The 72,089-nt window shown below is 36.5% G+C and overlaps 1 long non-coding RNA gene across 1 annotated transcript; it reads left to right on the top strand.

Moving 5' to 3' along the window:
* The first annotated feature begins 48,533 nt into the window (after positions 1-48,533).
* LOC103877289 lies at positions 48,534-56,677 on the top strand. The gene is made up of 2 exons (XR_636926.4): positions 48,534-48,859; positions 56,487-56,677. It is a non-coding gene; the product is annotated as an uncharacterized LOC103877289 (long non-coding RNA).
* Positions 56,678-72,089: the final 15,412 nt, after the last annotated feature.

Below are 72,089 nucleotides of genomic sequence, written 5' to 3'. Positions count from 1 at the left end.
CATAGTATTCCATGGTGTATATGTACCACATTGTCTTTATCTAGTCCACGTTAATGAGCACCTAGGTTGATTCCAGCCATTGCTTTTGTGAATAGTGTTGCAATAAAAATAAGAGTGCATGTGTCTTTTTGGTAGAACAATTTATTTTCTTCTGGACATATACCTAGTAATGGGATTTCTGGGTCAAATTGTAGTTCTGTTTTCAGTTCTTTGAGAGATCTTCACTTTCCGCAGTAGCTGAACTAATTTACATCCCATCAACAATGTATAAATATTCCCTTTTCTAGGTAGCCACTCCAGCATCTGTTGGGTTTTGACTTTTTAATAATAGTCATTCTAATTTATGCAAGATGATATCTCATTGTGGTTTGATTTGCATCTCTGATGACTAGTGATGCTGAGTATTTCATATGTTTGCTGCATCTGTGTCTTCTGAGAAGTGTCTGTTCATATATTTTGCCTATTTTTAACGAGCTTTTTTTTTTTTGCTTGTTGAATTGTTTAAGCTCTTTATAGATTCTAGATAGTAAACCTCTGTCAAATCCATGATGTCTGAGTATTTCTCCCATTCTGTAGGCTGTATGTTTATTCTGTTGATAGTTTAATCAAACTGAATCAAGCTATTCAGTTTAATTAGGTCCCACTTTTCAATTTTTGTTTTTGTTGCAATTGCTTTTGAGAACTTAGTCATAATTTTTTTTTCCAGGGCTAATGTCCAGAATGGTGTTTCCTAGGTTTTCTTCTAGAATTCTTATGGTTTGAGCTTTTCTATTTAAATAATTAATCCATCTTAAAATAATGTTTATCTATGGTGGAAAGGAGATGTCTAGTTTCATTATTCTGCATATGGCTAGCCAGCTATCACAACACCATTTATTGAATAGGGATTCCTTTTCTCTTTGCTTTTTTAAATTGAGTTTGTCAAAGATCAGATGGTTGTAGGCATGCACCTTTATTTCTGGCTTCCCTATTCTTTTCCATTAGTATATGTGTTTGTTTTTGTACTGGTATCATGCTATTTTGGTTCCTGCAGCCTTGTAGTATAATTTGAAGGTGGGTAATATGATGCTTCAAGCTTTTTTACTTTTGCTTAGGATTGCTTTGGTAACTCAGGCTCTTTTTTGGTTCCATACAAATTTTAGGATAGTTTTTGCTAGTTCTGTGAAAAATGACATTGGTAGCTTGATAGAAAAAATGTTGAATTTGTAGATTTCTTTGAGCAGTATGGCCATTTTAACAATATTGATTCTTCCAATCTATGAGCATAGAATGTTTTTACATTTGATTGTGTTTTCTATTATTTTTTGAGTACTGTTTTGTAGTTCTCCTTATAGAGGTCTTTCACTTTATTAATTACATGTATTCTTAGGTGGGGTTTTTTGATGTCTATTGTAAATGTAATTGCATCCTTGATTTCACTCTCAGATTGAATGTGATGAATGTATAGAAATGTTACTGATTTTTGTACATTGACTTTATATCTTGATAGTTTACTGAAGATATGTATCAGTACCAGGAGCCTTTAGGCAGAGTCTCTAGAGTTTTCTAGTTATAGAGGCATATTGCCCACGAACAGGGAAGATTTGACTTCTTGTTTTCTTATTTGGATGGCTTTTATTTCATCATTTTGCCTGATTGTTGTGGCTAGGAATTCCAGCACTATGTTGAATAGGAGTGGTGAAAGCAGGCATCCTTGTCTTGTTCCAGTTTTCAAGGGGAATGGTTGTAGCTTTTGCCTATTCAGCATAATGTTGCCTGTGCATTTGCCAAACAGCTCTTATTATTTTGAGGCATGTTCCTTCACTGCCTAGTTTGTTGAAGGTTTATATTAATAAGAGATGTTTAATTTTATTGAAAGCATTTTCTACATATATTTAGATGATTATGTGGTTTTTGTTTTTAATTCTGTTTATGTGGTGAATCACATTTATTGATTGCTTATCTTGAACTAGCCTTGCATCCCAGGAATAAAGCCTATTTAATCACAAGGAAATAATCTTTTTATGTGCTGCTGAGTTTAGTATGCTAGAATTTCATTGAGGATTTTTGTATATATTTTCATCAAGGGTATTGGCTTTTAGTTTTATTTTTTTCATTGTGTCTTTTCCAGATTTTGATATTAGAGTGATGCTGGCTTTGTACAATGAGTTATGGAGGAGTTTCTTCTTCTGCAATATTTGGAATAGTTTCAATAGAATAGATAACAGTTCTTCTTTCAACATCTGGTAGAATTTGTCTATAAATCCATCAGGTCCAGGACTTTTGTTGTTGGTAGATTTTTAATTACTTATTCAATTTCAGAACTCAATAGTGATCCATTCAGGATTTTAATATGTTCCTCATTCAAACTTGTGAGATTGTGTGTTTCCATGAATTTGTCCATTTCCTCTAGATTTTATAGTTGATGTGCATAGAGGTATTCATAATAGTCTCTAAGGATGTTTTATATTTCTGTGGAATCAGTTGTAATGTCACCTTTATTATTTTTAATTGTGCTTATTTGAATTTTCTCTCTTTTTAATTTGTTAATCTTTTAATCTATCAATCCTGTTTATCCTTTTGAATAACTAACTTTTGGTTTCACTGATTCTTCATATAATCTATAGTCTAAATTTCTTTCAGTTCTGCTCTTATTTATTTCTTTTCTTCTGCTAGCTGTGAAATTAGTTTTTTTCTTATTTTTATAGTTCCTCTAGATGTGATTTTAAATTGTTAATTTGAGATCTTTCTGACGTTTTGAGGTAGATGTTTAGTGCTGGAAATTTTCCTTTTAACACTGCTTTTGCTGCATCCTAGAGATTTTGGTATATTTTGTCTCTATTTTTATTTCAAAGAATTTTATATTTTTGCCTTACTTTTGTTGTTTACCCCCAAATTACACAGGAGCAAGTTGTTTAATTTCCATGTAATTGGTAGTTTTAAGTGATCTTCTTGGTATTGATTTCTATTTTTATTCTACTGTTCTGAAGCTACGATTGGTATGATTTTGATTTTTATAATTTATTGAGACTTGCTTTATGGTCAAGCGTGTGGTTATTCTTGAAATGTGTTCCCTGTGCAGATGAGAAGAATGTAAATTCCATGGTTGATGAGTAGAGTGTTTTGTAGGTATCAGTTCAATTAGGCAAGTGTCAAATGTAAGTCCAGAATATTTTTGTTAGTTTTTTGCCTCAGTGATCTGTCTAATGCTTTTACTGGAGTGTTGAAGTCTCCCCTATTCAACTGTGTGACTGTCTAGGTCTTTTTGTTGGCCTCAAAGTACTTGTTCTATGAATCTGGGTGCTCCAATGTTGAATGTGCATATATTAAGAATAGTTAAGTTTTCTTGTTGAATTGAACCCTTTATCATTATGTAATGCCCTTCTTTGTGCTTCATTACTGTTATTTGTTTAACGTCTGTTTTTTTCTGATATAAGAATAGCAATTCCTGTTCTTTTTTGATTTCCATTTGTGTGAGAGATCTTTCTCCAACCCTTTATGTTGAGCCTATGGATGTTATTACATGTGAAATGAGTCTCTTGAAGACAGCAGATCAGCTGGTCTTGCTTTTTAATCCAACATGCAACTCTGTGACTTTTAAGTAGGGTATTTAGATCATTTACATTCAAGGTTAATATGTATATGTGAGGTTATAATCCTATAATGAAATTGTTAGCTGGTTGCTTTGTAGTTTCTATTATGTTGTTGCTTTATAGGGTTTATTGGATATGCACTTAAGTGTGTTTCTATGGTAGCAGGTATCTTTCTTTTGTTTCCATAGGGAGAACTCCCTCTAGGATCTCTTGTAAGGCTGGTCAAGTGACTGCAAATTCCATTAGCACTTTCACATCTGGAAAATATTTTATTTCTCCTTCACTTTTTTTTCTTTTTTCTTTCCCCCCCCCTTTTTTTTTTTGGAGACAGGGTTTCCAGAGTGAGCTCTGTCACCCAGGCTGGAGTGCAGTGGCATGATCTTGGCTCACTGCAGCCTTACCTCCTGGGTATGAGTGATTCTCTTGCCTCAGCCACCTGAGTAGCTGAAATTACAGATCTGTGCCACAATGCCCGGCTAATTTTTGTATTTTTAGTAAAGACAGGGTTTCACCATGTTACCCAGGCTGGTCTTGAACTCCTGAACTCAAACAATCTGCTGGTCTCGGCCTCCCAAAGTGCTGGGATTGCAAGCGTGAGTAACTGAGTCTGGCCTCTCCTTCACTTGTGAAGCTTTGATGGGATATGAAATCATGACTGGGATTTATTTTCTTTAAAAATGCTGAAAATAGGCCCCAACTTCTCCTAGCCAGTAAAAATTCTGCTGAGAAGTTCTCTGTTAGCGTGACGGGGTTCCCTTCATACAGATCTGACTTTTTTCTCTACCTGCTTTAATAATTTTTTCTTCAGTGTTGACTTTGGAAAGTCTGGTAACTATATGCCTTGGTGATGTTCATTTTATATAGTATCTCACTGTTGCTCTCTGGGTTTCTTGTATCTATATGTCTACCTCTGTAGCAAGATTAGGGAAATATTTTTGAATTATTCTTACAAATATATTTTTCAGGTTTTTGGTTTTTTGATTTTTTTTTTTTTTTTTTTTTTTTTACTTTTTGTCTCTCTCAGGCATGCCAATAATTTATAGGGTTGGTCACTTTGCATAATCCCATATTTCTTTAAGATTTTGTTCATTAAATTTTTTTTTTTTTAATTCTTGTGTGACTGGGTTAGTTTGAAAAACTGGTCTTTAAGCTCTGAAATTATTTCTCTGCTTGATCCAGTATGTTGATAAAGCTTTCAATTATATTAAAATTCCTTAAGTGAGTTTTTCAATTCCAGAAGCTTTACCTGATTTATTTTTAAAATGTTAAATCTCATCCTAAATTTCCTGGATCGATTTAGAAGTTTCATAGTGTTGACACTCAACCTTGTACTGGATCTCATTGAGCTTCCCTTCAATCCCTGCTTTGAGTTCTTTATCTGGGTCTGCATTTCCATTTTGGTTAGGAATTATTGCTGGAGAGCTAGTGTGTTATTTTGGTGATGTCACTGCATTCATATTTTTCATGGTGGTAGACTGTTTGCACTGGTTCCTTCTTATCTGGAAATGCTGGCACTTCTACTTTTTGAAATTATTTTCACCTCAGTAGGCATTTTTCTTTTTCTTTCTTTCTCTATAGCATTGTTTTGTTTTCTTTCCCTTTCTCCTTCCCCCTTTCCATAGGATTTGTGACTACAGAGAATGTTGGGTAGAGCCTTTTGCCTTTGCTTTTATAGCCCTATGCACTTCCTTTAGTAGGTTTTATATTGGGCTGCGCAGTTTGACCTACAAACCAGTAGATGGTATCTTTGGGTAAAAGCCATCTTCAGGCAAAGAGTTTGGGTATACACTTGATGTTTGTTTACTGAGAGAGACTCTGTTGCCTCAAGCAATTGGCTAAGAGTACACAGAAGTTTGAACCCATGGCCAGCCCCAGGAGGGCCACATGAGTGGGACTGGACTGTGCAGGTTTACCTACAGATCCCCCAGTAGTAGACACAAGCACCAGCACCAGGAAGAATCTAGTGGGCAGCCATCAAAGACCCAGAGATGTGCCTGGGCATCAAGATGGGAAATCTCCTTGGCCCCAAGTTCTCTACATGGGGATACGGGCAGCCTAAACTTCTAATCCAGGAGAATCGATGCCAAATGCTGGGAGATCTGCCCAGACATTGAGCAGAGAGGAACCCTTGCACCCGGATCTCTGCATAGGCAGGGATAGGGTGGGAACTCAGACTGCTAGTCCATGTGAATCAGAGCTCTAAATGCCTGGAGATCTGCCTATGTGGGAAGTGAAGAGGGCCCCATTAAATGAGGATCTCTGAGTAGGGAGTGTGAGGTGGCTTAGGCTACTGATCCAGGCAAGGGGGTGCTCCAAAAACCTGGTGAATCTGCCTGGATATGGAGTGGAGAGGGACCTGCTATACCACAATCTATGTCCATAATGGGTGGGTTGGCTCAGGTGTTTATCCAGGCAATGGGGTGCTCCAAAAACTTGGTGATCTGCCTGGGTGTGGAGTATAGAGGGATCTGCTGCACCACAATCTATGTCCATGAAGGGTAGGGTGGCTTAGACTTCTGGTCCAGGCAAGTGAGTGATCCAAATGTCTGAATTTTTACCTGTGGGAGAAGCAGAGAGGGTCCTGCTACACCATAATCTTGGGGGAGCAGGCTAGGGCACTCAGCAACAACACAGGCAAACTGGCTTTAGATTGCCAAGCTGACCTTGGCTGCAACTCCCATCACCCAGACAGAACTGTTTCTGTAGTAGCATTTCTTCCATCCCAGGCCTGCTGCTGAGACAATTTCCTCAGTTCTGGCTGCGAAGACTCCTACCTTGCTGCAGGGCCAGTAGCTCCAATCACTGGCCCAAGATAAAAATGCCTGCACATCCACATTGTCATGTCACCTGGGAATAGCTGACTCTGTATGCTCCCAGGTTAAAAACAACTTCCTGCTGTCAGTTTTAAACTTGAGAAAATGCCTGAAGATTTTCTCAGTGCCTTTGCCTCACAGCATCTCCAAACCTCTCCCAAGCTACAGGGATTTGGAGAAACAAAATGCCATCCCTTAGCCTCGGTGTCTTGGATCTCCATGGAAAGGTGAATCACAGAGAGAGGCTCTCTGACTCTTTCACATACTGGAGCTTCACTTATTTCTAATCAGCTGGATGCCATCTTAGGGCTGTTTGCCCAGACTTTCCTCCCTGTGATAGCGCGTGTCCTTCAGAATTCCAGTGGATTCCTGTTTTCCTTTTTGAATTAAAGCTCACAGAGCTGATCTTCATGCACTATCTTGCTGTTTCCAAGTGGCTGAGGCACACACTAAAAACTTCTAATTTGCCATCTTAAAAAAATAAAATTAAATTAAAAAATAGAACAAAAAAGTAGCTGTTATTCTTAATCCTTTTCCTTTGACATAGACATTCCTTTTATTTCTCTCTTATGGTTGAACCCTATTTCCTGCTTTCCTTGCATTTCAATTTGTTGATTAAAAACATCTTGAGAAAGATATTTGGCAGGCAAAACCTTAGAGTTATTCTACTCTTACAATTAGTTGATAGTACAGGCATAACTCTGTTTCCCAGCTCCAGTGTTGCTAGGTAAAAGATTGATACCATACACATCACTGTGTCACTATTTTATGTGAGACCAATATTTTTCCTATTGAACATTTTATACTTTTAATTTTTTGGCACCAGAGTTCTGAAATTCTATGGTGATATTCTTTGCTGTGGAGTTTTCATGTTTTCCTCTTTCTCAGCCTCTTTTTCCTTCTTTTCCAATTAGAAAACACAAAAGAATTCATGTTGATTTTCTAGCATTTTACAGTTCTGGGAAAATTTCCTGGGATATTTTATTAATGGTTTCTCTCTTTCATTTTCTCTTATAAATATCCATTAGTTGGAACTCTTATACTAAATGTTCCATATTTTTCTCCTCTTATTTTTAATTTATGGGTCCTAGATCTCTGTGGTGTTTCTTCAACTTCATCCTACAGCTTTTTTTGCTTGTTTTTTCTCTATCTTATTTGTGTGTGTGTGTGTGTTTTTCTGAAGGCCTCTTTTAATTTTCTAGATACTGCTTGTTAATAGCTGTCTTTTTCTTTCTATCCAAATAGAGCGTAGGTGATTTGCTTGTTTTTTCTCTATTTTATTTGTGTGTGTGTGTGTTTGAAGGCCTCTTTTAATTTTCTGAATACTGCTTCTTAATAGCTTTCTTTTTCTTTCTGCACAAATAGAGGGTAGGTGATTTAACTTGCCTGGCATATGAGGCTGGAATTTTTTTTATATCTCTGATAATATTATCTATGTTATTTGCATTTTTTTACTACTAGTAGATTGCTTCTATTTTCTCAGTGTTCCTCCTTTCTATTCGCATTTGTACCTCTCTTTATCATGTTAGTTGCTTTTCTCAAAAGTTTAGTGATCTTTGGTTGTCTACTACTGCCTAACAAATTATTCCAAACCTTAGTAGCTTAAAACAGCAAATATTGTCTCAGTTTCTGTGAGTCAAGAGTCCAAATTTGGGAGTAGACTGCCTAGTAGTGCTCTTCTCTTTGACTGATGTGCCTGTGCCTTTTTATTCCTTTGCTGCCATTTTTGTAATATTTTGGTAAAAAGAGAAAATAAGGGCAGTTGTTTTATCAGCTGTACTGAACCATAAGTCCTGTATTTTTTTTTCTCAAAAGCCCATCAGTAGTTCTTTATTTGTTTGTGCCTTCACACTGAAAGGAGGAAAGCTTTATCCAGATATTGTGTTGGTCAAAAGTTAGCATGTATAGATTATCTTTTCTCTGTTTAATTCTACAAGAGTCCCAGTTGGTAAGTACATTTATTCATATTTTCAAGCTTATGAGACATTTGACTGCTGTAGTTTGGTGAGACTAATATATATATGTGTCTGTGTGTATATATACATATATATATTATATATATATTATAACCCCACTGCCCTGCCCAGTTTTCCTTTTTTTTTTTTTTTTTTTGAGATGCGTTCTCACTCTCTCCCTTGATTGGAGTGCAGTGGCACGATCTAGGCTCACTGGAACTTCCTCCCGGGTTCAAGAGATTCTCCTGCCTCAGCCTCCCGAGTAGCTGGGATTACATGCATGTGCCACAACACCCGGCTAATTTTTATGTTTTTAGTAGAGACAGGGTTTTGCCATGTTGGCCAGGCTGGTCTCAAACTCCTCACCTCAGGTGATCTGCCAGCCTGGGCCTCCCAAAGTGCTGGGATTACAGGTGTGAGCCATTGTGCCCGGCCTCAGTTTTCTAACACCAAGAATTAACACTGAATATTTTAAAAGTTACCCTTCTCAGAATACTACAAGGGCACATTATTTCTTTGCTTGTGAGAAAAACTCTTTTTAAGGAAGCAATGAACCATTGCAGCTGGATGTGAAGGGAAGTTCTTATCTTGTTTTTGTTTTATGTCTTTGAGAGTAATGATCCATGAATGGGAACATATAGTAAAGTACTGATTAGGTAGAATGTGAGAACACCTAATATTCAAAAACTAATATCCAAATACAGGAGATGTAATTGGTACATTCTGTTGGCACAGAGTTTGCAACTTTATTCCTAGAGCACATGTAGAGATACTGAATTATGCTGGTTATAAGTAATTATTTAAATATGGGCATTATATTACTAAAAATAATGTAAATTGTTTGAAGATACAGATAATTTCTTACACAACATTTTCTATTTCTCCCAAAAGTGCAGTATCCAACAGAACTTGGCAAGCATTATGTAAACACAAACATAATAGAGGCTGACTTGAAATTCAGTCAGGCATGGTGGCTCATGCCTGTTGCTCCAGCATTTCGTGACGCTGAGGTGGTAGTATTGTTTGAAGCTGGGAGTTTGAGACCAGCCTGTGCAACAAAGCAATAACCTATCTCTACAAAATATTTTTAAAATTTTCTGGGTGTGGGTGGCATGCACCTGTAGTCTCAGCTACTCAGGAGACTGAGGTGGGAGGATCCCTTGAGCCCAAGAGTTTGAGGCTGCAGTGAGCTGTGATTACACCACTACACTCTAGTTTGGGCCAGAGAGTGAGACCCTGTATTTTTTTTGTTTTTTAAGAAATTTCGTCCCTTTCTGTTACATTACCAAAATGTAAAATATTCAAGTCTCGGGAAGGCATATTTACATGTCAGGAAATCACACATTCATAGCTCATGGTACCTTTTGAAGACTTCTGGAAACAAGTGTCCAAATATTCATCGCTAGAAATCAACCATTGAATTTAATCCTTGAAGCTACTATCTATTCTTCCAATAATGAAAGAAAAAGGTTAAAACACTGTGTTTTCCTATGGCTCCTAACTGAAAGAATTGAGAGATTTGAAGAGGAATATAAAGAATTTATTATGTTCAAGGCATATCATAGATCTGCGAATGGGTTGAGAAGTAACTTTCTGAGGTTGATGAAGTAACACAGCACATTAGCAAAAATAAATAAATAAATAAATTAGTTATGACTACTTTGAAATTCTACCAAAAAAAAAAAAAGCCCAAAGTAAAAGATTAATAAAAGAGAGTAAGGAATTCCACGGTTCTGTATATATAAAAGTAGCAGCAATCACACCCCATAACCTGTCTCATTCTATCAAATTTTACTAACTTCATTGAAGGCCTATCCATCCATCATAACAAACAGCTTTTATGCGCTAACCACCAATAAGAACCCAACTAATTCCCTAAAAATTACTGCCTGTTCATTTTCAAAGGTGAACAAAGTCATAGGAGACTAAGAGTTCTGCCAGTCTCACGTAAATCAGTTTAGTAAAGCAAACTCAGCGACTCCTTCTAAACTAAAAATAAAATGAGTAAAATGAACCAATGTATGTAAAAGCTTTTAAGGGGCTATTTTTCATCCAAATACGCAAAAATAATTGGTCACTTTCTCAAGTTTATCTACATATACCACCTATTTGCCTCAAATCTCCCTCCTCAGAGGTAAAGCCAAATATCCAAGGCCAATGCATCATATGACTAATTACAAATTCATTTTGGTTAATTATTTTTTCTGCTTGCTAATAATTATGTGTGAAATTGCACTTATTTTTCATGGATAAATAGTCTAACAATTATTTATATATTTTATTCTAAACCAGACTTTAAATATTGTTTATATTCTCAATGATTCCTCCAGGTAAGTATTATCCAAGTGACATATTTGGAATTTTTAGTATTTCTTAAAAAGAGGTTTGAATGGTCAAATATTATATTAAAAACTGTGTGTGTTACTGTCTACATAAGGATACTAAAGGCTCTGAGCAATTCTGCAATTAAGAAATAAGCTAATTTTTAACTCAATATAGCAGAATTATTTGGGAATGAGACATTGTTTCTCTCTTTTTATTATTAATCATATAGAATTAGTATTAACATTCTGTGGAGTCCTCTTTGAAAATACTTATTTCAGCTTAGAAAAGAATTGTTTTCTTTGCCTATACAAATAAAAGAAAGGGAACCAAGTATGTTAGGAAATCCAAACCACAGGAATAGGAACTTTTAATGCCTAGTAGAGATCACATAATGTGTGATCTATTTATCTGGCTACACAGTCAAGGCCCTGCCCCTTATCAATGTTCTCACTAGTATTGGTTCATGTCCCTCTAATCTTACTATATTATCCTAATGACCTCTTGCCTCCCTCACTGAGACAAGTTCAGTAAGCAAATGTTTATCTTCCTCTTGGTTATGATTAATGACTCTTGGCATTGGAGTATATTTATCCAGTAGGCAATACAAAGCAAGTTAAAGGAAAACCTCAGGCCCAAAATCAGTACACTAATTCTCCATGCTACACTCTCTTCAGCTTTTCAGCATCATAGAGCATCTTTGTGACTAATAAAAAAAATGCATCTGACAAAATAGTTTAATTTCCAATATATTAAACTGGAAATATCAATGCAAATGCCAGATAAGCACAGCAAATTTTTCAACACTGATACTTATTTTTTTTCCTGAGATTTTGCTTTCCAATGTGTTCTCTGTTGGAAAAATGGCTATCCTCCTTGGAAGGTGACTGGTGATGGAAAACTTTAATATGGACTTAAAACATAGAATGCTGATTCTGTCAAACATGTCTGGAAGGAGTTCGGTAATATTAACCAAAAAAGTCACAAAAGAACGATATTAAAAGGGCTTACACTGTCTAAATTGTTACAATTTGAAATTAATAATGACATTAAAAACTCATAATTAATACAAATACAAATAAATTCAGTTCTTAAAAGGTCATGGGTTCATATTAAAATCTGAAAGTGAAAAATTAACATAAGGTGTATTATATCGATTACAATATAAAGGTAGGGAAGTCCTATGTTATGCATGAATTTTTTTTATGAAGTGTATGTTTGTTTATAAACTACTAAGATATATTTGCTTCTAACAGAGTTAGTAGAGAATGACAGATGGGAATTCGGGGGGAAGGGGTTGTTGCTTATGCAAATAATCCTAGAGGTGTTCATGATCATACCAAGAATAGGAGCGAAAATCCAGCTCCAAAGTCATTTGCAATATAAGCGCAGCAAGAAAGTTCAACACTGCGTTCTAGGTAGATGAATCATCTATATTTTCTAAAGAGAGGATTTTGCCATGTAGAATCTATCTTTCATCCGGTATGAGAAAACTTTTAAGGAACTATTCATTGGAATTAGATACAGATAAACACCTTTTCTTTTTAATAATTTTTCAGAACAGATGACACACTGAATTATATAATACTAAGAAAAATCAGAGTGCGCATACTTTGTAATGAAAAACTAAGTTGAAAACAGAATTTATATGTAAAAAATACACCAAACAAATTACTGATGTAACAAGTAAAGTTTACGCATTTAAACAAAGCTTGAAGTAACAGCTTTGTTTTCATGCATAAACTTTGTTATATCAATGGTTGATGTAACAAATTACACCACATTTGTTGAATTTGCCTTTGGGGAATCAACTAGGACTAATGATCCAACAAAAATATCAATTGGTTGATGATGCAGAACCCATAATCACCTTCAGCTTGAGAATTTATTGTACGTATTTTGGGTCTCTAAGCATTTCATAATCACAGTAAGGCACCAAAGTCAGTAATATTATAAACATTGGGACATATAAAATAAAATAGACATGATGATGACACGGTTTTGAGATTTTAAAATAGCTTTAAGCTTTCCAGTATCCTGTCTGACATGTAAAAATCTAGAAAGTTGCCACTCCATCTTAACAACAAGCCAAAAGCAGAATAAACTAAAATATCCACAACTCTTCTTAGTTCTGTAAGATACGTGAAGTCACAGAGCAAACTGCTGTCCACAACATTGAAGGGACAGACAGACATTACAGAGAATCACAATTTACCACAGCAAAAATTCACAAGCAGCAACCTTTGTAGGAAGCAAGGCTGGGGTAGAAAAAATTGAACTGTAATTGAATTGCAAGAGACTCAGTGTGGACAAGTCTGAGAGACAAAGATTGCAGGGTAAACGGTCATAGAAGGGTCTCCATGCTTGTGTGAATTTTACCTCTGGGAGCTAGACCATGTTCTTATAGTGAATATCAGAGAAAAATTCCCTTATGCTTCCAGCAAAAGGAGGGGTAAAGGGACCATTTTAAAATACAACAGACCATTCTGTTCTTTTTAACTAGGTCTGCCTTCAGGAGCAACTGTTTCCTGAGCCTAACCTGCTGGGGTTTTATCAGAGCGTAACCTTCCTGGGGGATGGGAAACATACAGCTCTAGCCGGCTCTAGGCATACAATTCAAAGCAAGGGAGGAGTACTGAGAAGCAAGTGTGAAACACATAGTCCAGAGCTACAGGCTCACTAAAAGACTGAAACTCACTTATAAGACAATAGGACATTTCCCCTTCCCCCACAACCTATCACCACATTACTAAAAGCTTATTTAGAACAGTGTATTTTGCCTTGTACATCGTGTCTGGCTATACAAAAAGTTACAAGACATACTGCTATAGTTTGGATATCTGTCCTCACCAAATTTCGTGTTGACATTTAAACCCCTATGTGGTAGTTGTGAAATGTGGGGCCTAATGGACGATGTCTGGGTCGTGGGGCTGGATCCCTTATGAATAGATTAATGCCCTCCCTTGGGGGTGAGTGAGTATACTCTATTAGTTCCTGTGAGAGCTGGTTGTTAAAAATCCTAGCACCTCTTCCCTTTCTTTTTGACTTTCCCTCCTGCCATGTGATCTCTGTACACACCAGCACCTTTTTGCCTCCTTTCATGAGTGGTAGCAGCCTTATGCCCTCACCACAAGTAGATGCTGGTGCTGTGCTACTCGTACAGCCTGCGGAATCATGAGCCAAATAGACATCTTTTCTTTATAAATTAGCCACTCTCAGGTTCTTTTTATCAACACAAAATGGACAAAGACATATACTAAAAGGCAAAAAAAAAAAAAAAAAAAACACGGTTTGAAGAAATAGAGCAACCTTCAAAACTAGATTCAGAAATGGCAGGGATGCTGGAATTATCAGACAAGAGATTTAAAACAACTATGATGAATATGCTAAGGTCTGTAATGGATAATGTCAACAGCATGTAAAAACAGATAGACAAAGTAAGCAGAGAGATAAAATTCTAAGAAAGAACCAAAGAGAAATGTCAGAGATAAAAAAAAAATACTGTAAAGAAATGAAAATTTTATTTTAGGAACTTTCTTATTAGACTGGATATAGACTGGATATAGCTGAGAAACTAATATATGAGCTTGAAGATATCTCAATAGAAACCTCCAAAACTGAAGAGAAAATGAAGAAAACACTAAAAAAAAAAAAAAAAAAAAAAAAGAAGAAGAAGAAAAAATACAGAACCAAATATTCAAGAAATGTGGGACAATGATATAAGGTATAACATACACAAATTAGGAATATAGAAGGAGAATAAAGGGAGAAAGAAACAGGAAGGATATTTAAAACAGTAATGACTGAAAATTATCTCCAAATGAATATCAGACACCGAGCTCAGAGAACAACACTCAAGACAAATAGCAGAAAAACTACATCTAGGAACATCATTTTCAAACTACAGAAAATGAAAGATGAAGAAAAATGTTTGGGTGAGAGAGAAAGGACAAGATGGAGGAAGGTGAACAAAAAGGCACAATCCATGTTGCTTCCGGGTTCTTCCTCACCAACTTTCCCATGCACGGGAAAATGCAGCCCACACCCGGGAAGATGCAGATCAACCGAGCATGTGCCAGGTGACGTCGATCCAAAGAGATTGAAACTTACCCGGCCATGCCTATGGAGACGCCCCATCACGCCCTTATCCCACCCACTGCTCTCCCCCTTCCAGTACCAATGCCTAAAAGTCCGCTGCCGGGATGAGCTGGCGTGACTTCTTCAGCCCCTCCTACTTGTGGACCAGAGAACCTCACCCGAGAACGCTGGCGCGACTTCCCTGGCCCCATACCTGAGGACCGGAGAACCTCGCCCGAGAATGTGTGCATATTTGCAATAAAAGACTGCTGCTTTCTTATGTACTTTGGCCTCATGTTTAATCATTTAGCTCTCCTAAATTAAGTATTAAATTAAGACAATTATTAAATTAAATTAAATTAAGACAGTTGGTGCTGAAACCCAGGACCCTCGCCGAGCCTAGGGTAACTCTACAGATAGTGGGTAAGCCAATTTCTTTTCTCATCAATACAGAGGCTACCTATTCTGTTTTGTCAACCTATGGAGGTCCTAGCCAACCATCCACTATCTCAGTAGTTGGGGTAGACGGTAAGCCATCTAACCCTTGCCAGACCCCAATGTTAAATTACTGCCTGGACTATGCATGCTTTGCCCACTCTTTTCTCATTATGCCCTCTTGTCCCACCTCCCTCTTAGGATGAGACATCTTAACCTAACTCAAAACATCTATTCCCCTTCCCTTTCTCCAGGTGACCAGGTTCTACCCAAAGATCAACAACCTCCTCAAATTTTCCCACTTCCTCACTATTCTTCATCTTAACTTAACTGACTTTTCCCTCATAAACCCCATAGACACCCTCCTTCCCAACCCATCCCCCAACCAGTAGGTTTCCCGACTTTTTACTCTCATAGAAGACCTAGCTTGGCAGGGTGCCCTTTGTGATTTCAGCAATGTTGAACTTACCCTCTACACCTTTGTTACCATTATTATGGTTCACTCTAATTCCCCTAGTTACTCCTATTAATCCTAACTTTGTATGGAGATTCTCTATAACTGAAAGCTGGTCTACAGACAACCAGATACACTCAGTCATGCAGGGCACTGCAGATTGTCCCCACCCCCAGGGTTGTCACTCTGCCCTCTCCCTAAATTTTTCCCTAAATTCCATCACTGGAGGCCTCCCAGCCATATGTTTCTTGTACGACCAAACAGAATATAATTGTAAAAACTACTGGCAAGAAACCAACCTAGAGTGTCCAATACAATTACTGCAAAATCTATCCTTTGTATGACTTCAATGCACAATCCCAACATAAGAATATGTTTCAAAGCCCTTCGCCAGGAACATATAGTCTTATTATTAATGATCCCTGGGACCCTCAGTGGGCCCAGGGAGTTAAAAGTGGACTATATGCATCATCTGTTTCCTCATATCCCACTGCAATCATCCAGGTAAAGAGAGTATACATACAGCAAGTACATCTCCCTAAAGGTGTACAGGCCCTACAGAATTTAACCTCAGCCACAAAATCTCATGAACAAAAACTACAGAAGCAGTTAAGCCCCCTAACAATGAGGACCCATTCTCATGGTTAACACTTATTCGCCAAGGACTTGACTTAACCCAGGCTGCCGGAGTAAAAAACCTCTCCCACTGCTTCCTTTGCACTGCACTCGGAAAAGCTCCCTTAGTGGCAGTCCCTCTACCAACCACCTTCAATATCACCACCGACTCTACCAGCATCTCTCAAGCAACATCCTTGCCTCAAGTCCCATTATACCGTAATCCACAGAGTCAAACCCTTCCTTTTTGCTACTCTACTCCAAACTCTTCATGGTGTAATTGCACTTAAGCTCCCAGCACGACCCAGATGGCCTCTGTTGGAGGCTACTTTTAGTGTAACCAAACTCTATCTAAAACTCTTAACCATACCCCCATCACCCAATCCCTTTGCGTTCCGGTATCTTTAGTGCCTAGCTTAACTCTATATAGCGAAGGAGAATTGTCCAAACTAGCTTCCCAGCTCAGCCCCAGCAATAACATCCAAAAGCGGGCCATTTTTCTTCCCTTAATTATCGGGGTTTCCCTAGCATCATCCCTAGTAGCCTCAGGACTTGGAACAGAGGCCCTCACCCACTCGATTCAATCCACACAGACCCTCTCCACTCAGGTCCAGGCAGCCATAGAGGCTTCAGTTGAAAGCTTAGCCTCTTTACAAGGTCAAATCACCTCAGTAGCCCAGGTAGCAGCACAAAATAGATAGGCATTAGATCTTCTTACTGCTGAAAAAGGAGGAACATGCCTCTTCCTAGGAAAGGAGTGTTGCTACTACGTAAATGAATCAGGCATGGTTGACACCAACATCCAAACATTAAACAAGATCAAAAAGGAGCTTCAACAATTTAACGCCCCCTTCACCCCTGGACCACCGGTATGGCTGCTGCCCATAGTACAGCAGATGCTCCCATTCCTAATTCCCATACTAATCCTCTGCCTTGCCTTATGTTTTGCTCCCATTTTAATAAAATTTCTCTGAGCCAGGGTCCAAGAAATCACCCGAGTCACCTTCAATCAAATGCTCCTGCATCCCTACACCCAACTGCCAACCTCAGACCCTAACTACGCCCCCTAACAGCAGAAAGCCAGACAGACAACGGCACCCAAATTCTTATAATCAATAAGAGGTTGGACTGTTTGGGTGAGGGAGAAAGGACAAGATGGAGGAAGGTGAACAAGAAGGCACAATCCATGTTGCTTCCGAGTTCTTCCTCATCAACTTTCCCATGCGCAGGAAAATGCAGCCTGCCCCTGGGAAAATGCAGATCAACCAAGCATGCGCCAGGTGACGTCAATCCAAAGAGATCAAAACTTACCCGGCCATGCCTATGGAGACGCCCCTATCACGCCCTTATCCTGCCCACTGCCCTCCCCCTTCCAGTACCGGTGTGACTTCTTCGGCCCCTCCTACTTGTGGACCAGAGAACCTCACCTGAGAGCGCCGGCGTGACTTCCCTGGCCCCATACCTGAGGACCGGAGAACCTCGCCCAAGAGTGTGTGCATATTTGCAATAAAAGACTGCCGCTTTCTTATGTATTTTGGCCTCATGTTTAATTATTTAGCTCTCCTAAATTAAGTATTAAATTAAGACAATTATTAAATTAAATTAAATCAAGACAAAAAAGTTATAAAAGAACCTGGGGGTGGGGTGTGGTGGTGGGTGGAGGAGAAACCCCTTAACTCTAGGGGAGCAAAAATTAGAATGATATCCAACTTCTCAGAAACCATGCAAACAAGAAGACGGTGGAGTGAAATATTTAACACATTTGGAGAAAATAAAACCACTGACCCAGAATTCTGTATCCTGCAAAATTGTTTTTCAAAAGTGAAGAAGAAATACAGACTTTCAAAGACAGCCAAAACATGAGTGCATTTCTCGCCAGTAGACCTGCTTCATACAAAAAGTTAAAAGAAGTTGTTTTTTAGTTAAAGAAAATTATATAGGTCAGAACCTCAGCTCTACACAGGGAATGGAAGAACATTAGAGAAGAAATAAGTGGATGTAAAATAACAATTTTTATCTTTCTTATTCTTAATTGATATAGCAAATAACAAGTAATCGTTCATTCAAAAAATTAATAGCAAAAATGTGTTATATTTGTGTGCTCATGTTTATATGTATATACATTTATTTATTTTTTATGTTTATCTATGGGTGAAATGAATGTCAGCAATGAGACATTGCTGACCATGTTAGGGATGGTAGGGATTAGAATGATTTTGTCATTATAAGGTATTTGAACTACCTTTGAACTATGGTATAGTGTTAGTTGAAAGTGGACTTGGATTAGTTGTAAATGTATATTGTAAACATTAGGACAAACAGTAAAAAATTAAAAATCAAGAAGTAGTAAAATTGTTATAGTAAAAAAAGAAGAGAAAATTGAATCATATAAAATGCTGAATTAAAATCACAACAAGCATTACAACAGTGAAAGACAAAAACAGGAAGAAAGAACAAGGGAAACAAATAGAAAACAGAAACAAATATGACAGGTATTAATTCTATATCAATCATCACTTTGTATGTGAACGATCTAAATATACCAATAAAAAGACAGATTTTCAGAGATGTCCAATGTCCAAAAGCAAGACCTAACTATATGTTGCCTAGAAGAAACCCACCTTAAATATAAAGACACATATGATCAAAAGTAAATGGGAGAGAAATAAACTATGTTAATAATAATCAAAAGAAAGCTATAGTAGATAGTTTATAATTTCAGTCAGGACAAACTTCAAAGCGAGGAAACTTGTTCAGGTACATTTATAATTGGTACAGTTAAATGGTAATTCTCAGACAATGGTGAGAATGTAAATGGGTCATTTTTTGTGGAAGCATATTTGAAAACATTGATCCTAGCTTACATTTCATCTCTCTTAAAACCTTGGTGAGAACCTATTATTTTTTCCCCTAGTTTCACAGCATCCTCTAGTGACAGAATCAGCTCTGTCCTTGAGTCTTTCAGCTCCGTTTACCATGAAAATACTTTTCCTCCTGCCTGCCTTGTTATCAGAAATAACTTCAGATTTGCATTAGTGGCAGACTTCACAACACCTTCTGTGAAAGTATCTTTTAATTCACATATTTCTCAACCTCACCAACACCTATTTGTCAGGCCTCTGAACCCAAGCCTGCACATATACATCTAGATGGCGTGAGGCAACTGAAGAATAACAAAAGAAGTGAAAATGACCAGTTCCTGCCTTAACTAATGACATTACCTTGTGAAATTCCTTCGCCTGGACAGTAAGTCTCAGAAACTCCCCCACTGAGCACCTTGTGACCCCCGCCTCTGCCCACCAGACAACAAACCCCTTTGACTATAATTTTCCACTACCTACCCAAATCCTCTAAAACTGCGCCACCCCATCTCCCTTTGCTGATTCCTTTTTAGGACTCAGCCCGCCTGCGCCAAGGTGATTAAAAAGCTTTATTGCTCACACAAAGCCTGTTTGGTGGTCTCTTCACACGGACGTGCGTGACACTGTTATTCTTTGACTTTTTAATAAAGTATTGTATTTCCTTTATTACATAATTAAAATACAACTATACCATGCAGCATTAAATATAATTTTTCCTGAAGAAAAGCAAATTACACATAAAATGCTTAATCTCTAGAAATTGCTGGGCTAAAGTAAGGGCCATTTGTATGAGAAAGCAGCACAGACTTCACAATAGCTTCTAAGAAACTACCGAGGTTTTGAATAGAACAATTAGAATTTATTTCTTTTTTTAAAAAGTTTATGTTCAAGGGTGCATGTGTAGGTTTGTTATATAGGTAAACTCGTGTCCTGGGGGTTTGATGTACAGATTATTTTATCACCCAAGTACTAAGTCTAGTACCCGGTAGTTATTTTTTCTGCTCTCGTTATTTTTTCTGCTCCTCTCCCTCCTTTCAACCGCCATCCTCTGGCAGGCCCCAGTGTCTGTTGTTCCCCTTATTGTGTGCATGTGTTCTCATCGTTTAGCTCCCACTTATAAGTGGGAACATGCAGTATTTGGTTTTCTGTTTCTGAGTTAGTTTGCTACGGATAATGGCCTCCAGCTCCATCCATGTCCCTGCAAAGGACATGATCTTGTTCTTTTTTATGGATGCATAGTATTCCATGGTGTATATGTTCCACATTTTCTTTATCCAGTCTTCCATTGATGGGCATGTTGGTTGATTCCATGTCTTTGCTAATGTAAATAGTGCTGCAAATAACTATTTACATTATATGTGTGCATTTGCCTTATGATAGAAAAAATTATATTTTAGGGTATCTACCCAGTAATGGGATTTCTGGATGAAATGGTAGTTCTGTTTTCCACTCTTAAAGGAATTTCCACACTGCTTTCCACAATATTTGAACACATTTACACTTCCACCAATGTATAAGTGTTCTTGTTTCTCCACAACTTAGCCAGCACCTATATTTTTAGACTTTTTAGTAATAGCCATCTGACTGGTGTGAGATGTTATCTCATCCTGGTTTTGATTTGCATTGCTCTAATTATCAGTAATATTGAGCTTTTCTTTTTTTTCAGGTGCTTATTGGCTACATTTATGTCTTCTTTTGAAAAGTTTCTGTTCATATACTTTGCCCCCTTTTATGGAATTGTTTTTTCCTTGTAAATTTTTTAAACTTCTTATAGATGCTGGATATTAGCCCTTTGTCAAATGCATAGTTTGAATATATTTTCTCCCATTCTGTAGGTTTTCTGTTTACTCCATTGATAGCATATTTTGCTATGCAAAAGCTTTTTAGTTAAATTAGATTCAGTTTGTCAATTTTTGCTTTTGTTGAAATTGCTTTTGGCATCTTCATCATGATATATTTGCTAGTTTCTATGTCCAGAATGTTGTTGCCTAGGTTATCTTCCAGGGTTTTTACAGTTTTGGGTTTTACATTTTACATTTAAGTCTTTAATCCATCTTGAGATAATTTTGTATATGGTGTAAAGAAGGGGTCCAATTTCAATCTTCTGCATATAGTTATACAGTTATTCCACACGATTTTTTGCATAGGGTGCCCTTTCCTCAATTTTTTTTTTTTTTTTTTTTTTTTGGTCAGCTTCATCAAAAATCAATTGATGGAGGTGTACAGCCTTATTTCTAGGCTCTGTATTCTGTTCCATTGGTCTATGTGTCTGTTTTTGTACTGGTACCATGCCATTTTGTTTATTGTAGCCCTGTTATAGTTCAAAATCAGTAGCTTGATGCCTCCAGCTTTGCTCTTTATGCTTAGGATTGCCTTGGTTATTCAGGCTCCTTCTTGGGTCCATATGAATTTTAAAATAGTTTTTCTTGATCTGTGAAGAATGTTATTGGTAGTTTGATAGAAATAACATTGAATCTGTAAATTGCTCTGGGCAGTGTTGCCATTTTAACGATATTGATTCTTCTTATCCATGTGGATGGAATGTTTTTCTATTTGTTTTTGTCATTTCTGATTTCTTAAAGCATTATTTTATAATTCTCATTATACAAATATTTTTACCTCCATTGTTAGCTGTATTCCTAGGTATTTTATTTTATTTTATTTTTGTGGCAGTTGTGAATGGAAGTGTGTTCCTGATTTGCCTCTCACCTTGGCTGTTTTTGGTGTATAGGAATGCTAGTAATATTTGTACATTGATTTTGTTTCCTGAAACTTTGCTGAAGTTGTTGATCAGCCTGAGGGAGCTTTCATGATGACACTACAAGGTTTTACAGATATAGATTCATGTAATGTATAAACAGGGATAGTTTAACTTTCTCTCTTCCTTTCTGGATGTCCTTTATGTCCTTCCTTTGCCTGAGTGCTCTGGCTAGGACTTGAAGTACTATGTTGAATAGGGGTAGAGAGTACATCTTTGTATTGTGCTGGTTTTCAAGGCGAATGCTTCCAGCTTTTGCTAATTCAGTATAATGCTGGCTGTGAATTTGTCATAGATGGTTCTTACCATTTTGAGGTATGTTCCTTCAATACCTGATTTATTGAGAGTTTTTAACATGAAAGGATGTTGAATTTTATCAAAAGCCTTCTCTGTATCTATTGAGATAATCTTGTGGTTTTTGTCTTTAGTTATGTTTATGTGATGAATCACATTTATCAATTTGCATATGTTGAACCGTCCTTGCATCCCAGGAATAAAGCCTACTTGATCGTGCTGGATTAATTTTTGGATGTGTGGTTGGATTCGGTTTGCTAGTAATATGTTGAGGATTTTTGCATCACTGTTCTTCAAGGATATTGACCTGAACAGAACAATAATGAGCTCCAAAATTGAATCAGTAATAAGTATCCCACCTACCAAAAAAAAAAAAAAAAAAAAAAAAAAGCCCTGGACAGACTGATTCATAGCCAAACCCTAGCAGATGTACAAAAAGCTGGTACCATTCCTACTGAAACTATTTCAAAAAATCGAGTAGGAGGAACTCCTCCCCAACTCATTCTATAAGGCCAGCATCATCCTGATACCCAACCTGGCAGATACACAACAAAAAAGACACTATTTCTTTTGCTGCTGAGCACTTAGCTTTCTTTGTTTATTTCTCAGTCTTTTTCCAGATGGAGACACCAAACCTAATAGTGGATAAAATACCTTTAAACACACAGGCATATTAACAACTCACCCTCTAAATCTAACGTCTAACATTTTCTCCACAAAATTAGATGAATGCCAGAAACCCTGGGTGCATTGTAGGCTGTTTGCAACTCAGTATTTGATTTCTTTTAGGATTGGAGAGAGAAATATCAGTTTTTAAAATTGTTAATTCTTTGTCTCTACATAAAATTGCTGGTTTTTTAATGCCTTAAGTTTTTGTTTTAAGACAATTCCTTCTGTCAAATATGTCTGCATAAATTGAATGCTGGATTTGTGGAAGAAGAGGATCATTTTCAAACTTCCAAATAGAAGTAAAAATGAATCCTCTCTGCCCTGCTCTCACTCTTCCAGGTTCTAGTTCCCAGAATTCCTTGCATTTGCAGTTTAACTTCCAAGCATGTTTCTGTATCTTCATTGTGTGCCCTTTGGACCCGTCCTTTACTGAGTGGCCAGAGTAACCTATTTCAAGTGTCAAGAATCATACTACTCCTTTGCAGAAGACTCTGCAGATGTGTTTTACCACCTGCAAACAAAATTGCTAACGCAAATTTTTAACTCTACTTTAAACTGCTCCCCGTCTAGCTCTGGCTTCATAATCTTATTACCCTATGCCTTACACTAAACATTCAACCCACTACTGAGCCATTTTTATCCCTCACTTATAATGCAATGAAAGCCATTGTACTTGCTTCTCAGGGTTGTTAGGAAATGATGTATCTAAAGAGCTTAGTGTGTGCCTCAAGGAAAACCCTCAATACAGTTAGCTTTTGAAAAGTAATTTTAGAATGTTAATTCCACACGTGACTTTTCTCATTATTTCCTCCCCTTGGGTACCCTTCTACCTCCCCAGTCCCATTCTCTTCTGCTTATCTTTTATTAATCTTGTGAACTCTGGTAACTTTTTCCTCAAAATACATCTCACTGGTCATCTCTTCCAGGAATAAGTGGCTTGCCTCTGCATGTCACTCCAGGCTCCTTTTTATCATTACAAAATAGTTACCCTTGTTTAATTCTTTCTTTTCCATCTGTTTTTCCCATTCCTCTCAATTTGTCCTGAGGACAAAAATAAGGACTTACTCATTTTTTATTTTTTATTTTTGCATTCTTAGAATTTAGCATAAAAACAGCAGCTAATAGAACTCATTTGTTTTAAAAAGGTAAGATACAAGAATGCTAAAGAAAAATGCAAAGTCTGCACAAAGAAAAATTGAAAATTATCTCACAATATTAACTGATCACGTTATATTGATCGTTATGAATTTAGGATTTTTTTGTGAATAAGTGTCTGTTCTGAAGCAGTGCAGGAAAAAATGTCATGACCAAATATTGTAGTATCCTTTACACTGACATACTTAAGGCTTGAGGTCTTATGCAATATTACTTGCTGTTAATTAAATTAGAGTATAAGGAAGAAATAAATTTAAAAATTTCACAGAAAATTTTCTACGGAATAGAAAGATTCAGATAAATATCATCTAATTTTTTAAAAAATAATATTAATAAAGTAATGATAAGCGTTTTTACATCAAGTAATAGAAAAGCTCTCATTTAATCTCTGAAATATATTTAAAACTCATAAATAAAAAGTATTTAAGCATATTTCTGACCTAGTCTCATCTGATTGCTTGACTTGCTACCGTAGTAAATTGGATATTGGTTAATTGCATAGTTTATCAATCTGCAAACTGCATTGAAGTCCAGATGCTCTTTGGAATGTAATCATTCTAGATAAATACTGTTGCAGTTTTCATTTCAATTTTTGATCACGTCACAGTAATACAATATTTTCTCATTACATTTCACTATAGATCATAGCCTGACATTATTTTCTAAACTTGCTTACCAAATGCTTCTTTCATGAAATTTTCTCAGCAAAATGTATATCTAGTTAAAGTGGGACTTTTAAACTAGATGGCATTCCTCCTCATCAGTTCTTTTTAAGCCATTAAAATAAATCTAGGTCAATGGGGTTGAAAAATAATTAAACAAACAACTTGCAGAATAGTATTCTATAAAATTGACCTTTAAATGTTCTTTTATCAAAGAAAAATTATTTATCTATTAAATATATACTTCTATTTTTTTCTTTCCATAAGGATAGTACAGATGATTTTTTTCAGCAGTAGAAAACATGATGTATTTCTTGAAAAATATGGAGTGTCACCTTGTAAATATAGGTAGCCAGTCAAAAAATTTTTAAATGCCATTTAAAAAATAGCAATATGTTAAATACTATGTACCTGAGTTTCAAATGGTGTTGCCACTAAAGGTACCTTTTGCCATTATAACAATTGAAAATACTCACATTAACAAATACATTTTTAAAGTAAAAAAAACCTATTCAATTCTCAATAGTTATCAAAAATTATAAAAAATTTACATAAAATTGGGCCGGGCGTGGTGGCTCACGCCTGTAATCCCAGCACTTTGGGAGGCCAAGACGGGTGGATCACAAGTTCAGCAGATTGAGACCATCCTGGCTAACACTGTGAAACCCCATCTCTACTAAAAATATTAAAAAATTAGCCGGGCGTGGTGGTGGGTGCCTGTAGTCCCAGTACTCGGGAGGCTGAGACAGGAGAATGGCGTGAATCCTGGAGGCGGAGCTTGCAGTGAGTCGAGATTGTGCCATTGCACTCCAGGCTGGGCGACAGAGCAAGATTCTGTCTCAAAACAAAACAAAACAAAACAAACAAAAAAACCAATTTTATATAAAATTAACAACTATAAGAAATTGCATTTTATTTTTGAAGAACACATTAAATCAGGTATTACAAAGTATAAAATTGCCAAGTTAGAAATATAAAATATTTGGAAGGCAAAAACAATGTTAAAATATGTATTTTTGGTCCAAAGGTATATACATTTGGCCCTTAGTTGGCTTTCATTTTCCCACTCCTATTTTCTCATGGTATCTTATTTTTGCTCAGGCATGCTCCCCTGACTATGCTGCTCATTTGCTTGAAGGAATGTTAATTTTCCTTCAAATCTAAAAGTCCATCCAGATTCACTTAGATCACTCAACACGTCTAATTATCAATCCCACAGTTAGTTAGCAATAGTCTAGTCCAGTCCAAGCTGAATTTAAATATTTTACTTAGAATGCTGGGACAAAGATACTCTCCCTTTCTCTGGACAGCAAAGAAGAGAATGTGATCCCTGGAACTCCTGCATCCATTTTGCTACCATGAGAAAAGCCATTCGGAGCAAAAGGTGACACATACAAGAGAGAATGCCTTAGAGAATTAGTAGAAATCTGATAAAACCCTAGTTGAAATCTACCCTGCCTCTGAACTTATTTTGTTATTTGAACGAATAACTTTCCTGTATTAGTTTGCTAAGGTTGCTGTAACAAAGCACCACAAACTGAGTTGCTTATAGAACATGTATTGCTTCATGGTTCTGGAGGCTAGAAGTTTGAGATCAAGGTGCCAGCAAGGCTATTTTCTTCTGAAGTCTGTGAGAAAGAATCTGTTCCATGCCTCTCCTGTGGCTTCTAGTGATTTTCTGGCAATCTTTGGTGTTCTTAGGCTTGAAGAAGCATTATCTCAATCTATGCCTTCTTCTTCACTTGGGATTATCCTTGCATGTGTGTCTCGGTGTCCACATTTCCCCCTTTCATAAGGACACCAGTCATATTGAATAAGGGGCCCACCTTACTCTAGTATAACCTCATCTACATTTAAATAATTATAATTGCAGTGGCTGTTCTGTAGCTTCTAGTGATTTTCTGGCAATCTTTGGTGTTATTAGGCTTATATAAGCCTGGATTCTCTCTGCCATGAAAAATTACCACAATGACGAGTTGATGGGTGCTGACGAGTTAATGGGTGCAGCACACCAACATGGCACAAGTATACATATGTAACAAACCTGCACGTTGTGCACATGTACCCTAGAACTTAAAGTATAATGAAAAAAAAAAAAAGAAAAGTTATCACAAATTGATGCGCTGATTTGAAGAATCCATTCCATGTTTTTCTCCTAGCTTCCAGTTGCCCCTCGCAATCCTTGTGTTCCTTGGTTTGTGGCTGCCCTCCAATCTCTGCCTTCACCTTCACAGGCCCTTTCCCTCTGTGTGACTCTGTGTTGTCTCTCCTTCTCTTATTATTTTAACAAGCTATATTATTGATTTATCATTGGATTTAGGGCCTACCCTAATTCAGGGTGATCTTATTTGGAGATCTTTACCTTACTTATGTAGACGAAGATCATTAATCCAAATAAGGTCACATTCTGAGTAAATGTGGTCACACATCCAACCCACTGCTGTCATCATATAAAGGTATGAGTTGGGGAAGCCACACTAAATATAGAAAACATTTTCTCACATGTATTGGCCAGAAATATTCATGTGTCTCTAGATACAAGGTGACTGAGAAATGGACCCTTCTAATGGTTGCAAATAACCACAAAATATATAATAAATATATAATATCTATATAATATAATATAATACAATATAATATATAATATCCTGAATTTTGAATTTGGGATATTATATAATATATAATATCCTAAATTTTGAATTTGGGCTTGCAAAATCTAAAGTATTCTCCAGTTCTTTATGGAAAAGTTTGCTAACGCCTGCTGTAAAAGATTTCCAGTTCAAAAGTGCCCTCTTCTGTCAATATATCAAAACATATTCTCTTTAACAAAAATGTTGTTGGGGTGGGGGTGTGTCATGTAGAGTGGAATTGTGCATTAATTTCCTAGGGTTGTAGTAACAAAGTCCACAAAATTAATGCAGTAACAAAGTGCCTTATTAATTCCCTTAGGTTGCAGTAACTCTAGGAATTTACCACAAATTTAATGACTTAAAGCAACAGAAATTTATAAAGTCACAGTTCTGGAATCTAGAAGTCTCAAATCAAGCTGGCACAGGGCCATGTTGCCTCTGAAGGCTCTCCGAAAGAATAGACTTTCGCCTCTCTCTTGCTTCTGATTGCTCTTGGCTATCAGTGTTCCTTGGCTTGTAGCTGCATTCCTCCAATCTCTGCCTCTGGCATTACATGGCCTTCTTCCCTGCATCTCCCTGTATCTTTAACTCTTCTTACAAACACCAGTCCTGAAGTTAGGGCCCACTCAAAATGCTATATGATTCTATCTCAATATCCTTAACTAATTACATCTGAAAAAAACTCTCTTTTCAAATAGGGGCCCCTTCTTATGTTGAACAAATAAAGTCCTCATTCAAATAAGGGGACATGAATTCAGTCTTTGGTTACTATTCAACACACTACAGTTTGGATGCCATAAATGTGTGTGTGTGTGTGTGTGTGTGTGTGTTTAATAAGACAACAAAAATATCCTCCTTACATCTTCTCTTAACCATATCACCAAAGGATAACTCTCTCTCCTATTTACCCTCTTCTGCCCTTAAAAGCCTTGTTTTCTTTTTCATTTTTCACGAGGCTGTTTTCTTAAATTATGTAATTACTTTTAAGACTTTCCTTGTATCTACTATTGGGACATATTGGGTCATGTTTTCATTGTGTTTTTACTGTGAAAACCTTTTTTTTTTTCTTCTGAGAATGAGATTTTATTTCTGTCTTATTTTTCTTCCACACAGTTTCTCATACCCACTTGACTCTCTGGACTTACTTGTGTTGCTGGAGCTTGAGGAATTATAATTCCTTTTCTAATCACAAGTAATTTTAAATTTAGACTTCAATTAATTACCATTCCTTTGGCTAGTTTCTCTAAGGTCTGACTTTTAAGTAGAAATTATGAAACTCCCTTTTCGATCATAAACTATAGTTTATTTTAAAGTTACTATATTTAGAGACTTTCTCAGGTGGACAACTAGAAACAATCTTATTTTTTTGGTTAAATCCTTTGTTAAATTATAGCCAGATGAGATAATATGTTACATAACAGTTCCCATTCATCATGCAGGAATTCTATTAATTAATTAATTAATTACATTTAATTAATGAATGGATGCAGAGAAAAGGTGACGAACAGATGTCTATGGGGTTGTGGATATAAAACAACATCTTCTGGTATAAAAACTGGGGAAAACTTATGCAGATACTTCTAAAACAAACCTATTTTCCTATTAGCTTAATCACAAAGTTTTGACTATGCTTTATTGTGGTAGTTAGTATATTTTATTATTACTACTAAAATTCAAAGTAGTTTAAGCAAACAATAACATGTTTAAAAAATTATAAACATTGACTGCCTTAATTGAAGAAAATCTAGAGTAAAGTCTTACTTCAGACATAACTGAATCCAGGTAAAATGGTGAAGTCAGACTTTTCATACCTTTCCTTAAATTTTAGAATTCTCGTGATGTATGGTAGCAACATAGGAAGAAAATACTTGCCAACCAACGTCTGTGAAAACATATAAAAATAATTCCAATTGGCTTGTCTGGATTCATTTGCCCATTTTCAATCAATATCTTCATGCAAAAAGAGAAGGATCAACATGATTGACCAAGTCTAGATTATGTGTTTGCTACTTGGCTTGGAGAGATAATATTGGTATAGGGAGATGGCATTGGTCCTAACTAAAACTCTTTAACAAAGCAAAATTAATATGGAACTGAGGAGATAGTGGTTTCCCAAAGAAAGGAATGTCAAGGTGTTCTACTTCCCTCTACCCTTTAACTCCATACCCAAATATTAACATTGATTTTATATTGTTTGATGTTGTCACAAGTTAGCATGCATTACTTTTCAATAATAAAAATATAGAAATTATCATTTTGAAAATGTAGTTTTTGAAATTAGATGAAAAATTAAAATATAGTAATCATGCTTTCATTTCTTTTTTGACCATGTTCAGAAGTTCATTCACTGGCATAATGCATTCCATGATTACATTGTTCTCACCCTATCAATTCCTTGAAATGCAGCTCAGAGGAAGACTATCTGTTTTCTATGAATGAGGTGGCATATGGGCTGATGCATCATATCAAAGGATCTCAAAATTGAATCTTTCCAGGAACAGATTTATACAATCCTGCTGACTTTGTCTCTGCCATGCTCATCTTGTTTATTAAGACAGCCACTACTGTCTTCTTCTTGCATGAAGTCAATTAGAGAAGAATTAGCCAAGTTCATCATTGGCTACATCCATGTGCAGCCTTGAAAATTGAGAATTCCACTATTATCTCTTTTAAAACCATAGGTAGTTTGAGAATCAGGTAATCTCTAAGAGTTAGAAGAATAAAAGTGCAACTGCAATTATAATTTTATTTTGACTGAGATGTATGAAAGTTGAGAGGAAACAAAGGCTAAGAGTTTAAATAGTTGGAAGGGAGAAAATGTCACAGTATGAAAAATACCTATCTAATATCAATATTTTTCACTTTACATTTTGATATGGTTTGGCTCTCTGTCCCCATGCAAATCTCATGTTGAGTTGTAAACCTCAATGTTGGAGGAAAGGCTTGGTGGGAAGTGATTGAATAATAGGCGTGGACTTCCTCCTTGCTGTTCTCATGATAGTGAGTGAGTTCTCACAAGATCTGGTTGTTTAAAAGTGTGTAGCACTTCCCCCTTTTCTCTTTCCCTACTGCTGGCCATGTGCATATATGCCTGCTTCCCCTTTGCCTTCTGCCATGATTGTAAGTTTCCTGAGGCCTTCCAGAAGCAGAAGCCTGTACAGTCTGCAGAATCATGGGCATAGTTAAATCTTTTTCCTCTATATACTACCCAGTCTCATGTGTGTCTTTATGACAGTGTGAGAATGGAAATATCAAAAATTGGTACCAGAGAATTGTGGGATTGCTATAAAGATACCTGAAAATGTGAAAATTACTTTGGAACTGGGTAACGGGCCAAGGTTGGAACAGTTTTGTCAGAGGCATTTGAACCAGAGTGACTCCATCTTGAACAGGCATTGGGTAAAATAAGACTAAGACCTGTTGGGCTTCATTCACAGTAAGTTAAAGCATTCTTAATCACAGGATGAGATAGGAATTTGGCACAACAGTCATAAAGATCTTGCTGATAAAACAGTTTGAAGTAAAGGAGCTGGCTAAAACAAACCAAAATCCAGATGGTGACAAGAGTTACCTCTGGTTATCCTCACTGTAACACTCCCAGCAGCACCATGACAGTTTACAAATGCCATGACAATATCAGGAAATTACCTTATATGGTCTGAAAAGGGGAGGTATGAATAATCTACCCCTTGTTTAGCATATAATCAAGAAAGAACCACACAAATGGGCAACCAGCAGTCCTCAGGGATGCTCTGCCCATGGAGTAGCCATTCTTTTATTCCTTTACTTTCTACAGATTCACCACAAATTCTTTCTTTTGTAAGGTCAAGGAACCCTCTCTTGGGGTCTGAATCAGGATCTTTTTCAGTAAGTTTGGAGAATTCAGATGAAGGCCAGAAGATGAGAAAAAGGTTGGAACTTCCTAGAGACTTGCTAAATTGTTGTGACCAAAATGCTAATAATGATATGAACAATGATGTCTAGGCTGACATGGTCTCAGATGGAGATGAGAAACTTATTGAGAACTAGAGTCAAGGTCACTCTTGCTATGCTTTAGCAAAGAGACTGGCTACAATGTGCCCATGCTCTGGAGATCTGTAGAACTTTAAACTTGAGAGTGACAATTTAGAGTATCTGGTGGAAGAAATTTCTAAACAGTAAAGCTCTCAAGATACAGCTTGGCTGCTTCTGACAGCATATGGTCACATGTGTGCACAAAAGATAATATGAAACCGGAACTTATTGCTTAAAAGGGAGGCAGAGCATAAAAGTTTAGAAAATTTGCAGCCTGATTATGTCGTAGAAAAGAAAAATCCATTTTCTGGGAAGGAATTCAAGCTGACTGCAGAAATTTGCATGAGTAAAGAGGAGCCAAATGATAATGGCCAAGACAATGCTTCCAAGGCATTTCAGAGACTTGGCAGAAGCCACTCCCATTATAGGCCTGGAGGTCTAGGATGAAAGAATGGTTTTGTGGGCTGGGCCCAGGGCCCTGCTGCCCTGAGCAACCTTGTGATGCTGCTCCCTGCGTCCCAGCTGCTCTAGCTCCAACCATGGCTAAAAGAGCCCTAGATAAGTCACAGGCCACTGCTCCAGGGGGTGAAAGCAGGAAGCCTGGTGGCTTTCATGTGGTTTTAAGCCTGCAAGTGCACAGAGGACAAGAATTGATGTTTGGAGCTTCCACCTAGGTTTCAGCCTGGATGTCCAGACAGAAGTCTGCTGCAGGGGCAGAGCCCTCATGGAGAACTTCTACTAAAGCAGTGCAGAGGGGAAATGGGGAGTTGGAGCCCCCACACAGAGTCCCTACTGGTGCACTGCCTAGTGGAGCTGTAAGAAGAGGTCCACCATCCTCTAGACCCCAGATTAGTAGGTCCACTGACAGTTTTCAGTGAGTGCCTGAAAAAGTCACAGACAATCAATACCAACCCATGAAAGCAGCTGAGATGCTGTACCTTGCAGAGTCACAGGGGCTGAGCTACCCAAGGCCTTGGGAGCCCACTCCTTGTGTTATTGTGGCCTGGATATGAGACATGGAGTCAAAGGTTATTTTTCTGGAGCATTAAGATTTAATGACTGCTCTGCTAGGTTTCAGAATTGCATGGACCTGTAGCCCCTTTGTTTTGGCCAATTGTTTCCTCTTGAAATGGGAGCATGCATCCGTTGCCTATATCTCCATTGTATTTCAGAAGTAACTAAATTGTTTTTTATTTTAGAGGTTCATAGGTGGAAGGAGCTTGCCTTGTCTCAGATGTTGCTTTGGACTTGGACTTTTGAGTTAATGCTGGAATGAGTTAAGACTTTGGGAGAATGTTGGGAAAGCATGACTGTATTTTGAAATGTGAGAAGAAGATGAGATCTGGGGAGGGCCAGGGACAGAATGATATGGTTTGGCTCCGTATTCCCATGCAAATCTCCTGTTAAATAGTAATATTCAATGTTGGAAGAGAGGCCTGGTGGGAGGTAATTGGATCATAGGGGTGGACTTTCCCCTTGCTGTTTGACACACAATTAAACCTATTTTCTTTATAAATTATACACTCTCAGATATGTCTTTATAGCAGTGTGAGAATGGGCTAATACACATTTGTTGCTCAGAGTGAAGCAAAGTAATTTCTCTGGTGCAGGGGCCATATTTACTCATATGACTAAATGAGTAAGATATATGTGTGATTGCAAACATTTAAAGCAGTGATGAACTTATTGATCCATTAGTTATCCAAGAGGCATAATTGAAGCAACACATATATTTGTAACTTTTAACCTACTCTTTTCAAATTTTTATCTTGAGCATTTCCCAATACCCTTAACATGCTTGTCAAAATATCTTTAATTGTTAAATTTTTGCTGAATGGTATTACCATTATTGACTTAACCAGCTTCATATTTTATGAATGTTTTCAGGTTTCACAAATACTCCCCAAAATCAAACCTTCTGCCTTACTTAGACGTATTTTCAAAAATTATATTTTAAGAAATATAAGGTTATTAACATTTTAAATTGTTGATGCATAATCCTGTTGCTCAAAAACTATAGCAACAATTTTTTTCCACCTTAAATATTAAATTACATACCAAAGCTATTCATCATTATTTAACAAATATTTTTAGTTTTTTATTTGTGTTCTGATTCAACTTACTTAATTATTTTCTCACCAGGACATAAATGTTTAATCTTTGTAAATAAATTAATTTCTTTGCACAGTATTTTCTTAAAGTACTTCCTTAGATACAAAATAATAAGGTTTATAATGTATATATCCATGTGTAAAAACATAAGCCAAAATAAAATGCCAAAATCTCAAATATAGTAAATTTCTTTTTGAGAATTAATTCATATTCTAACATTCTAAGAAGTTTATTATCTATCTAGCTGCTAGACATTTTCTTGTATTATATGAGAAATTTATTTGTAGTGTATACTGTTGTTTAGTTTTTATCTTGTTTTATTTTGCTATAAAATATTGATTAAATTTGAACAAGAATTGGGAATATTCATTTTTGACATGATTTGATATTAAAATAATAATCAATATCTATTATACATACTTAAATATAAACACTCCCCCAAATTATAAATCCAAACTGATCATTACCAAAATATCATATCAACATACCAACAAATAAACTAATAAACAAAATAAACTCCTTTTATTTGCTGGTATGGAAGAGGAGGACAAGAAGAAGATAGAAAAAAAAGAACCATTCCTGCTACTATCTTAAGGTAAGAAAAAACAGTTTGAGTAATAAAAACGTTTCAAAAGCCAAATTCCTCATTTTAGCAATATGTATAACAACATAAATGTTTTAGGTATTAGAAAACATCACACTGAATTATGTATTTATCTAAATAAAAGAAAAAATAAAAGAGAAGAAAAAAAGGAAAGAGAAAAGGAAAGAGAAAGAAAGAAATGAAGAGAGAAAGAAAAGATTAATTTAAAAAGCACGAACATGAATCAAAAAAGTTATTGTGGCCGGGCGCAATGGCTCAAGCCTGTAATCCCAGCACTTTGGGAGGCCGAGACGGGCGGATCACGAGGTCAGGAGATCGAGACCATCCTGGCTAACACAGTGAAACCCCGTCTCTACTAAAAAAATACAAAAAACTAGCTGGGCGAGGTGGCGGGCGCCTGTAGTCCCAGCTACTCGGGAGGCTGAGGCAGGAGAATGGCGTAAACCCGGGAGGCGGAGCTTGCAGTGAGCTGAGATCCGGCCACTGCACTCCAGCCTGGGCGACAGAGCAAGACTCCGTCTCAAATTTAAAAAAAAAAAAAAAAAAAAAGTTATTGTAAGTAAAAATGTCAGGTTTCAAGAATTGATTCATATTAATGTAAATATTTGTTTTACTATCCTACAATAAGGTCTTACATTATTCTAGTCCAGATGTTTGCATTGTATTAAATATTGTTGATATAGCTCATTTGGATTACATAAATAAATTATCTGTCATCACCAAAGCTGAAAATTAGTGCTAAATTTCTGTACTATTAAAGGACTACGAAGTGTTTCACTTTTCTAATCTTAGAAAATGTAGTTTGAACAAGAAAATTTGCTAATTACTAAGGCTAGAAAAATCAGTTACTTAGAAGTCCAATGCGCTATCCATTGCGTAACAGAGCCCTCAAGGATCTAGAGCTAGAAGTACCATATGACCCAGCCATCCCATTACTGGGTATATACCCGAAGGATTATAAATCATGCTGCTATAAAGACACATGCACACGTATGTTTACTGTGGCACTATTCACAATAGCAAAGACCTGGAATCAACCCAAATGTCCATCAGTGACAGACTGGATTAAGAAAATGTGGCACATATACACCATGGAATACTATGCAGCCATAAAAAAGGATGAGTTTGTGTCCTTTGTAGGGACATGGATGCAGCTGGAAACCATCATTCTCAGCAAACTATCGCAAGAACAGAAAACCAAACACCGCATGTTCTCACTCATAGGTGGGAACTGAACAATGAGATCACTTGGACTCAGGAGGGGGAACATCACACACTGGGGCCTATCACAGGGAGGGGAGAGGGGGCAGGGATTGCATTGGGAGTTATACCTGATGTAAATGACGAGTTGATGGGTGCTGACGAGTTGATGGGTGCAGCACACCACACCAACATGGCACAAGTATACATATGTAACAAACCTGCACGTTATGCACATGTACCCTAGAACTTAAAGTATAATAAAAAAAAGAAAAAAGAAAAAAGAAAAATCAGTTACTTAAAGTCTGAATGATGTATTAGTTTGCTAGGCTGCCATAACAAAATATCACAGACTGGGTGACTTAAACAACGAATATTTATTTTCTAGAGTATAGAAGTCCAAGACCAAGTTGTGAGCAGGGAGATTCTCCTCTGAGGCTTCTCTGTTTTGCTCGCAGATCGCTACCTTTTTCTTGTGTCCTCACGTGGCCTTTCCTCTGTGCACCCATATGCCTGGTGTCTCCTTGTGTGTCCAAATTTCCTCTTCTTATAAAGACTACTTTGCTGAACCTCATTTTAACTTAATCACTTTTCTAAATGCCCTATCTCCAAATGCAGTCACATTCTGAGTATGGGGGTTATGGCTTCAACATATGAATTTTGGAGGGACACAATTCAGCCTATCCCATATGGGAATCTCAATTCCTGTGGTCTATAGCTATATTATTTATGTTTGTTTTCACCTAATAATAAAAGTAAAATTCCATTTAAAGCATACTGTTTCTTTTTAACAAACTCTAACTTGTCTTTGTTTATTTATAACCTTTAAAATGTATTGTAAGTTATAGAGTATTCAAATAATCTAGAAGCGTACAACTCAGGAATATGTGTCATTAAAATGTTGCTGCTTATCTTTCAGAGGTTTATATCAGATAGCACTTTTGTAATAAACAAAATTAAGATCATACGCCATGTAGTGCTTTAAAATATAAACAGTTTTTATCACTTAACATTACATTGGGTACATTTTATACAAAAGCTCATACAATAGCAAAACATGATTTATAAATATATATATCACCTATATTTCATAGCTTATTTTATCTTTTCTCCTTTTTATTGATGATAGGAATTTTTAAATGTATATTTTTCAGTAAAACTATGATAAACAAATTTCTATATAAAATTTTTATGTGCCTATAATTTCAAGTTAATAAATTCTGAGAAAGCGGGCATCCACCTAGAATTTTAATCACATTGCCAACTTTAAAAGCAGGAGCGCAGTGTAGTGGAATGAACATGGGTTTTGCAGGTGACGACAACTTGGTTTACTAAGCTCTCCTTCTTACCTATGCGATGTTTTACAAGATTCTTAGGCTTCAGTGTCCCCATCTGTAAATTGGGGAATATTTTATTCTCCATTTTAGGGAGGAAGATTAGGATTAATGTGAGAGCAAGAAACAACACACACAATAAGAATTTAATAAACACAGCTAGTATATAGTTCACTATAAAAGCACAAGAAAATTACACACTCAAAATAGCCCCATCAGGTACTAATGTGCCTTCCTAACTCCTGATTAGATCTGTTTAGTGCCTGACATTTCTGTATTTGCTTCAGCACAACAGAGCACACACTTGAATTCTTCCCTGTACCCCATCAGTGATCCATGAGCTGGTATTTGTTTATGCTAATGTCTCCACACTTTTTGTTCTAATTTACCATGTTGTCATAAAATTTCCGGAGAGAACTGTATCAGATGCTCACACCTTTTCCACTCTTTTCTAAAACCTGTGTGTATCTCATTACCCTTCTCTCTACCCAACTTAGACCCACATTCCCCTCATGTATCAGTTTTTTACTAGCTGACCTTGTTGGAAGAACATATGCCATTTTGTACTTACTCTCTGAAACGAGCTTCACTCTCAATCTTCCTTTACTAATAGTCTTCACCCTCCTTGTTATTATTAACTACAGGAAATTCTCCATTCCTTTCCATATTCAGTTGTCTTTCCTTCAATATCAACCAAGCTGTTCAGTCAATAGGCAGCAGTGACCTCTGGAAATTAGTTCTGACAATATCAGGCCAGTAAATGGCCCCTCTGCACACCAGCAACAAAAACAATTGCCATAAATGTATACATATTAACAAACCTGCACATTGTGCACATGTGCCCTAGAACATAAAGTATAATAATAATTAAAAAAAGAGTGATCTAAAGGGAAGAGAAATATCTCAAAATGAACTTCCCTTTCCTTATAGATTGTCTCAGAATGTTCAGATCATTATGGGTTCAGAAACTCAATGGATTTTAAATAACTCGAGAGCAAAATAAATAGAGGCAAATTGTGTCTTTTAACAAACATGTTAATTTGGCTAAGATGGATCTACTTTCCTCAATATCCCTTCTGGATTAGAGATGGCCAACAGAGTCACTTGCATGAGTTGTAAAGGGTAGAAGTGAAGTGACAGACATTACTTTGGGAAGGTTAATTTCAGTGAGACTATGTAAAGTGTCTTGTGAATTCCAGCTCGCGCTAGCTCACCCCACTTCATGTTCAACTCTTATTCCCAACTTCTGGCTCTGTGGACCAGCAACAATTCCAAGCTTACCACCAGATATAGAGGCTACAGCCTTCCACGGAATTCCCCATCAGTTCTCCTCCATGGTTACACACAGCAGCTGGACCCTCATGGCTTACCAGACGTTTCTGCAAGTTGTGTCTTTTCCACCGCAGCACTGTTTAGGAAGATGGGTCAGAACTTTTCCCTGATTCTCCAATTGCCTTTGTGACCCCGACTTCCTAGACTCCTCTCTCAACTATGTTGTGTCTAGTCTCTGTCGTAAGTTCTTACTCTATAATTTTTATAAGAGTTCTGTTTCCCCGATCAAATACAAATACAGACATTTTCTATTTTTCTTTATTTACCATTTACAACTAGCTACTATTCGTTTGTTTTATTCACGATTCCAAAGATTACAGCCTCTTATAATTAATCACTATGGACACATACAAAGGGGATGCTATTGGTAGTAGAATAGTAAGCATTAGGTTGTTAATCTTGATTTTTTAAGAGTAGTGCCTATACAGTATAGCCAGTTTATATTAAGAAAACAGTCAGGCCTCATATACTTGTGCAAGATACTTAAGAAATAACTGGAAACATCATCAAACATTTTGAGTATTTCAAATATTTCACATTAAAATAATAAATTGAGTAGAGAGGTGAAGAGTATGACTTTGGAATCAAATATACCTGATTTAAATCTCATCTTCATTTACTATTTAGGTAATTTGTCTATTTATTTAATTGCATAATATGTCAATTACCTCACATGTAAAATGTACTTCATGGAGTTAGATTTCTGTAATCCATTTATCAAAATCCCTGGCCTATACTAAGCACTTTTATTATAAAGTGACTATCATTAACTAACATTCTATATTAATCATGTCACATTCATCTTCTTTAATGAACAGTACTCCATGTGGCCATTTTTATAATCTTTATTTTCCATACAGGAAGATTGATGTTTAGGGCCTCTTCCATACAGACTGAATATCTGTACTAATTCATAAATATGTATTTTAGAAAAAGCCTCTCTTGTACCTATAGAGTAAAAATCAAGAAATAAATAATAATTTTTACTCACTAGACTAACCAAGGAGTGTAGAGACATGAATAAACCAAAGAGGGAGGTGATCCAAAAATTATATCTACCTAATGTTCAAGCATGAATCACCTGCAGCTTCCTTCAGCAGATTTGCTTCCTGATTCAAAACAGTGAAATTGTTTTATACCATGTCAGTCAACATAACTAGTGCACAACCCTCAGTTACTTCTGAAAACGTTAGAAAACAGAAGGAAGCTGAACTCAAATTCAAAACTGTACAACAATAATCCTCAATGCACATAATTTTCCTAAAGACAACCAGAAATTAATAGACTTTAGAAAACACACTGGCTTCTGTGGAATAAGTATAGCCACAAGAAATTATCATGAGTTTCTAGTTCCAAACTAATCTTTGTACACGTTTTAAGACCCATTAGGACTAGTTAAAAAACAAGTTTGCTTGTTGTTTTAAATACTATTTTTGGACAAATCAAAATTGACAAATTAGAATTACATACGTTTGCCGGTCGCAGTGGCTCAAGACTGTAATCCCAGCACTTTGGGAGGCCGAGACAGGTGGATCACAAGGTCAGGAGATCGAGGCCATCCTGGCGAACATGGCGAAACCCTGTCTCTACTAAAAAATACAAAAAACTAGCCGGGCAAGGTGGCGGGCGCCTGTAGTCCCAGCTGCTCAGGAGGCTGAGGCAGGAGAATGGCGTAAACTGGTGAGCTGAGATCGGGCCCCTGCACTCCAGCCTGGGCGACAGAGCGAGACTCTGTCTCAAAAAAAAAAAAAAAAAAAGAATTGCATACGTTTATGCCATTATATTTTGCAATTGCATACGTTTATGCAATTATTACAATGTAATAATATAATATATGCAAACAATGTCTAATGATTAGATCAAGGTAATTAGCATATCAATCAAATTGCTTACCTACTATATTTTTGTGACAAAACATTTGAAATTTATTCTTTTAAATATTTTGAAATGTACAATATATTTTTATTAACTATAGTCACCCTGCTGTGCAATAGATCCCAAAACACATTCTTCTTCTCTGAAACTTTGTACCTTTGAATGACAATGCCCCATTTCCTCCATCCCCATTAACCCAGCCTCTGGTAACCATCATCCTACTCTCTACATCTATTAGTTAGACTTTTTTAGATTCCACATATGAGATAATGTGGTATTTACAGCTTAGTTTTGTCATCTGTAAAATGAGAACTGTAAATCCTAACTTACTGGAATATTGTAAATATTAAAATGAAATAATATAAAGAAATAGAGTTTCATGATATATGGGCAAAAGATGTAAATAGATACTTCACCAAATAAAATAGATGCGAAAAGCCATGAAAATATGCTTACTATCATTATTCATTGGAGAAATTTAGCTTAAAATTATTATGAGTCACCCCTACACACCTATCATAATGGCTACAAACCAAACGAAATAGTTCAAGTGAAACAAATATGCTGATACCACGTACTGGTGAGCATGTAGGGCAACCAGAACCCTTATACAGCAGGACTTGGATAATATTACACAGTTGTTTTGGAGAAAGTTTGTATAAAATTTAAATATACACTTATCCTATGACCTAGCAACCTCACTTCCAGGTATTTATTCAAGGGAAATTAAAAAATATGTTCACACAATAATTTGCATGCTTTTATTTATAGCAGATTTGCTCATAATCATCTAAAGGGAAAGTATCCAGATGTTCTTCAACTGGTAAATGTGTAAAGAAACTGTCATAAATTCATACAATGATATGTTCTCCAGCAATACAAGAAAACAGACTATTGATGCACACAACAGCATGAACAAAGCTCAACTGTGTTATGCTAAGTGAAATAAAACAAATTCAAGGCAAAACTGGGTACAAAACAAATCAATGTTTGGTAAAGACCGGGGTCCTAAGGAGAACTTGACTATTTATAGGCATAAAGAATATTTTAGGAGATGATGATGGAACTCTTCTAAATGTTGATTTACTTATAGTAACAGTACTGTGTGATTGTATCAACAAAGAATTGCACACTGAAAAGAATAGTTTTTACTTTGTGTAAATAATACCACAATAAAAAGACAATCTCAGGTTTGTTCAGTCTTTTATAATTTACAATGCACATTTCATACATCATCAGTTTGATCTTCACACAATTTAATTGGTAGATACTATTCTTTTATTTCATAAGTAAAAAATAAACTTTGAATAAAAACAATCAGGATTGATGCCAAGTTTCATGATTCCTGACCAAGTATTCGCTCTGTCAGACATTAAGATGCCCATATTTGTTTGTGTGAATATAAGTTGCCTGATACTCCATGATAGTTTTCTGATTAAATAGTTTTGCAATGAACAACAACCCAATATGTGATACTTTTCATGTTTTCATTTGTTTCTTATTCTTAGAAAAGGCTGAAAATTTTCCTAGATAATTGACTACCCATTGAAGTTTTATATTTTATATCTTTATTCTATTGCTATTCTGACCTTGAAAAAATTAATGCCTAGAAGATGTATCAACAACCCCTCTGCAGAACAACTGCAAGGGAGCTGCTTTTGGAGAATTTAAGAATAGGTTAGTTTTGTTTCTAGCTATAAACTTTCTCACCAAGGACAATAAATTAGACAAGCTAGGAGGTCAGCTTTGAAGGTACTCAAAGCAGACATTTGGCACCAGACAGATTACTTTTCTTTAGTAAGACTGGTAGTTATCCTGTCTCTTTTCCCCCACAGAGAAAGAAAGCCACACAAAGGAATTCTAACCTCATGCAACAAGAAAAATAACACCTCACCCTCAGTGTAAAGGTACTCCCTGAAGAACAATAGCACATCTCTTTTCCCCTAAAAGTTAACCAGCAGCTGGAATGGAGAGTTTCAAACTGGTTTGCCAAAGAGTCCTTTCCCCAATCCCCACCCAAACTACAGAACATTCACATCTTCCATATTGCTCAAGAAATTTAGGCTGATTTTAACTGGGAATTATATGGACATCCCTGCAAGAACTGAAATAGAATTGGCTTGTCCCTTGTAAATGAGGAATCAAATTTACTAAAGGATTAGTGGAGAACAGATAAAAAGAACCATAGAGTCTGTAAATTTTTGTAAAACTAGGATATAGGAGGAAATGCAGTAACAGAAAAAAAAATGGATTTAGAGTCATTTCCATGTTTCTTACTTATGACTGGTAGCTTTAAGCTAGGCCTGTGGCTTTTGTTTGATTGTTAGAAAGAATTCTTGGATCACGAGACCAAAAATTAGCTAAAATAGTTTAGAAGAAATGTTGCATTTAGCATAATAATAATGCTGGATGTCTTGTGGAGTCCCAGATAGGAAAAACAGCAGGATAGCAGAAAAGATAAAAGGAAGAGCTCAAGTTCCAAGAAGACACTGCCCCATTAAAAATCTAACTAGTTTCAAATGCCTCTATCTACACCAATAAATTATAGTCAGAAGGATGAGCAAATATATTGATCAATACTGAACAAATAAACTACGTAGAGATGGGAATAATTTCTAATATGGTGTCTACATCCTCCACTCTGTAGATAGGGATACGAAAAATTTCTGGTTAAGGTGTGATGGGTGAACATTCCAGCTACTCTCTAGTCCACTGTTTCTCAAAGTGTGGTGCCAAAACACCAAGTCATCAGAGATGTATTATAAAATGTGGATTCCTGGGCTCTTTCTCAGATTTTTCAGATTGGAATAAAAAAATGGCATTATCTCAAATTTCCTAGGACATTCATATGCACACTAAACACTGAGACTCAGCACTTCATGCCTTTTTTTCTAATGAATTGAATGTAACAGCTTCAATGCTTTCCCAGGTTCTTTTCCTTCTTGGAAAAGAATTCTTCTTTGTAAGTGTTAGCTCTGGAATCTATAATCTGGCTCTATAAAACTCTCTGGGTACTGGTCAAATGTAGAGTTTGCCAGGATACAATGTTTCCCAATTTTGTTTACTAATGTGTCTCCAGCAGTTAGAGTAGAGGCAGGCTCGTAGTAACCACTCAAACCTTAGCTGTACCTGTTATATTGTTAAATGGTTTTATGTATACTATTGTGATGGATAATTTCATATGCCAAATTGGGTGGACCCCCGGATGTCTAGATTAAACACTTTTTCTGGGTGTGTCTGTGAGTAATATTAGCATTAGAGGTGGGGACCCTTTTCAACATGGGTTAACATCATCTGATCCATTGAGGGCCTGAATAGGAAAAAATCCCAAAGAAGGATGAATTCACCTCATTTTTTTTGCCCCATTGCTTGACCTGGGACCTCTAATTTCCTATTCCGCCTCAGTATTGGGATTTCCATCATTAAATTCCCTGATTCTCAAGTCTGCAGACTCACACTAAATTATGACCCTGCTTTTCTGGATCTCCACTTGCAGATGGAAGATTGGACTTCTCAGTTCTCAGCATCTTTAATGATGTAAGCTGGTTCTTAATAATAAATCTCTCTCTCTTTCTCTGTCTCTGTTTGTCTGTCTGTCTTTCTCCCCCTGTGTCTTTCTTTCTCCATTTCTCCGTATCTCTTGACCCTCCATATTTGCAGTTTCCACATCCACAGATTGAATCAACTGTAGGTTAAAAAATACAATAGTCCAGGAATGCAGAACCCACAGATATGGAGAGACAAGTTTTCATACCAGCAGGTTCCTTTGGGCTGAATGGGAGACTTGAACATCCACAGATTTTGGTATCTGCAGGACTCCCAGATGATACTGAAGGATGACTGTGTGTGTGTGTGTGTGTGTGTGTGTGTGCGCGTGTGTATGATATCAGTTATATGATAGATATATGATATATGAGATACATTAGTCAGGGTTCTTCAAAGACATAGAACAAATGGTGTGTGTGTGTGTGTGTGTGTGTGTGTGTGTGTGCGTGAATATATATTCAATTATTATTTAGTAGGAAAATAAAACTAGGTATAAAATAACAATTACATTTTTGTCTAATAACAGACTCATTGTGATACCAGATCATGAGCTGGAGTAGTACGTTGTCACCCCACAATCATCTTTTTGTTCTCTTTATGTACTCTTCTCCTTAACTGTCAGCCCTTAAAATAAGCCATGCCACCAAATTTCAGCCCAGATTCATGTGTTGTTTTTTTTTTTCCCCACTTGAAAACATTTTTCCTCAAGGAATTATTTTATTTTTAGCTTGTAAGTCCCAGTAACTTAAATACATTTGTTCAGTGAAATAATATTTGTCTAAGTTTACCTTCTTTAGTCAGGCAAAAAATAATAGCAAATCTCTGTGGGTATCAGAACAGAACATTGAAAAGACAGCTACTACTTTAATACATAGATGAGAAACTGAGGATCTTGGTTTTATATCACCCAAACTCTACTGTTTTCTTTCTTGTTTAAATGTTAAATGCATGTTGTATTATTCCATTTTCACACTGCTATAAAGAACTGCTCAAGGCTGGGTAACTTATAAAGAAAATAGGTTTAGTTGACTCACAGTTCAACATGGCTGAGGAGGCCACAGAAAACTGACACTTATGGCAGAAGGAGAAGCAGGAGTGTCTTACATGGTGGCAGATGAAAGACAGCATGTGTAGGAGGAACTGTCAAGCACTTATAAAACCATCAGATCTCATGAAAATTCATGCACTCTCAGGAGAATAGCATGGGAGAAACCACCCCCATGATCCAATCACCTCTGACCAGGTCCTGCCCTCAAAACATGGGTATTATGAGGATTACAATTCAAAATGAGATTTATGTGGGGACACAGAGTCAACCCACATCATTTCTCCCCTACTCCCTCCCAAAGCTCATGTCCTTTTTGCGTTTCAAAACCAATCATGCCTTCCAGACAGTCCCCCAAAGTCTTAACTCATTTCAGCATTAACTAATACAGTCCAAAGTCTCATCTAAGATAAGGTAAATCCCTTCTGCCTATGAGCCTGTAAAATCAAAAGCAAGTTAGTTACTTCCAAGATAAAATGGGGGTACAGGCATTGGATAAATACTCCCATTCCAAATGGGAGACATTGGCCACAACGAAGGGGCTACAGGCCCATGCAAATCTGAAACACAGCATGACAGTCATTAAATCTTAAAGCTCTGAAATGATCTCCTTTGATCGCATGTCTCACATTCAGGGCACACATGCAAGAGGTGGGCTCCCACAGCCTTGGGCAGTTCCACCCCTGTGGCTTTGCAGGGTACAACCCCCTGGCTGCTTTAATGGCCTGATGTTGAGTGTCTATGGCTTTTTCAGGCACAAGGTACAAGCTGTCAGTGGATTTACCATTTGGGGATTTAAAGGACGATGGCCCTGTTCTCACAGCTCCACTAGGCAGTGGCCCAATAGGACTCTGTGTAGGGGCTTCAATCCCACATTTCCCTCCTACATTGCCCTAGCAGATTCTCAATGAGGGCTCCACCCCTAAAGCAGACTTCTGCCTGGGCATCCAAGTGTTCCCATACATCTGTTGAAATCTAGGAGGAGGTTCCCAAACCTCAATTTTTGAATTCTGTGCACCTAGAGGCTCAACATCAGGTGGAAGCTGCCAAGCTTGAGATTTGCACCCTCTGAAGCAATGGTCCAAGCTCTACCTTGGCCCCTTTTAGCCATGGCTGGAGCTGGAGCAGATGGGATTCAGGATACCAAATCCTGAGGCTACGCAAAGCAGTTGGCCCTGGGATCAGCCCAAAAAACCATTTTTTTCTTCCTAGGCCTCAGGGCCTGTGCTGGGAGGGGTTGCTGTGAAGGTCTCTGACATGCCATCGAGTCATTTGCACCATGGTCTTAACTATTAACATTTGGCTCCTCATTACTTATGCAAATTTCTGCTGCCCTCTTGAATTTCTCTCCAGAAAATGCATTTTTCTCCTCTACTTCATGGTCAGGCTGCAAATATTCCAAACTTTTATGCTCTGCTTCCTCGTGAAAGCTTTGCTGCTTAGAAATTTCTTCTGCCAAATATCCTAAATCAAATATCGAAAGTTAGAAGTTTCACAAATATCTAGGGCAGGGGCAAAGTGCCACCAGTCTCTTTGCTAAAGCTTGGCAAGAATGATCTTTACTTCAGTTCCCAATAAATTCCTCATTTCCATCTGAGACCACCTTAGCCTGGATTTCATTGTTCACATCACTATCAGAATTTTGGTCAAAATCATTAAACAAGTCTCTAGAAAGCTCCAAAGTTTCCCACCTCTTTCTGTCTTTTTCTGAGCCCTCCAAGCTGTTACAATCCCTGTATGTTACCCAGTTCCAAAGTCGCCTCCACATTTTCAAGTATCTTTAGAGCAGTATCCCAGTCTCCAGGGTACCAATTTCACTGTATGAGCATGTTTTAATACTGCTATAAATAACTACCCAAGACTGAGTAATCTATATAGAAAAAAAGGTTTAACTGACTCAGTTCCACATGGCTGAGGATGCCTCAGGAAACTTAAAATCGTGACGGAATGAGAAGCAGACATGTCTTACATGGCAGCACATGAGAGAGAAGATGTGTAAGAGGAACTGTCAAACACATATAAAGCCATAAGATCTCATGAGAACTCACTCACTATCAGAACAGCATGGGGTAAACACCCCCATGGTCCAATCGCCACCCACCATGTCCCATCCCTGACACATTGTGGGGATTACAATTTGAGACAGAGATTTGTATGGGGACACAGAGCCAAATCATATCACATGTTTCAATATTAAGTTGCACATGATCAATAAAACTAGTGAAATGATGCAGTAATTATGTAGAAAAATATAACTAGTCCCACCCATCACTTATGTACCTTAAAAAAACCTTATAGTATAGCTGACATATGTATTCACATGTAAAAGGTTTTTTTTGTTTTTTATTTTAATGAGATAGTATTATACACATTTAATTGCAACCTGTTTTCCTCAACAGTATTTATGGATTTCTCTCCTGGCTATTAGATTATCCAGTGCAATTTTATCTCAATCTTTTTTAATTTTTTAGAATTTAGATTCAAATCAATTTATTTTACTTTTTCTGTAAATATTCGGTTTGTCTCCAGTGCTTTGCCAAGATAAACCATACCATGATGAAATTTTCTATAAATCATATTTTCAAAATGTGCATCAAAATGCATATACTTTTTACTTTTAATGAACTTTTCTAAATTAGCTTTTTAAATAAAAGTTTTTGTTCTCATTAGCAATGAGTTCCTATTTTATATGTTCACTCATAAGATCTTCCTTTACTATTTTTTTCAAATTTTATAAGGCAACATCTCATTGTAGATTTTATTATACATTTTCTAATGACTGATGAGATTGAACAATTTTCATAAGTTCATTAGCCATTGCTGCAACTAAATTTCAAGGAATCTGGAACACTTAAATTATTTCTTCAGGAAACTGTTCAGAAACACTTCTGTCACTTGAAAAATACAAATACATTACTTGGTATCAAGTATACAGATGCTAACATTATGAGAGAATAGAACCATAGGAAATGAATGGTCCTCTGTCTTTACCACCTACCATATGGAGTATATTGAGGCAGTAGTCAAGGTGTGAGCAGGTAGCACCATAAACAGACTATACTCAGCATCATTCTGGAAGGACTCTGCACGTTTGTGAGGAGTTGAACCGTGCTGTGATAGTATGGAGAAAGACGAATCTAAATAAGGTGAAAGGATAGCCATAGAGAAACTTTGTTCTAACTAGAAGCCAGGTCAGTAATGAATAAGAAAAAACCTGTGGGTGAAGTTCAAATGTTGTCTTCTAAGAATTGATTAAACAGCTAAGCCTTCACATGTAAGTTAAACGTACAAACACTTGCCAGCAAGTGACTTGTAGACTTTTGTCAATTCTGGCTATTCTTAGAAGGCCATGTTTTCTTCTGAGAAAACTGGAATAGTGCACTAAATAAAGCTCCTGGGCAGCATCTAAGTGGCCATGGCCATGCCAACTCAGAGAAGCACTAGCAATTTACTCAGGGAACTCCTTCAACTGCTTCCTCGCCATCCTGAGGAAGGTCAGGCTGTAGGTTTATGATGACAAAGACATAGACTAAATAGACAAAATTACTGAAGTGACTTCTGGATATCTCTCCCATCATTTGAAGGAATTCTGCAATCCAAATCTTGGACATCACCTATTCCTTTGCAAGCCTGATGGATTTGGAATTATCAAACATGACATCATCATTTCTGCGAATCTCAACTTCAGCAGCAATCCCATTGTAAGCCGTTGAACAAGCAACCACTTTTTCTCTTCAGCACCTCTCTTAACAGAGCTGTCACATTGCTGGAAGCCCTGAGAACAGTGGGCTGACTAATGCTGTCCCTTTTGCATGGAGATAGGTCAGTGCAGACCTGTCTGAGGTCTCCCTGAATGACCTGGTTCAATGCAGGCTAACCAGTCAAGAGCAAGACACTTGTTCCTGCAGAGAAGATCTAGTTCTTCATAGGAAAATCACAAAAAGAAATGGCTCTGTTGCCTTTAAGAGAAATCAAAGCCTGCTCAAGATACTCTTTTTTTTTTCTGTTCCAAGAGAGGTGTATGAATATACTGGACACATTTCAATCAAGTGGGCTCTTTTGACTAGTTTAATCCTAGCAAGATAAGCAAAGGAAAAAAAAAAAGACTACCAGAATAAACTGTCACTTCCAAATTTTCCCTCTTCAACATGAATAGTCTGTCATCCAGATGAGTCATTTTGTCACACTGAATTACCTCATAGAGCAGGCCAGTGCTCATAATTCAAAATATTATGTCTCTCCTTTAAAACCAATTGTGACATAAACCCATTTATGATATAAGTGGTTGCAAGTTCCCCAAGTGTTTATCCCTGAGTATAATGAGACTGAGTAAAAATGGCACAAGATGAAGGTGAAGAGACATGCCAGACATCGAGAGGGAAGAACCTTTTATAAAGATGTTGTCAGTGGGGCAAGACATTGATAAATCAGGTTGTGGGAATCAAATTATAAATTATAGCAGCCTCACTGGAAGAGCTTCAGCCTCCGAAATGATGGAGCAATATTGCATGGTTTTATCCCTTTGGTACCTCCATTTGAGTATCTTTAATGATATTTCATGTTTAATAATGCTATAACAGTATTTTTACTCACTGTTCCAGAAAAAGAATGCCAAGCTAACATACGTTGTGTGCACTCATGCAAAACAAATGTGTGATAAGGAGACTTAATTGTATATGTAGAGTTAATGTCAAAATGCTTTTATAAGTTAGGCTAGATATTATGATGCATGAAGTAGAAGATGATAATCTATGTGAAACTGATCATTTAATGTTAAATTTAGCAGATCAATATTACATGAATAGTATATTTTATGAAATAAATTTCAAGTAATTGTCTTGGGAAATTTAAAGAACAAGATGTTCCAGATATTTAACTTGTAATATTTTTCCATTTTTGATATGAATTGAAAAGTATGGCACTAATTTTTCAATTGGGTTACCCACTGTGGACTCTTCTACCAATCTGTGAGACTTTGACCACTTCATTTTTACACCTGTCTATATACATCCACTGAGTGACTACTGTGTGCCAGAATCTGTGCCGGTCAGTGAAGACACAAATGCAGAGGGTTCACCCCTGACTGCAAGATTTTTATATTCTAATAGAAGGCAGATATGCAAATAATAGCAAAAACATAAGACATGTGCAGTATTTGAAACATAAACAGATGCAATAACAGCAGGTGGAAAACAGCATATAAATTTACCTAAATAAAAAAGATCAACCTTCAAAGAGAAAGTAAATTAGATTTCTAGAAATATGGAAATTTACGACTCCAAATCTTGGGAGGGCATTCTAGGTGGACATGAGAAATATTTGTGAATTAGGGCAAAAACAAGTAACATAATTTCTCAAAACAAAGAATAAGTCATACAAAAAAGTGTAGAGATATAGGAGAAGTCATATCACGACAGAGCTTTTATGTTAATAATTATTTTCTAATAAGTTGAAAGAAATTTAAAAACATGAAGCACAGGAATTACAAGATCAGCTTTAGAAAATGTAGAGATTTTGGTTGTGCCAATCACACACTGGAAGGTGTTAGGGATCAGGTGGAATGAATGTCAGAAATTCCAGGATGAAAAATAGAGAAATTGTTAAGATTCATTTGCCAAGAGCCTGACTTAGGTCTATGAAATTTCTTGTAAATTGCCACAGCTATGTAGTTATGTTTGCAGAGTTGTTTATAGTATTCCTTATTATCATCTCATTATCTGTGAGGCTAGCAGTGAATATATTGTCTTTCATCCCTATTATCAACTATTTCTCTTTTGCTTTAGTCTTTCTAAAGTCGTATCAACTTTGTCCATCTTTTCATAAAACTTCTTTTGTTTTCATTTTTCTCTGTGCTTTTCTGTTCTTATTTTTGTTGTTTTCTGTTATTATCTTTGTTACTTTCTTTCCTCTGTTTGATTTAATTTTGGCTTATTTCTCTATTATTTTTCTAATTTTTTAATGTGGAAGCATGGTACTGTATTAACATATTTCTTCTTTACCAATACAAGCATTTTAGTGCTATAAATTTCCCTCTCAGCATTGTTCTAGCTGCATCTTACTAATTTTTCTTTTTTATTGAGTTCAAAGTATTTTCTAAATTATGTTAAAATTACCTCTTTGCCTCAAATATTATTTTGATATGCGTTGTTTACTGTTTCAGTGTTTAGACATTTTCTTCATATCCTTCTCCTAGTAATTTCTAATTTAATTTCATAAGGTCTGAAAATATACTTTGTACAGTTTTAAATCTTTTAAATTTGTTAAGGTCTAATTTGTAGCACAGGTTTGACAGATCTGGTTTAGTATTACAAGTACATTTAGGTGGGGTGTTCTATAAATGTCAGTTAGATCTAGTTAGTTTATGGTATTCTTAATGTTTCTAGAGCCTCACTTATTTTCTACCCACTAGTTCTATAATATTACTCAGAAGGAAGTATTGAAATTAATTATAATTGCGGACTTAACTATATCTTATTTCAGTCTTGTTAAATTTTGCTTCATGCATTTTCAAGCTCTGTTTTTAGGTGCATACATATTTAGAAGTTCTAAGTTTTCTTGGTGAATTATCCCTTTTATCAATATCTCTGTTTTCCCTGGTAATTATTTTTTGTTCAATATGAATATAGCCACTCTAGCTTTGTTTCATTATTGCATGAAAAAACTTTTTCTACACTCTTTTTCTTAATTCTACTTGAAGTGGACTTTGTGTAGACATCATAGAGTTGAATTATATTACATATTCTATCTGAAATTCTGTACTTTAATTAGTATGTTTAGATATTTACATTTAATGTAATTATTCATATGCTTATAATTACGTATAATAATATGCATATTTAATTTTTTCATATTCACCTTTAAAGACCATTCAGAATCAATATTTTACCATGTCATTTGGAATATAGAAATATTAACATTGTATAGGTCCCCTTGTTCTTTTATGCTACATACGTGTCTTATACGTTTTATCTACACACAGTAAAAACCTCATCTGGCAATGTTATAGTCTCTGATTTTAGTTGAAATCAGCATTGCCAGAATGCTATTTTTAACAATTCAAGAGAAGAACAGACAAATATTTACCTGGATATTTTCCAATTCTGTTGTTCTCTTTTATTCCTTAAGTCCCAAGTTTGTTTCAATTTATACCTCCAGTAAACCACTTCTCAGTTTTTCTTTAACTAAGTGCCTTAATTTCACCTTCATTCCTAAAGAAGATACAATAACTGAATATACAATTCAGGATTGTTTTACATCTTTAAAAAATATTACGCCACGTCCCTCTGAACTCAATAATTATGAGAATTTTATATTCTTTTAAATACTTGTTTATCTATAGGTTATTAATCATTTTTCTCTGACTACTTCCAATTTTTTTGTCTTTTGTTTTCACTGGTTTGTTATAATGTATCTGACTAGATTTCCTTCTTAGGGTTTGTTCAGTTTCTTGAATTTGTAAGTTTATATCTCGTGTCAATGTAAGACATTGCCAGCTGTCATTTCTTCCCATTTTTGTCATTTCTTCCAGAGAGGAATCTCTGTCCTCTCCTCTGGGACTTTGATAAAACAAATGTTTGAAATTTCATTGTTTTTCCCATGATCCCTCATCTTTGTTCATTGTTTCCTATTTTTTAAATCTCATTTTCAGATTGCATAAGTTTTACTGCTCTATCTGCAAATTTACCAAGTTGTAATTTTCTTCTCTGTTCTGATATTAAGTCCATCTAGTAAGGATTTATTTTGATGGTTTTTTTAATATCTACAATTTTCTTTTGGTTCTGTGTTATTTATCTTTTTTGAGGCTTTCTATTTCAACACATTTTTCAAGAGTATTTATCATTCCTAGTTAGAGCATTTCTGTAATAGTTGCTTTAATGTCCATTGGATATTTTCAATACCCATGTCATGTTGGTGTTGCTGATTATCTTCTTCCACAGGAGTCAAAATGTTCATGTTTTTAAAAAATATTTTATGAGTTTTTATTTTGTCCTGCATATTTTACATATTATGTTGTAAAATTCTAGGTTTTAAAACATCCTATGAAAATGTTATTATTTTTTGTTTTAGCAGGTCATTGAACTGATTAGGTAAAGCTACTAGTTTCATTCAGCTTCCTGAGTGTCCTGGTTCTAATATTACATCTATTTTCAAAACCTTGGTAGTAGTCTTCAAATTTGTTCAAGACATGTCCCATCTAATGGTTATTCTGGGACCTAGATGGTGGTCTATCTTTTAATTCATTTCTGAAAGTGTTTGGCATGCTGGTTAGAATCAGTCCTGCCGCATAGAGCTTGGAGGTGAGCTCTGGAGTTCACTAGATTAAGAAAATGTGGCACATATACACCATGGAATACTATGCAGCCATAAAAAAGGATGAGTTTGTATCCTTTGTAGGGACATGGATGCAGCTGGAAACCATCATTCTCAGCAAACTATCGCAAGAACAGAAAACCCAATACTGCATGTTCTCACTCATAGGTGGGAATTGAACAATGAGAACACTTGGACACAGGAAGGGGAACATCACACACCAGGTCCTATTGTGGGGAGGGGGGAGGGGGGAGGGATAGCATTAGGAGATTTACCTAAGGTAAATGATGAGTTAATGGGTGCAGCACACCAGCATGGCACTTATATACATATAAAACAAACCTGCACGTTGTGCACATGTACCCTAGAACTTAAAGTATAATTTAAAAAATAAATAAATATTTTTACATATCTTTTCTTTGTCCCTTCCTCTACATGGCCTCCTTGGTCTTTTACGGTTTATTGGAGGTTCCATTTCAGTCCTGTGGACAGAAAATTGAGATTCTGTTTTACCTGTTCTGCTGTGTATTGCTACTTTTGTTCCTGCAATGCAGCCACTTTTAAATTGGTTCTACTAAATAATGCAGGATAATGTTCCCATATTGGGTTCTTTAATCTTAATCACAACTGTAAAGACAATGTTTCATGTGGAAACAGGTTTGAGGTGGTAGGGTATGGACAACTTTGTGGGTCAATTATTCTGCCTACCATAGCCCACTTTCTGGCCTTCAAAATTCACATCTTTCACACATGCGGAAGACATTCGCCACATCCCAAGGTCCCCAAAAGCATCAACCCATTAAACATCAACAAAATCACTTCTAAATTTTATCAGATAAAAATTCCAAATATTATCTATATTAGATATGAATGAGGGTCTAATTTGTTCTCAGGCGCAATTCTTCCTTATTTGTGAACATGTGAAACTTAACAAACAAGGTATTGGCTCCAAAAAAAATCATGATGGAACAGCCATGGAAAAATAATTTTAGACATACGAGTTGTAAAATGGAGAAAATGAAAGGGGAAAAGCAGTTACTAATACCAATCAATTAAAAATTTCAGCTAAATAAACTACATTTGTTTTCCAGAGAATAATCCTCTTTGACTCATGGATCTATCTCTGGACTCACAGCTCTGCTCCCTGGACTTGCGTCTCTGGTCTCAGAAGAGAATAGAAATGCTGCTCATATGTGTCTGCAGCTGAGTGGTTGTTCTGATCTGATTCCTGCCAGGATAATTTTTGAGGTCTTTCATGTTGTACTCTCTGCCCCTTTTGATCCAAACTGTCATTGGTTTTACTATGTGAAATTCCCAAAAATCATGTGGGTTTTCTGTATGGTTAATATGGATTTACCTCATTACATAAAAGGTCCATCTACAAATTTTTCATAGAAAAATCCTTTTATATTTTTGACTTTTACTTATATGGCTGAGAGAGAAAATTCTTAAGCTTTCCAGATGCTCTCTGGAGACAATCTATGTGTTGGACTTTTAATCTCTTCTAGGCATCTTTGTGTGATTGAAAAGTCTGTTGTTCTCTTCTAAGATATTAGCAAAGGGTTGTATAGCCACATCCTCAATTTCGCCTTTAGAGGATGCCTTTCTGACATGGAAACTCTTCATTTTGGAAGCTTTTTTCATCTTAATAGGCTGAAAGTTTTCACAATCAAGTCCCACGTCTTTTGTGTTTAACAGTTCTTCTCTCAATTTACTGTTTTTCTCTCCAATTTTGCTCTAAGCAACATGAAGAAACCAGACCACATCTCTAACATTTTGCTTGAAAATCTCGTCAGCTGAATATCCAATTTGTCATTTACAAGTTCTATTTTTCACCTAATTTTAGGACACAATTGCAGTAAACTCACTGCCACTATATAACAAGGATCTCCTTTCTTCTACTTTCTGATAACATGTTCTTCACTTCCTCCTAAGCCCCCATCAACATTAACTTTAAGGCTGCTGTTTTTATTTGCAGTCTGTTCACAACCATTTAGGTGCTCTCTAGGGGGACATGGTTTTCCATTATGCTTCTTACTTCCTTCTGAGCCCTCACTGACAGAATCATCCACATTCATATTTTTGCTAAGTTTTTGCAAGGCAATATACATATTTTCCATCATGCTACTCAAAATTCTTCCAGTCTCTTCCTAGTGCACAATTCCCAATCCACTTCTGCAATTTCAGGTATTTTTTACATCTGCACTCCAGTTTCAGATATGAAACTCTCATTTGCTTTCTATTGCTGTTATAACACATTTCCCCAAACTTAATGTTTTAAAACAACAACAAAAAAAGTCAGACATTCAACATGCATCTCGTTAGGCTACAATCAAAGCGTTAACAGGGCTGCTTTTCTTCCTGGAGGCTCTAAATGAGAAGCCATTGCCTAGCTTTTCCAGCTTCTGGATGTCACCCACATTCTTTGGGCCCCTTTGTCTCTCATCTTCAAAGCTGGTAACAGTGCAGTCTCTCTGACCCTTCTGTAGACTGTATATTTTGCAGACTGCAGCTTGGAAAGGTTGCTATGATTTTATTAATTCATATGATTAGATTGGACCTGGTTGGGGAATTCTCATCTCAAATTTATTTATTTATTTATTTATTGAGACACAGTCTGGCTCTGTCACCCAGGCTGGAGTGCAGTGGCACGATCTCGGCTCACTGCAATGTCTGCCTCCCATGTTCAAGGGATTCTCCTCCCTCAGCCTCTCAAATAGCTGGGAGTACAGGCACCTGCCACTGCACCTGGCTAATTTTTGTATTTTTAGTAAAGACAGGGTTTCGCCATGTTGGCCAGACTGGTCTCGAACTCCTGACCTCAGGTGATCCACTCGCCTCGGCCTCCCAAAGTGCTGGGATTACAGGCATGAGCCACCACGCCCAGCCAAATTCCTCAATCTTAACCACAGCTACAGAGTCCCTTCTGCCATGTAAGGCAACATATTTATAGCTTCCATGGATGAGGGTGTGGGCATCTTTTTGGTTGGGAGAGCATTATTCTGACTACCACATAATGGAAACTAGAGGTTAATCTGATAAGTGGAGAAAATATTCTGTATATGGTGAGTCAGGAAATAAAGCAAGCCGAAAATACTGTATACCCTTATGTCATGGGTTAAGAAGTAAAACAAATCTGTAAATCTTGGATGAATGAATGATCAAACTCATTTATAATACACTCTATGCCTAAATTGCATAAATTCTCTACCATGTGAAATCCCCAAGAGTTGATAATTTCAGGTGTGAGAGAGGATTGCATAAAGTTTGAAGCAGGTTTATAAAGCTATTTCAAAGGAAAAATTCATCTTTTATCTACTCTATTTTCTAAGTGTAGATGTACTTCAAGAGAGTATGAGAGTTGAGGGGTCAATTACAAAGGAGGCAGTATATCTTTAAGCTCAAACTAACAAAAATGAGACTAATAATTTAGAAAGTTGGAAGAAGAGACTGTGGGAAAATTATGAATGGTAAAAATCAGAGTTACTGTATTAAAGTCTCTGGACACTTGAATGAGTTCTTAATTACTAAAAGAAATAAGTTTAATGTAAACAAAATTAACTTACATTGCAAGCAAACTATTAAGCAACTACTGAGATTGACTGCCCAAAAGGTATTTCCAAACCATTTCTCTGCTACTTTTGACTACAGAGGATTAAAAATCCAAAACCCTGTATTTCCTATCCTACCTTGTAGCTCTGCATAGATGGGAAATTCAATGTGGGTCTACGAGAAAATGATTAAGTCCTCTGTAAGGTTTATCTAGATAGCTTTTCGTTTTCTTGAGTAAAAGTAATAGATTTGGTTAAAACGCTACCATCTCTCCCTTCTACCTCACTTAGATAGGAAAATGATGCTTAGAATGAAGGCAGTGATCGTGTGACCATAATGGCATGGTGAAGAGGATTATGGAGATTCTTTCCCAGATACCATCAAGCCAACAGAAGCTGCCTACTGTGCAAGCCACTGTAAATCTAATCTTCATTGAGTCTAATATTTCCAATTAATAAAGTCAGTGAAAGACTTGTAGTAATTTTAGTTTCACAAAAATATTCAGGGAATTGAATTAATGTTGGAAACCCAAATTAAGAGGGGGTGGGGATAGAGGAGGACTGCTTTCTAATCATTGAATACATTGTATCATTCAATATCATTCTTATTCTCTAATGCAGGACCTCTGTCAGATAGAGAGAGATGGGCTGAGTAAGCAGTCATGGTGCAGACCCAACCCATGCTAGTGTGAGAAAGATGTAATTATCAAATCAAAGTAAATAGTAAAGAGGAGGGAAAAAATGATGTAATTAGGGGAAGGCATGGTCTTAGGGAATAGGGACCTTAGAGATAAATAACGAATTTTTAATCTAATTTGTATCAAACATGCCTGAATTGCATTGCCAATGTTATGGATTAGGTTCTTATATTAATGACTTCCATGTTTTCAGCAACTGCCCTTTCACTGAGGATGTCAAATTCATGAAAAGAATTTTGAAGGCCACCCACTTCCGTATTTTCATGGGAGCTCTGCATCCGTACTCTGAATGTGTGAGCCGTCTGCCCGGCTCTTACGGGACCTTATTCGTGTCAAGTAGACTACACCATAAATAGCAGAGACAAGGACAAATGCCAGGTTTAGGATTCTTTATTTGAGAAAGATATGAACAATAAAACTACATATTCTACAGAATAAGGTGCTTCCCACTTGTGGCATCTGATAAGTCTTAAAATGTCCCTGTTATGATCCAGACTTTGCACTCAGATGTCCTCCAACTACCTTGCATGCAACTGAAAGAATAATTGACACTATTCTAGTTTATAGAGAAGGAATAGATTCTGGTTATATTGGACCATTAATTTGTTTAATGGTTGTGAACAGCTTCCGCCCCTCCTTAAGAACCGTCACCACTAAATCTCTACTGCTTCCATTTGGGTGTTTGATTTGGGCAATTCCACATGTCCCATAAGAAATAATTTAGTATGTCTGTGAGATAGATGACAGGGTTTGGATCTTTTCTCCTGGGAGATTTAACCTGGAAATTCTTTTTAATGCTAATGGCAGTTATTCATGTCAAGGCTGGCATATTGATGGAGGAATACACTCCTAAATCTGTTTTTACAGTTTGTGTATACTTCGAAGGATTTTACCACCATATGGTCCTTAAAGATTTGTTATCAGTCCATCCACAGTGGTTACAAAGTCAGATATATATATCGTTCATACAGGTATTCCACTCCTCTAGCCTGGGAAAGAAACCTGAAATAAAGATGTTAACTGCTAAAGGAAAGTGAAGAGATGTAACCAATGTAATAAGACTGATTCTCACTTATCTTTACACTTCCCATACAACAGCAACCTGGTGAGCTATAGATGGCCATTGAATGAGTGATGTACACATTTTCCCTCTTTACGTGTCTACAAACGAAAGACAGGTATAAAGGACACCAGAAATGGTTGCTCTCTGGAATGAAAACTTGACTAGAAATTGGCATACGGCATTCCAATTAAGAAACCCAATTGCCCCGGTTCAAATTCTAGCTGTGCCTCCTTCTAGCTACATAATCTTAGCAGAGTTATTTAATTTCTCTTTGCCTCAGGTTCCTCATATATGAAGAGGGTAAATAGTATTATAATTCATCCACTTCCAAATTAAAATAAGTTCATATATTTAAAATCCTTAAAGCAGTGCCTGCTGTAGAGTAAGCATAATTTAAACTCTTATTACTACTTAGCTCACTATATCATTAAGATTTACACCTTTAAATAATTATTTAGAATTTTCTGCCTATTTTTAAGAAGATACTTGTCTTTGACTCACATAATTTTTTTTACAGAAAATAAGACAGTATCTGTGAAGGTGTATTGAATCATCAAAGTAACATAAATATAAGTGAAGATTACTATCCTTATAGTCACCCATCCAAAAGATAGCAGTTTTAAAGTCAAGACACTATGTCTGAAAGCATTCACTCATTTCTTTATTTAAGCCCAATTTCTGCATATGCAAAAATCTCATTTACAAGTTATGATTTTAAATTATCTAAATATGAAGCTGTCTGTAAATCATAATTATATTCTTTATCTAGAAATTTGGTGTGGTATTTTCACAGATCTCATCTCAATTCTCTTCCTATTTTAGCTACGAGAAATAGTGTTAGCATTTCTTTTTTCAAATTTTGGACATCAGTGTTCTGAACAATAATAATGATAGTAAATTATAAAGTATCTGATAAAGTAGCCTGGGGATACATTTCTTCGACTTGCAAAGGGGACTTTTAATATGTGATTAAGGTTATATACTTGAGATGTGGAGACCATCATGGATTATCCAGATGGGCCTAATCTAGTCACAAAATCCTGAAAAACAGAGACACTTTTCCAGTGTTCAGAGAGATGTGACGGTGGAAGCAAAGACAGGAGAGATCCAAAGTGTGAGAGGTATTCAAGGCACCATTGCTGGTTTTAAGGTGCAGGAAGAAGTCATGAACCAAGGAATAAAAGCCGTCTCTAGAAACTAAGAATGTACTGTACTTGACAGTGGGCAAGGAAATGAAGACTTCATTCCTAAAACCACAATAAAGTAAATTCTGCCAATAACCATTTTGAGTGAAGAAATGGATTCTCTCCTAGAGCCTCCAAAAGGGAACACAGTCTTACCAACAATATGATTGTAGCCCAGTGAGACCCATTTTGGAAATCTGACCTCTAGAACTGTAATATAATAAATTTATGTTGTTTTAAGCCTCTAAGTTGACGGCAATTTATTACAGCAACAATAGAACACTAATGGTTTGACATATGGTATGCACTATATGTGTTTATTCTTTTTATTATTTTGCTAATTATATTATTCCTAATTTAGTATAACCAAGCAATACCTAGGAGAATCCTTAGTCCTTTATTTGCATGTGTAGCTGATCCTACAGACTGATTTCTGAGCTCTGCTCTATGTCCTGGTATTTGGATAATCACAGAAGCAATAATGAACTTAAGGAGATAATTCTCTGAGAAGATGAGCAGAAATGGAATGGGAATTATTAACCTTGAGACAAGTGAATAACTGGGGGCTTTGGGTAACTGCAGTTACCAGCCAAAGACAGCTGTGATCCAGCGTAGAGAAAGCTATCATGGTTAGTTAGTTTTGAAAATTCTAGAGGTTTCTCAAAAATTGAATTTCTTGAGAAATTTGGATCCTCAAAAAAGCTATTCAGTTCCAAAGTGGGGTTTAAGCAACTCAGCAAGAAGAGTCATTCCCAACTGCTTTTTGGTCCACAACAGCATTTAAATTGGTCCTGAAATACCACTTCAGTAATTTCTGACTGCTCCATATTGACCATGCGGGACTGTGATGTCCCCAGAAAAGCAAGAATCAGCACTTTCCAGGCACTAGTGAAGACTTTCCTGGTCACCCTATCTAAATTGCAACTTTTTCAAAGCTATTGATTCTCCTGCCTTACTACATTTTTTCTGCTTAACACTTAACACACTATAACGTAGGTGTAATGAGGAATTTGACCCCATTTTTTGATGTCCGACTGCTGACAGGTTTTAAGTCTCACTCCTTCCTCTTTTCCTTGTGCCCAACATGTGGGCAAGCTGATAAGAAAGTCCAGCTGCGCCCTCCTTTAGCACCAGCAGGAGATTTAGTCTATGAAAGCTCCGCCCATAGGCAGAAATTTTCACCTGACTTGAACCTGTAACCCTTTGCCCACTCAAGCCCTTTCAGACTTGCTAGGAGAGTCTTGCCCTGCTCTCCCCAGGAACCTCAACTAGGTAATATATCTTTTCACATCCTCTTTGTGCACCTGTAGCATCATTAGTCTTGATATCCCAACAAAATTTTAGGTGGAGGGTTCCTCCCAATTTTAGAAAGTAACTATACAACAGAATACATTTTCTAACGTATCTCCTTATTTGTCTGTATTTTACTTTAGATTATAAACTCCATGAGGGAACATATTCTGTGTTGTTCACTGCACCCAGGACAGTGAGTAGCACATATAAGGAACTGAATCAGCTGGGATCGTGTGTTTGCATGTGTGTACATGTGTATGTCAATTATTTCTTTTTTAGTATAGTAGGTACTCGTGGAGCAAAAATGATCACCCAAACCATACACCTATTTCTTTTGCAAGGAAATATAGTTTACGAACCCCCAAATTAGAAGACATTATAGAATTTTGTGCCCCCTCCCCCCACCAAAAAATATTGAAAGTCAACCATACTCTAAGAACTAAAGTTTAATGCCAAACAGGATAAACTTGGGATCTACATTATTTATTTAAGAAATACTTGTTAGGCATCATATACAACGCAGTATTATAAGTACTCGGGATCCTGTGATAAGTAAGACAGAGATAAGAACCTTCATTTTACGAAACTTACTGACATTTTAGCTGTCTTTCTCATTCTCTTTTTTAAAAGTGAAGATATTACATTCTGTATTTTACTACCTAAGAGCTCATTTTTAAATGTTAAAAATTAGTACATTGCTTAGTTTCCTAAAAGGTAATATTTGTTTTTAATCAATTATCCAATATAATCAATTGGTGAGACAGAGTTAACACTATTCACCACAACCACCTCTTTCCTGAACATGCAAGAAGAATGTACTTCCTGCACTTAGGTTAAAGGCTGTATGACTAAGTTCTGGTCAATAACAAATTAATTGTAAGCTACTTCCACTCCTGGCTTTAAAATTTAGCTATTCAATACTCCTAACTTTCTAGAGAGACCTCAGAAGCAATGTATTTCAGATGATTTCACAGTAAAGTACAAGCTATCTGGGCCAATTTATCACCCTTTTGAGAGGAGTCATTAATAATAGCTCTCATTAATGACTGTCAGATGATCAAAAAAATAAAAGTTTATGGTGTTAAGGCTTTCAGATGTAGAGATTGATTGTTACTGCAGCAGACCCTAGACTAGGCAGACACGTCAGGAAAATGAGATTTTACTTCCCTGCTTCTTTCTATACCTAATACATCTGTTAGCCATGCTGTCTTTAATAATATCTCTTGACATCAGCAATTACATTGACTACTCACCACTTTAAAAAACATTTTAACAACAATTAGTGCAAATATTAATGTAAATTTCAAACTCTGCTCATTTCTTGACTGTGATATTAACATATTCATTCATTATTGACTGGATTGGCTGTTCAACTTGAGTAGCTCAAATGTCGGATATTTCCAAGAAGAATTAAAGCCTGTTTGTATTTTACCGCTGTTACAGAGAGGTGAAAATAAAGGCACTACTTTAAATATTTCTATTACTCATTTGGCTCTCTTCTTATTTTCATCAGCTGCAGGGAATTGCCCTCTAAATGACTAATGAAGACTGGTGTCCTGAGGTACCAGCACTCCTAGATGATAATTACTTGAGATTAAAAGCCAAAGACCAACAGGCCTTAAAGTGCTTAATGGGGCAAAATAACAAGGCTGATGTATGGACTTCCCTGAGCTTGTAGCTGACTGAGATGACCTGGGAAACATAGATGAATCTAGCTTCCTAGGAATGGTCTCAACCTGAACTTATGCTATTCATGTGTCAAGAAACTCGGGGAGTTGGTGAATCAACATTTCCATTTCAGGCGCAGCTCTTGAAGAAACACGAAAAGCACTTGAAGCGGGCAGCTCTTAGAAATGTGTCAGTGGACGTTATTCATCAATTTTACTTTAAATTCATGACATTTCCGTGAGTTTGGGAGAATCTTCATGGTTACATATGTTACATTAATATTACACACATTTGGAATAGGCTCTGGATGCTATTTTTGGGCCCCAATGCCTTGATCTCCTAGTGACAGACTGATTGAAACTTTCGACTATTAGAAAGCAGTTTCTCAGAAATTAGGAATTAAGATTTAGAGATCCTAATGAGTCTGTCTTTAGAGTGTGACTTGAGATATGTGCGAACTTTTGCCACAAATCTTCTCCCATGTACCTGGAAAAGAAATATCACTGATCTACAGAGAGATAACGTTGAACAGACATCAGCAGAGAAGTAGAAATAATGGACTACATACTCCCACAGAAAGGGCTATGCAAGCATAGCTCTTTTTGTTTCAGTTTCTAATAGCTACTTCTCTCTGACACTAAAAATGGTGGTGGTGATACAATTTTATAATATATGAACTTTTTTTTTAGTCTAAGGTGTTGAACAACAACAGAACCACTAAAAAAAAAGCAGCATATTTAGAATTGGCTTAAAAACAATACTAAGATTAGCTCATGTCGTCTGATATTAAAATAACCATTCAGTTTCACCTATAACCTACCATAGAGTAATTAGGCACTGGGGAATAAAATGAGTAACATCTGATCTTACACAACAATGTAACACCCAGTCAGTGGTAAATTCCACGTACAAATAGTTACATTGGCCGCCCGTGGTGGCTCAGGCCTGTAATCCCAGCACTTTGGGAGGCCAAGGCGGGCAGATCACGAGGTCAGGAGATCAAGACCATCTTGGCTAACACGGTGAAACCCCGTTTCTACTAAAAATGAAAAAAAATTAGCCGGGAGTGGTGGCGGGCTCCTGTAGTCCCAGCTTCTTGGGAGGCTGAGTCAGGAAAAGTCTACCACTTTTCAACTCTCCTCTTCTGCGATCCAGGGTAATTTATTTTGAGAGTAGGATTTTCCTGATGTCTTGGTCTTCATTCTTTGCCCCTTTTTAAGCTTGAAATACTCTGAGACCTTTTATTAACTGAACTAAAATCATTCCCCTTAGAGGCCTGTTTTGTAGCTTTATAAAAGTTTGCACTTCCCCCCGAAGTGTCACAAATGTTATCAGTACCACCTCTCAGGTAGACCCGAGAGGTGGAGCTTGCAGTGAGCCGAGAGTGCGCCACCACACTCCAGCCTGGGCGACTGAGCGAGACTCCGTCTAAAAAAAAAAAAAAAAAATTATATCATGACTTTATGGTAAGTTCCCCTGGCTATTTGTGTGACTTGGTTGGACTGGGGTCATCAGAAACTGGAAACTGAGAAATACACAATAGATGTTTCTCCCAGTTCTTTCTCTTCCTGTTGGTCTTTTTGTAGCAAGTTTCTCTGGCAAAGGGAAAAGGAGCAATGGATGTTACGATTTGGGAAACTGCTTTCTAATTTCAATGTTCAGCAACCACAGCACTCACTGAGATTTATTTGCAGCAAGGAAATTGTTTGGGGAACATAATTTTTACAGGACATAACAGCACTATATGCTTTTCACAGCTTCCACTGATAACATTTGTGACACTTCGGGGGGAAGTGCAAACTTTTATAAAGCTACAAAACAGGCCTCTAAGGGGAATGATTTTAGTTCAGTTAATAAAAGGTCTCAGAGTATTTCAAGCTTAAAAAGGGGCAAAGAATGAAGACCAAGACATCAGGAAAATCCTACTCTCAAAATAAATTACCCTGGATCCCAGAAGAGGGAGAATTGTAAAGTGGTAGACTACATAAGGAACTCAAGCAGGTCTTGTAGAATATTTTCTCTAACCTACTTCCATTTAATTTTATGTTGCAGTGATATAGAGAATACTGGAAAGATTTTTTTTTTCAGGCTTCCTGCTCTTTAAGTCAGAGTTATATTGAAGAGAAAAATAAAAGAAAGAAGGCAAAAGAAAAGACATTTTAGGAACAGGTATTTCTAAAAAGGATAGGGTTATCATGAGAGCTTATGAAGGTAAAATAAAGTGCTACACATTTTGACTTTTGCCATATGGACATTATAATTAATAAATATAATTTTGTAGTTGAATAAGAAAGACTTTATTTCATTTTTTCATAATTTCTTTTTTTTTTTTTTTTTTTTTTTTGAGACGGAGTCTGGCTCTGTCGCCCAGGCTGGAGTGCAGTGGCCGGATCTCAGCTCACTGCAAGCTCCGCCTCCCGGGTTCACGCCATTCTCCGGCCTCAGCCTCCCGAGTAGCTAGGACTACAGGCGCCCGCCATCTCGCCCAGCTATTTTTTGTATTTCTTAGTAGAGACGGGGTTTCACTGTGTTCACCAGGATGGTCTCGATCTCCTGACCTCGTGATCCGCCCATCTCGGCCTCCCAAAGTGCTGGGATTACAGGCTTGAGCCACCGCGCCCGGCCCCATAATTTCATTTTTTATAGAGATGGAATCTCACTATGTTGACCAGGCTGGTCTTGAACTCCTGGCCTCAAGCAATCCTCCCATCTTGGCCTCCCAAAGTGCTAGGATTACAGGCGTGAGCCACCATGCTCTGCCAAAGAAGGACTTTACATTGGAAATCAGATAAGTGAAAAATCTGGCACGTTAAATAGCGTACCTATTCCTTAGTTATCATACTGTTAAATGAAAAACAGGAAACAAACTAAATGCTTCAACTTTAGGCTTATCTACATTACATTCAAAAAAATATATTGCATGCCTATTTGACTGTGGTAGTCACCCCACCCCCAAGATACTTTGTATAACCTTTAAAAATATTCTGTAGTTAACAGTTTTCAGAGTATTTCTGAAGATTAAACATAACATTTGGAAGCATATAACACAGTCCTAAGAATAAGACTGAGAGTCAGAATTCAAAATATCAAAACTATTTTAAATATAACTCAAGTGAACAGTTAATTTAAGTTGCACTATTTCCTGCAACATATAACTAAAATGAATAGGCTCAAAATACACTCTTGAAATAGAGATGTGTAAAGGCATGTTCAAGGAGTTGTAGATAGTAAGAGGATGAGTGAAAGTTCCAACATAATATTTGTGATGTAAGTTAAGTACGGTCTCCACTTTACCTATTTTCTCATAATCTAATAAAATAATGTATGGGAAAATGTTTTCCTTTTTATAGTTTTTTATGTTTTTAAAAAATTTTGTGGTGTACAAAGTAGGTGTGTACATGTAATGGGTACATGAGATGTTCTCATATAGGCATGTGATGTGAAACAAGAATATCATGAAGAATGGGGCATCCATCGGCCCAAGCACCTATCCATTGAGCTGCAGCCATCAATATTAGGTCTTATTCTTTCTTTCTAACTAGTTCTTTTATACCCATTAACCATTTGAGCCCCCTACTACACTTTCCAGTCTCTGGTAACCATCCTTCTACTCTCCATGTACATAAGTACAATTGGTTTGATTTTTAGATTCCACAATTAAGAGAGAACATGTGATGTTTGTCTTTCTGTGCCTGGTGCATTTCACATAAAATAATGATCTCCAGTTCCGTCCATGTTGCAAATGATTGGATCTTATTCTTTTTTATGGATGAATAGTACTCCGTGATGTATATGTACCATATTTTCTATATCCATTCATCTGTTCATGGACACTTATGTTGCTTTCAAATCTTAGCTTATTGTAAACAGTGCTGCCACAACATAGGAGTGCAAATATTTCTTTGATAAACTGATTTCCTTTATTTTGTGCCCAAAAGTGGGATTGCCTGATCCTATGGTAGCTCTATTTTTAGTTTGTTTGGGGAATCTCCAAAGTGTTCTCCATAGTGGTTGTATTAATTTACATTCCCATTAAACATGCACAAGTATTCCCTTTTCTCCACATCCTCACTAGCATTTGCTATTGCTTGTCTTTTGGATATAAGCCGTTTTAACAGGGTTGAGATGGCATCTCATTGTAGTTTTGATTTGCATTTCTCTGATCAATGATTTTGAGCTCCTTTTCATATCCCTGTTCGTTATTTGTATCTCCTATTTTGAGAAAGGTCTATTCAAATATTTTCCCCATCGTTTGATCAAATTATTAGATGTTTTCCTATAGAGTGTTTGAGATCTTTACAGAGTGTGGTTATTAATCCCTCGTCAGATAGGTAGTTTGCAAATATTTTCTCCCATTTGGTGGTTGTCTCTTCAGTTTGTTGATTATATGTTTTGGTGTGCAGAAGCTTTTTAACTTGACATGATACCATTTGCTCATTTTTGCTTTGGTAGTTTGTGCTTATAGAGCATCACTCAAATTCTTGACCAGACCAATATCCTAGGTATTTTCCGCAACGTTTTCTTATACTAGTTTCATGGTTTGAGGTCTTGATGTAATTCTTTAATCCATTTTTATTTCATTTTTGTATATGGTGAGAAATAGGGGTACAGTTTCATTCATTTGCATATAGATACCCAGTTGTCCTAGCATAATTTATTAAAGAGATTTTCTTTTCCCTACTGTTAATGTTCTTGGCACCTGTGTCTAAAATAAGTTACTGTAGGTGTGTGGACTGTTTTATGGGTTCTCCATTCTCTTTCATTGTTCTATGCGTCTGTGTTTATGCCAGTGCTGTGCTATTTTGTTTACAAAAGTTCTGTAGTATAATTTGAAGTCAGGTAATTCCTCCAATTATGTTCTTTTAGCTTGGAATAGCTTTGGCTATTCTGGGTCTTTTGTGGTTCCATATAAGTTTTAAGAATTTTTTTTTTCTATTTCTGTGAAGAATGTCATTTGTATTTTGATAAGGATTTCATTGAATCTGTAGATTGCTTTGGTGGTACGGACATTTTAACAGTTTTGATTTTTCCAATCCATGAACATGGAATATTTTTCAATGATTTTGTATCCTCCTTAATTTTTTTCAGCAGTGCTTTACAGTTTTCATTACAGAGATCTTTCACTTTTTTGGTTAATTCTTAGATATTTAATTTTATGTGCGGCTACTGTAAATTGGATTACTTTTAAATTTACTTTTCATTGTTCACTGTTGGCGTAATAAATGCTACTGACTTTTATATGTTGATTTTGCATCTTGAAATGAGTGAATTTGCTTATAAGTTCCAATAGCTTTCCTGCGGAGTCTTTAGGTTTTTCCAAATTTAAGATTATATCATCTGTAAACAAGGATACTTTGACTTCTTCCTTTCCAATTTGGGTGCCCTTTGTATCTTTCTCTTGTCTTATTGCTTTAGCTAGATCTTTCAGTAATATGCTGAATAACAGTGATGTCAGTGGGCATTCTTATTATGTTTCAGATATTAGAGGAAGGGCTTTCAGTTTTTCCCCATTTAGTATGATACTAACTGTGGGTATGTTATGTATGGTTTTATTATTCTAGTGTATGTTCCTTCTAATCCCAGTTTTTTTAGGGTGTTTATCATGAAGGGATGTTGAATTGTATCAAATGTTTTTCAGCATCAATTGAAATGATATGGTTTTTATCCTTCATTCTGTTGATATGATGTATCACACTGAGTTGTATATGTTGAACCATCCTTCCATTCCATTGATAAATCCCATGATCACAATCAATTGACTTTCTACTGTATTGTTTAATTTGGTTTGCTAGCATTTTCTTGAGAATTTTTGCATCAATATTTTCTAGAGACATTGGACGGTAGTTCTTTCTTTCTTTCTTTCTTTCTTTCTTTCTTTCTTTCTTTCTTTCTTTCTTTCTTTTCTTTCTTTTCTTTTCTTTTCTTTTCTTTTCTTTTCTTTTCTTTCCTCTTTCCCTCCCTCCCTCCCTCCCTCCCTTCCTTCCTTCTTTCCTTCTTTTCATTCATTTTTGTATAGCTTTGGTATTAGGGTACCCTGTACTGCTTGTAGAGAGTACAAGAGTGTAAGAGTTTGGAAATATTCTCTCCTCCTCTGTTTTTCAAAATGCTTTGAGTAGAATTGGTATTAGTTCTTCTTTCAATGTTTGCTAGAATTTAGTAGTGAGACCATCAGGTCTTGGGCTTTTACTTTTTATTACAGCTTCAATCTCGTTACTTGTTATTGGATTGTTCAGGTTTTGGATTTCTTCCTGGTTTAATCTTGGGAGGTTGCATGTTTCTAGGAATTCATCCATTTCTTCTAGATTTTCCAATTTATTGACATATAGTTGCTCATAGTAGCAACCAATGGCCCTTTAAATTTCTGCATTATCAATTGTAATGTCTGCTTCTTCATTTCTGATTTTATTCATTGGGTCTTTTCTCTCTTTTTAATAGTCAGATTTAACATTTGCCAATTTTGTTTAACTTTTCCAAAAAAAAACCACAACATTTTTTCATTGAATTTTTAAGTTTTTTAACTTCAGTTTTATTTATTCCTGCTCCAATTTTTACTACTTATTTTCTTCTGCTGGTTTTGGTTAGGTTTGCTCTTGCTTCTCCAGTTCTTCAAGATACATCATTAGACTGTTTATTTGAAGTTTTGTTCTTGCTTTGATGTAGGCACTTATAGCTATAAACTTTCCTCTTAGTACTGCTTTTGCTGTATCCCACAGGTTTTGGCATGTTATGTTATTATAATCATTTGTTTCAAAAATAATTTCAGTTTTCTTCTTAATATCTCATTGGCCCACTGGTCATTCAGGAGCATATTCTTTAATTTCCATTTATTTGTGTGATTTATAAAATTTCTCTTGTTATTAATTTGTGGTTTGATTCCATTGTGGTCTAAGAAGATGGATGTTGTTATTTTAGCTTTTCTGAATGTTTTAAGGCTTGTGACATAACATGTGGTCTGTCCTTTGAGAATGACGCATATGGTGAGGAAAAAAATGTGTACTGTGCAGCCATTGGATGAAATGTTCTGTTAATATCTATTAGATCCATTTGGCCTACAGTGCAGATTAAGTCTGTTGTTTCTTTATTTTCTGCCTGGAAGATCTGTCCAGTGCTGAAAATGGGGTGTTAATATCTCCAGCTATTATTGTATTGGGGCCTATAGCTCTCTTTAATAATATTTCCTTTTTATATCCAGCTGCTCCCATGCCTGGTGCAAATATATTTAAACTAGTTGTATCCTTTTGCTGAATTTAACCCTTTATCATTATTCATTGACCTTCTTTGTCTCTCTTATAGCTTTTTTCTTCAAATCTATTTTGTCTGTTGTAAGATTGCAACTCTTGCTCTGTTTTGGTTTCCATTGGCATGAAATTTACTTTGTAAAATATTATTTTTTTACTTCTTCATAATTTATGGGATACATGTGCAGAACGTGCAGGTTTGTTACATAGGTATCCATGTGCCACAGTGGTTTGCTGCACCTATCAACCCGTCACCTAGGGTTTAAACTCCCCATGCATTAGGTATTTGTCCTGATGCTCTCCCTCCTTTGCCCTCCCTTGACAAGCTCAGGTGTGTGTTTTTCCCTTCCCTGTGTACATGTGTTCTCATTGTTTAACTCCCTCTTATAAGTGAGAACATGTGATGTTTGGTTTTCTGTTTCTGTGTTAGTTTTCTGAGGATAGTGGCTTCCAGCTTCATCCATGTCCCTGCAAAGCACATGATCTCATTCATTTTCATGGCAGCATATTATTCCATGGTGTATATGTACCACATTTTCTTTATCCAGTCTATCAATGATGGGCATTTGGGTTGGTTCAATGTCTTTGCTCTTGTGAATAGTGCTGCAATAAACATACATGTGAATGTATCTTTATAACAGAATGATTAATATGCCTTTAGGTATATACCGAGTAATGGGATTGCTAAGTCAGATAGTATTTCTAGTACTAGATCCTTGAGGAATTGCCATACTGTTTTCCAAAATGGTTGAACTAATTTACATTCCCACTGACAATATAAAAGTGTTTCTATTTCTCCACCACCTTGTCACCATTTGTTGTTTCTTGAATTTTTAATAATGCCATTTCTAACTTTAGCATTTCCATTCCATTTATCATCCAGGGTGTTCTTATGTTCCAGCCATTCTGTCCATATTTGTCCATTTATTTCCCCTTTCTTTCTTTCTTTCTTTCTTTCTTTCTTTCTTTCTTTCTTTCTTTCTTTCTTTCTTTCTTTCTTTCCTTCCTTTCTTCCTTTCTTTCTTTCTTTCTTTCCTTCCTTCCTTCCTTCCTTCCTTCCTTCCTTCCTTCCTTCCTTCCTTTCTTCCTTCCTTCCCTTCCCCTTCCTTCCTTCCCTTCCATTCCCTTCCCCTTCCTTCCTTCCTTCCTTCCTTCCTTCCTTCCCATTCCCATTCCCATTCCCATTCCCATTCCATTCCATTTCCCATTCCAGCCTACATTCCTTCCTTCCCTTCCTTCCTTCCTTCCTTCCTTCCCTTCCTTCCCTTCCTTCCTTCCTTCCTTCCTTCCCTTCCCTTCCTTCCCTTCCCTTCCCTTCCCCTTCCTTCCTTCCTTCCTTCCCTTCCTTCCTTCCTTCCCCTTCCCTTCCTTTCCTTTCCTTTCCTTTCCTTTCCTTTCTTTGATGGTCTCACCCTGTTGACCAGGCTGGGTCGGTGATCTCGGCTCCACCTCCTCCTGGGATTCCATTCTCCTTCCAGTCTCCCCATTAGCTGGGATTATATTTATTCACCTAGCTAATTTTTGTATCTTTAAGTAGAGATGGTGTTTCATATTGCTTGAACTCCAGTCTCAAAATCCTGATCTCGTGATCTGCCCGCTTCAGCCTCCCAAAGTGCTGGGATTACAGGTGAGTCACTACACCCAGCCTGTTTTTTCCTGTAAATTTGTTTAAGTTCCGTGTAAATTCTGGATATTAGACCTTTATCAGATGGGTATATTGCAAAAATTTTCTCCCATTCTATACGTTGCCTGTTCACTCTGACGATAGTTTCTTTTGCTTTGCAGAAGCTCTTTAATTTAATTAGATCCCACTTGTCAATTTGAGCATTTGCTGCAATTGCTTTAGGCCATTTCGTTATAAAATCTTTGCCTATGCCTATACCCTGAATGGTATTGCATAGGTTTTCTTCTAGGGTTTTTATGGTTTGGGGTTTTACATTTAAGTCTTTAATCCATCTTTAGTTAATTTTTGCAGAAAGTGTAAAGAAGGAGTCCCATTTCAGGTTTCAGCATATGGCTAGCCAGTTTTCCCAGTAACATTTATTAAATGGGAAATCCATTTCCCATTGCTTGTTTTTGTCAGGTTTGTTGGAGATCAGATGGTTGTAGATGTGTGGTCTTATTTCTGAGGTCTTTATTCTGTTCCATTGGTCTATATGTCTGTTTCAGTACCAGCACCATGCTGTTTTGGTTACTGTAGCCTTGTAGTATAGTTTGAAATCAGGTAGTGTGATGTCTCCAGCTTTGTTCTTTTTGCTTGGGATTGCCTTGGATATGTGAGCTCTCTTGATTTCATATTAATTTTAATGTAGTTTTTTTCTACTTCTGTGAAAAATGTCAATGTTAGTTTGATGAAAATAGCATTGAATCTATAAATTACTTTGGGCAGTATGGCCATTTTCATTGACTTTTTTCTATTCATAAGGATGGAATGTGTTTCTATTTGTTTGTGTCCTCTTTTATTCTCTTGAGCTGTGGTTTGTAGTTCTCTTCAAAGAGGTCTTTCATGTCCCTTGTTAGCTGAATTCCTAGGTATTTTATTTTCTTTGTAAGAATTGTAAATGGGAGTTCTGTGGCACATCTAAAAAAAACTTATCCACCATGATCAAGTCGGCTTCATCCCTGGGATGCAAGGCTGTTTTAACATATGCAAATTAATAAACCTTATCCATCATATAAACAGAACAAAATGACAAAAACTACATGATTATCTCAATAGATGCAGAAAGGACTTTGATAAAATTCAACAT

Source organism: Papio anubis, chromosome 10, assembly GCF_008728515.1.
Source record: "Papio anubis isolate 15944 chromosome 10, Panubis1.0, whole genome shotgun sequence".
Lineage (NCBI taxonomy): Eukaryota > Metazoa > Chordata > Mammalia > Primates > Cercopithecidae > Papio > Papio anubis.
The sequence above is the reverse complement of the archived record's forward strand: the minus strand, read 5'-3'. Positions and strand labels throughout refer to the sequence as shown.